The sequence below is a fragment of the Leopardus geoffroyi genome, chromosome B3 (assembly GCF_018350155.1).
Source record: "Leopardus geoffroyi isolate Oge1 chromosome B3, O.geoffroyi_Oge1_pat1.0, whole genome shotgun sequence".
NCBI classification, from domain to species: Eukaryota; Metazoa; Chordata; class Mammalia; order Carnivora; family Felidae; genus Leopardus; species Leopardus geoffroyi.
This window is the reverse complement of record NC_059337.1, coordinates 70,541,491-70,613,579: the sequence shown is the minus strand read 5'-3', so window position 1 is coordinate 70,613,579 and position 72,089 is coordinate 70,541,491. Positions and strand designations below refer to the sequence as shown.

At 37.6% G+C, this 72,089-nt stretch overlaps 3 protein-coding genes and 1 pseudogene across 3 annotated transcripts; 1 reads left to right on the top strand and 3 right to left on the bottom strand.

Annotated features, from left to right (window-relative positions):
- The first annotated feature begins 13,390 nt into the window (after positions 1-13,390).
- Positions 13,391-14,332, top strand: LOC123583255 (olfactory receptor 4K14-like). The gene has a single exon (XM_045450163.1). The coding sequence runs from the start codon at positions 13,394-13,396 to the stop codon at positions 14,330-14,332; it is 939 nt and encodes a 312-aa protein (XP_045306119.1). The 5' UTR covers positions 13,391-13,393.
- Positions 14,333-32,227: 17,895 nt separating this feature from the next.
- On the bottom strand, positions 32,228-33,702 carry LOC123583666 (annotated as a pseudogene).
- Positions 33,703-42,083: 8,381 nt separating this feature from the next.
- Positions 42,084-43,043, bottom strand: LOC123583665 (olfactory receptor 4K14). The gene has a single exon (XM_045450812.1). It carries the CDS (start codon positions 43,014-43,016, stop codon positions 42,084-42,086), a length of 933 nt encoding a protein of 310 aa, XP_045306768.1. The 5' UTR covers positions 43,017-43,043.
- Positions 43,044-61,325: 18,282 nt separating this feature from the next.
- LOC123583664 (olfactory receptor 4K13) lies at positions 61,326-69,328 on the bottom strand. The gene is made up of 3 exons (XM_045450811.1): positions 69,322-69,328; positions 68,779-68,803; positions 61,326-62,256 (listed from the first exon to the last, which is right to left on the bottom strand). The coding sequence occupies exons 1-3, from the start codon at positions 69,326-69,328 to the stop codon at positions 61,326-61,328; spliced, it is 963 nt and encodes a 320-aa protein (XP_045306767.1).
- Positions 69,329-72,089: the final 2,761 nt, after the last annotated feature.

Sequence of the window (72,089 nt, the reverse complement as noted above, 5' to 3'; positions counted from 1 at the left end):
TGATACCAAAGCCAGACAAAGACAGGAAAAAAGAAGAAAACTACAGACCAATATATCTCTCTCTTATCAATACAGATTCAACTATATACTACAGTACAGAAACCCACTTTAAATACAAAGATACAGATAGGTTAGGCATAAAAGGATAAGAGACAATAAAGTCAGAGGACTGACACTACTCAACTTCAGGACTTACTATAAAGCTACAGTAACCAAGACAATATGCAATTGCCAAAAAATAGACAAACATCAATGGAATGGAATAGAAGTTCCAGTAATAGACTCACACAAATTTAGGCAACTGATCTTTGAAAGGGGCAGAGGCAATGCATACACCAAAGACAGTCTTTCTAACAAATTTTACTTGAACAACTGGACATTCACGTGGAAGAAAGAAAGAAAGAAAGAAAGAAACAAGAGAAAAAGGAATCTACACAGACCTTATAGTTTTCACAAAATTTAACTCAAAATGGATTACAGACTTACTGTGAAGTGCAAAAATACAAAACTTTTAGAAGATAACATAGGAAGACATCTAGATCACATTGTGTGTGGCAATGACTTTTTATTACTATTATTTTTTAAGTAGGCTTCATGCCCAGTGTGGGAACCATTAAAGACCTTGAACTCACAACCCTGAGATCAACACCTGATCTCAGAGCAAGAGTTGGCCACTTAACTGCCTAAGCCACACAGGTGTCCAGCAAACACCAAAGATACAGTCCATAAAACACTAAGGGCACAGTCCATAAAAGAAATGACTGACAGGCTGGACTACACAGAAATTTAGAGCTTTTTCTCTGCAAAAGACAACGCCAACAGAATGGGAAGATAAACCACAATGAGAGAAAACATTTGCAAAAGACATATCTGATAAAGGACTGTTACCCAGTATACTCAAATATGTCTTTAAAGTCAACAATAAGATGCTGGGGGCCAACATGGCGAATAAATAGAGGAAATCCATACATCCTGCGTCTCTCAAACAAAGAAGTGTAGAATCCAAAAGACTTTGAACACCAGAGTCTGGGAGGAAAAGAGACTGAATCTACTAGGAAGAAAATGGGAAAGCTGGAAAAAAGATAGGACTACTCCAAGGAACAAATCAAAGCACACCTGGTGGAGGGTCCAAAATACTACAACGAGTAGAGCAATAAAATAACCAAAGTCACAACAACAGAAAGCAAGTAACAATCCCCAAAAAAACACGTCCTGAAGGGCCAGGCCCTGGACAGTGTATGACCCTCCTTGAATATAGCAGTGCTTGCAAGTGCAGAGCACACAAGCTTTTAAAAAGCATAAGTGACAGAAAACTAGCCAAAATGATTCTTTCAGAAATGGAAGAATTCTCCTCAAAAGAAGTTCCAGGAAGTAGCTACAGCTAATGAATTGATCAAAAACAATTTAAGCAATATAACTCAAGAATTTAGAACAATAGTCATAAAATTAATCACTGGGCTTGAAAAAAGCATAGAGGACAGCAGAGAATCTATTGCTACAGAGATCAAGGGGCTAAAAAATAGTCATGATGAATTAAAAATGCTATAAATGAGGTGCAAAATAAAATGGAGGCAGCCACAGTGTGGATTGAAGAGGCAGAGGAGACAATAGGTGAATTAGAAGATAAAATTATGGAAAAAGAGGAAGCTGAGAAAAAGAGAGATAAAAACATCCAGGAGTATGAGGGGTGTATTAGAGAACTAAGTGATACAATCAAACAGAACAATATCCGTATCATAGGAATTCCAGAAGAAGGAGAGAGAGAGAAAGGGGCTGAAGGTGTACTTGAACAAATTATAGCTGAGAACTTCCCTGATATGGGGAAGGAAAAAGACATTGAAATCCAAGAGGCACAGAGAACTCCCTTCAGACGTAACTTGAATCAATCTTCTGCACGACATATCATAGTGAAACTGGCAGAATACAAGGAAAAAGAGAAAATTCTGAAAGCATAGGTATAAATGGGCCCTAACATACAAAGTTAGACACATAAGGGAAGTAGCAGACCTATCTACTGAAACTTGGCAGGCCCGGAAGGAATGGCAGGAAATCTTCAATGTAATGAACAGAAAAAATATGTAGCCGAGAATCCTTTACCCAGCAAGTCTCTCGTTCAGAATAGAAGGAGAGCTAAAGGTCTTCCCAAACAAACAAAAACTGAAGGAATTCATCACCACTAAACCAGCCCTATAAGAGATTCTAAGGGGGATTCTGTGAGTGAAATGTTGTAAGGACCACAAGGTACCAGAGACATCACTATAAGCATGAAACCTACAGACATCACAATGACTCTAAACCCATATCCTTCAGTAATAACACTGAATGTAAATGGACTAAATGTGCCAACCAAAAGACATAGGGTATCAGAATGGATAAAAAAACAAGACCCATCTATTTGCTGTCTACAAGAGACTCATTTTAGACCTGAGAACAGCTTCAGATTGAAAGTGAGTGAATGGAGAACTATCTACCATGCTCCTGGAAGTCAAAAGAAAGCTGGAGTAGGCATACTTATATCAGACAAACTAGACTTTAAATTAAAAGCTGTAACAAGAGATGAAGAAGGGCATTATATAATAATTACAGGGTCTTTCCATCAGGAAGAACTAACAATTATAAAAGTCTATGCATCAAATATGGGAGCCCCCAAATATACAAAACAATTAGTCACAAACGTAAGCAACCTTATTGATAAGAATGTGGTCATTGCAGGGGACTTTAATACTCCACTTACAACAATGGAAAGATCATCTAGACACACGGTCAATAAAGAAACAAGGGCCCTGAATGATATATTGAATCAGATGGACTTGACAGATACATTTAGAACTCTGCATCCCAAAGCAACAGAATATACTTTCTTCTTGAGTGCACATGGAACATTCTCCAAGATAGATCACATACTGGGTCACAATACAGCCCTTCATAAATATAAAAGAACTGAGGTCATACCATGCACACTTTCAGACCACAATGCTATGAAACTTGAAATCAACCACAGGAAAAAGTCTGGAAAACCTCCAAAAGCATGGAGGTTAAAGAACACCCTACTAAAGAATGAATGGGTCAACCAGGCAATTAGAGAAGAAATTTAAAAATATAGGGAAACAAATAAAAATGAAAATAAAACAATCTAAATGCTTCGGGATGCAGCAAAGGCAGTCCTGAGAGGAAAATACATCACAATCCAGGCCTATCTGAAGAAACAAGAAAAATACAAAATACAAAATACAAAAATCTAAAAGCACACCTAAAGGAAATGGAAGCAGAACAGCAAAGACACCCCAAACCCAGCAGAAGAAGAGAAATAATAAAGATCAGAGCAGAAATAAACAATATAGAATCTAAAAAAACAGTACAGCAGATCAATGAAACCAAGAGTTGGTTTTCTGAAAAAATAAACAAAATTGATAAACCTCTAGCCAGGCTTCTAAAAAGAAAAAGGAGAGGACCCAAATAGATAAAATCATGAATGAAAATGGAATTATTAAAACCAATCCCTCAGAAATATAAGCAATTATCAGGGAATACTATGAAAAATTATATGCCAACACACTGGACAACCTGGGAGAAATGGACAAATTCCTAAGCACCCACACACTTCCAAAAATCAAATAGGAAGAAATAGAAAATTTGAACAGACCCATAACCAGTGAAGAAGTTAAATCAGTTAGCAAAATCTTCCAAGAAATAAGAGTCCAGAACCAGATGGCTTCCCTGGGGAATTCTACCAGACATTTAAAGCAGAGATAATACCTATCCTTCTCAAGATGTTCCAAAAATAGAAAGGGAAGGAAAACTTCCACACTCCATTCTATGAAGCCAGCATTACTCTGATTCCCAAACCAGACAGCGACCCAGCAAAAAAACCAGAACTACAGGCCAATATCTCTGATGAATATGCATGCAAAAATTCTCAATAAGATACTAGCAAATCCAATTCAGCAGCATATAGAAAGAATTATTCACCATGATCAAGTGGGATTCATTCTTGGGCTGCAGGGCTGGGCAATATTCACAAATCAATCAATGTTATATCACATTAGTAAAAGAAAAGATAAGAATGATATGATCCTGTCAATTGGTGCAGAAAAAGCATTTGACAAAATTCAGCATTCTTTGTTAATAAAAACCCTCAAGAAAGTCGGGATAGAAGGAACATACTTAACCATCATAAAAGCCATTTATGAAAATCCCACAGCTAACATCATCCTCAAGGAGGAAAAACTGAGAGCTTTCCCCCTGAGATCAGAAACACGACAGGGATGTCCACTCTCATCCCTGTTGTTTAACATAGTGTTAGATGTGCTAGCATCAGCAATCAAACAACAAAAGGAAATCAAAGGCATCAAAATAGGCAAAGATGAAGTCAAACTTTCACTTTTTGCAGATGACATGATACTATACATGGAAAACCTGATAGACTCCACCAAAAGTCTGCTAGAACTGATAAATGAATTCAGCCAAGTCACATTATACAAAATTGATGTACAGAAATCAGTTGCATTTTTATACACTAATAATGAAGCAACAGAAAGACAAATACAGAAACTGATCCCATTCACAACTGCACCAAGAAGCATAAAATACCTAGGAATAAACCTTACCAAAAAGATGTAAAAGATCTGTATGCTGAAAACTATAGAAAGCTTATGAAGGAAATTGAAGAAGATATAAAGAAATGGAAAAACATTCCATGTTCAAGGATTGGAAGAATAAATACTGTTAAAATGTCAATACTACCCAAAGCCATCTACACATTCAGTGCAATCCCAATCAAATTGCACCAGCATTCTTCTCAAAGCTAGAACAAGCAATCCTAAAATTTTTATGGAACCACAAAAGACCCCAAATAGCCCAAGTAATATTGAAGAAGAAAACCAAAGCTTGAGGCATCACAATCCCAGACTTTAGCCTCTACTACAAGCTGTAATCATCAAGACAGCATGATATTGGCACAAAAACAGACACATAGACCAATGGAATAGAATAGGAACCCCAGAACTAGACCCACAAAAGTATGGCCAACTAGTATCTTTGACAAAGCAGGAAAGAATATCCAATGGGAAAAAGATAGTCTCTTTAACAAATGGTGCTGGGAGAAACAGCAACATGCAAAAGAATGAAACTAGACCACTTTCTTACACCATACACAAAAATTAAGTCAAAATGGATGAAAGACCTGAATGTGAGACAGTAAACCATCAAAACCCTAGAAGAGAAACCAGGAAAAAACCTCTCCAACCTCAGCCGCAGCAATTACTTACTTGACACAGTTCCAAAGGCAAAGGAATTAAAAGCAAAAATGAACTATTGGGACGTCATAAAGACAAACAGCTTCTGCACTTCAAAGGAAACAATCAACAAAACTATAAGGCAACTGACCGAATGGGAAAAGATATTTGCAAATGACATATCAAACAAAGGGTTAGTATACAAAATCTATAAAGAACTCACCAAACTCCACACCCGAAAAACAAATAATCCAGTGAAGAAATGGGCAGAAAACATGAATAGACACTTTTCTAAAGAAGACATCCAGATGGCCAACAGGCACATGAAAAGATGCTCAATGTCACTCTTCATCAGGGGAATACAAATCAAAACCGCACTGAGATACCACCTCACACCAGTCAGAGTGGCTAAAATGAACAAATCAGGAGACTATAGATGCTGGAGAGGATGTGGAGAAATGGGAACCCTCTTGAACTGTTGGTGGGAATGCAAATTGGTGCAGCTATTCTGGAAAACAGTGTGGAGGTTCCTCAAAAAATTAAAAATAGATCTACCTTATGACCCAGCAGTAGCACTGCTAGGAATTTACCCAAGGAATACAGAAGTTCTGACGCACAGGGGCACTTGTACCCCAATGTTTATAGCAGCACTCTCAACAATAGCCAAATTATGGAAAGAGCCTAAATGTCCATCAACTGACGAATGGATAAAGAAATTGTGGTTTAGAGGACAGAGGGAAGATGGCGGCGTAGGAGGACGCTGGGCTCACCATGTCCTGCTGATCACTTAGATTCCACCTATACCTGCCTAAATAACCCAGAAAACCGCCAGAAGACTAGCAGAACGGATTCTCCAGAGCCAAGAGCAGATGAGAGGCCCACGGAAGAGGGTAGGAAGGGCGGAGAGGCGGTGCACACTACATGGACTGGCGGGAGGGAGCCGGGGCAGAGGGGCAGCCTGCAAGCCAAGCAGAGACCCTGAGTCTGGCTTGCAAAAGTGGAGGGGCCAGACGGAGTGTGTTCTGACAGCAAGCGGGACTTAACATCTGGAAGGTTATAAGTTAACAGCTCTGCTCAGAGAGCAGGAAGGCTGGAGGACAACTGGCGGGAGAATTATTGAGCCCTGGACAACAGAGCTCAGCTTGGCGGGAAACAAAGGCACTCACCAGCACCATCTCCCTCGCCCATCCCCCAGCCAAAAGCCCAAAGGGAACCAGTTCCTGCCAGGGATCTTGCTTGAACTGCGCAAACGCCCAATGGTGTGCTTCTGCAGATTCATCCCTCCAGAGGCTGGAGAGGATGTGGAGAAAAGGGAACCCTCTTGCACTATTGGTGGGAATGCAAATTGGTGCAGGGGGGGTGGGAGGGAGGGGAGGGTGGGTGATGGGTATTGAGGAGGGCACCTTTTGGGATGAGCACTGGGTGTTGTATGGAAACCAATTTGACAATAAATTTCATATATTGAAAAAAAAAAAGAGAGAATATTACCAGGGATAAAGAATGTCATTTTATGGTGAGAAAGAAATCAATCAGGAGGTAGTAACAATTTATTTATGTTCCTAATACAGAGTTTTAAAACATATGAAGCAAAAACTGATACAGCTACAAGTAGAAATAATTTTTAAGAATATATTCGGAGAATTAGAGGCGGGATCATCAAGAGAACATGACCACCAGTTGATTCCTGAGCTGGACCTGGGCAATGGGAAGCTCCTCCCCACTCCCCTGTCCTTGGAATATGCATTTCCCTGGTCTTCCCCACTACCAGAAGCTGCTCCAAGGATACAGCCTTGAGAGAGTGTTGTGGTGTTGAGACTGTCAGGACACTATACATGGCTGAATCCACTTAAGGCCTCTATATTAACTTTAGGATTGGGCAGGTGGGTACAGAGAGCTTCTCATCATGAGGCCACCTATGATGTTGGTTATGTATCATACCAGTCAGGATATGACTCCTCTTGCAACTGGAAATAAAACCTTAATTGAATTTGATTATATAAATCTAGTTAGAGATTAATATTACCAAAGACATGTCCTGAGTACTTATATGTTAAATGAAAAATACTTTAAAACTACACTAATGTTTAATGCATAGCTGTTTGAAGTATACTTTTTCTTGTCTCTTTGTTCTGATTTCTAGAATATGCAAAAGTTATTCTTACAAAGAAGTCCCCAAGAGATGTCCAATGTAAATTATTTTCATGATGCTTGTCCTGCCCAGAATACAGAATAGGAAAATTTTACCCAAGGGATTTCTTCTAGTGGTGAATATACATAAGGCTGAGGAAAATTGCTTCCACAGATACTGTCTCCATCCAACTGTGGATGTCATCTCAAGCATACATCAGAAGAGAAGAGGAAATAGTAATCTGGTCTTGAAGAAAATTTGTGTTAGTAAGTTATCTCATGTTCTCTGTGACTCTCTTCTTTATAATAATTTTTTTCAGTTTATTTATTTTTTTAATATATGAAATTTATTGTCAAATTGGTTTCCATACAACACCCAGTGCTCATCCCAAAAGATGCCCTCTTCAATGCCCATCACCTCCCCTCCCCTCCCTCCCACCCCCCATCAACCCTCAGTTTGTTCTCAGTTTTTAAGAGTCTCTTATGCTTTGGCTCTCTGCCACTCTAACCTCTTTTTTTTTCCTTCCCCTCCCCCATGGGTTTCTGTTAAGTTTCTCAGGATCCACATAAGAGTGAACACATATGGTATCTGTCTTTCTCTGTATGGCTTATTTCACTTAGTGTAACACTCTCCAGTTCCATCCACGTTGCTACAAAGGGCCATATTTCATTCTTTCTCATTGCCACGTAGTAATCCATTGTGTATAAACCACAATTTCTTTATCCATTCATCAGTTGATGGACACTTAGGCTCTTTCCACAATTTGGCTATTGTTGAGAGTGCTGCTATAAACATTGGGGTACAAGTGCCCCTATACATCAGTACTCCTGTATCCCTTGGGTAAATTCCTAGCAGTGCTACTGCCGGGTCATAGGGTAGGTCTGTTTTTAATTTTTTGAGGAACTTCCACACTGTTTTCCAGAGTGGCTGCACCAGTTTGCATTCCCACCAACAGTGCAAGAGGGTTCCCGTTTCTCCACATCCTCTCCAGCATCTATAGTCTCCTGATTTGTTCATTTTGGCCACTCTGACTGACATGAGGTGATATCTGAGTGTGGTTTGGATTTGTATTTCCCTGATAAGGAGCGACGTTGAGCATCTTTTCATGTGCCTGGTGGCCATCTGGATGTCTTCTTTAGAGAAGTGTCTATTCATGTTTTCTGCCCATTTCTTCACTGGATTGTTTTTCGGGTGTGGAGTTTGGTGAGCTCTTTATGATTTTGGATACTAGCCCTTTGTGCGATATGTCATTTGCAAATATCTTTTCCCATTCCGTTGGTTGCCTTTTAGTTTTGTTGATTGTTTCCTTAGCTGTGCAGAAGCTTTTTATCTTCATGAGGTCCCAATTTTTGCTTTTAATACCCTTGCCTTTGGGGATGTGTCAAGGAAGAAATTGCTGCAGCTGAGGTCAGAGAGGTGTTTTCCTGCTTTCTCCTCTAGGGTTTTGATGGTTTCCTGTCTCACATTCAGGTCCTTTATCCATTTTGAGTTTATTTTTGTGAATGGTTTGAGAAAGTGGTCTAGTTTCAACCTTCTGCATGTTGCTGTCCTGTTCTCCCAGCACCATTTGTTAGACTGTCTTTTTTCCATTGGGTATTGTTTCCTGCTTTGTCATAGATTAGTTGGCCATACTTTTGTGGTTCTAGTTCTGGGGTTTCTATTCTCTTCCATTGGTCTATGTGTCTGTTCTATGTGTCTGTCTATGTGTCAAGACAGCCAATACCATGCTATCTTGATGATTACAGCTTTGTAGTAGAGGCTAAAGTCTGGGATTGTGATGCCTCCTGCTTTGGTCTTCTTCTTCAAAATTACTTTGGCTATTTGGGGCCTTTTGTGGTTCCATATGAATTTTAGGATTGCTTGTTCTAGCTTCGAGAAGAATCCTGGTACATTTTGATTGGGATTTCATTGAATGTGTAGATAGCTTTGGGTAGTATTGACATTTTAACAATATTTATTCTTCTAACCCATGAGCACAGAATGTTTTTCCATTTCTTTATATCTTCTTCAATTTCCTTCATAAGCTTTCTATAGTTTTCAGCATACAGATCTTTTACATCTTTGGTTAGATTTATTCCTAGGTATTTTATGCTTCTTGGTGTAATTGTGAATGGGATCATATAATAATTTTTAAAATATCTGTATATATCTGTATCACCCATGCCCACTTGCTTGAAGTTGAATATGGCTTGTTTAACTTCCAACTTTTAAAGAAGGTAATAAAGTTTTTCTCCTCCCATCCTATTCCTATGGAAGCTTCTATGGTCTTCAAACAAAGGTGTGCATATCACCATCATGCAGCATCACAGAGATGCTCTCATGCCTGTTTGGAAGATCTCCATCCTTTGATGGCTACTCGATTTTAGCAAGTTCCAGCTCTCTTCACTTAGGTGGAATTTGCCATTTAAGAAGATAAAGTTTTTCATGTCAGAGTATTTTACACTAAGATAACTTCTAACATAGAGATAGGAGTGAAAACTGTGGGGCACCTGGGTGGCTCAGTTGGTTGAGTGTCTGTCTTCAGCTCAGGTCATGATCTCACGGTTTGTGAGTTCTAGCCCCGCTTCAGGCTCTGTACTGACAGCTCAGAGCCTAGAGCCTGCTTCCAATTCTGTGTCTCCCTCTTTCTCTGTTCCTCTTCCCCTCATGCTCTGTCTCCTTCTCTCAAAAATGAATAAACGTTAAAAAAAAATTTTTTTAAAGAGAAGTAAAAAATGTTATATATCCAGTGAGAAATGATATAAAACTCAATTACCACAGAAGTAAGATAAAACTTACAACCTGAGAGAAAAGGAAGGCATCTTTAGCTAGCAGAAGGAACTTGAACTTTCTCCCTGTGCACTTCACACAGTGTATAGGTCAGGAAATCCATTAAATTATCTAAGTCCAATTTTATTCTTGTAAGAATATAAAGATTAAGAATTTCAGTTTTAGGATGATTATTATTTTAAATATCTTAGTGGATAAACACTGAATCTAGAAGACCATGACAAACATGTTGCTGTATTTTAAAACTCCTAAATAATAACTCAATTAGTCTTCTTTCCTAATTTTTCAGTTTTACTGATCCGAAGGTTATCATTAGTCCCTTTGTGAAAATTCTCCAAATTACAGTTAAAAATCTCAAATATGCTTTAATAGAATGTACTTTTGCCTCATGGAAGTTTCTTAAAATATTAATAACCCCCCTTGGACAAAAGTAGACCAAAAGGTAAAAAAAAATTGCTAAGCTATTGGAAAGCAAGCAGCATTTCTGAAACTTCTTTTGCATGTGTACATCCTACTGCTTGCTAAGAATTTGCTTGTTAATTTAGAGAAAATGTAAGAAGTAGGCATTTTTTCTAAAAAGGTGGTACCATGTAGTTTGCTTACATAGACTAGTTGGCTGTTGATTAAGATTGCTGCTAGTAGGTTTTAGACACTGTACTACTTTAAGTTGCATTTTAATGAACAAAGAAGGGAAATAACTAATATTTACTAATCATGCACTGAGTACCGGAAAAATTTAAGTGCTTTCTGTATACTTATTGCCTTGTCATAATAAGTCTATTATTAAATTGAGTTCTCCCTTTTCAACAGATGAGGAAATGGAAACAGAAATGAGTTTAGCTCAAGGTCAAAGAGTCAACAATAGAGTTATATTTCAGACCAGATTGGACTAATTAAAAAGTCCATGTTCATTCTACTTATTGTCCTAATTATTGGATTAATATTCATATGTAATATAATATACCAATATTGTGGAATATTAATTTCAAAACTGATTAAAAAACAGAAGGATTTCTTATTGGTAAATTGTTCCGTAGCAATGTACATATTCATCTTTGGAAGGCAGCTATGCTCACCACTACACCATGTACATATTCATCTTTTGCAAAATCCTTTCTCAAACACAACTGAAATCATGCTTTTGCTATTAGCTATCTTCTACATAATTTATTCCAAAACACATGGAACTAGTTATTGACAACTAATCCCAGAAAGGTGTTTGTCTTGACAAAAATTAAATTTCAAGGTAAAGGCCAAATTGTTCAAGTTTCTCAGGGGACATAAGTCTACTGGGTGTAATATCAGCATATTTTCTTTAGAAATTAAATCTCTATCATGGAGGATATATTAACTTGTAAGTTATGAGAATAATAACACATGTCCCCTTGTCCCCAGCAAATGTGTGCTTTACCCAATTCTTTAGGAATATCTTCTTCATTTCTATCCTGTGCTTCTGAGTTCTCCGTATAAGGAAGGGTAAACTAGTGTTCATGATGAGGTAATGTTTTTCACAGTTCTGCTCTCTTTGGCATCACCGTTAAGATTTCAAAGGGTAAAAAAAGAAGAGACACACAAAAAATAAAGCAAAGGGAAAGAAATAATAAAGGGAGAAGAGAGATATACAATTAGCTTTCCACCATCCAGTGAAAAAATAATCAATTTACTTAAGGATGAATATAAACAATATCATTATTGTAATTACATATTTGTACAAAATAAAAAAAATTATAAATATATATTTAGAGATAAATAATTGGTGATCTCTGAAGTTTTAACTTCATGTTCACTCAGCACTAACAAACATGTATTCTGACTCCATATGTCTACAATTTATTCACATCCTCTAAATAATATTTATATGTATTTGAAACTTGTATGGCAATATTTTTAAACCTAGGGATTTCATGGCATCCATTGATATATGGTTGACATGCTGTCAAAAATCTTTGCACAACTTTTGAATCAACCAAAATTCAACCAATGGCCTACTGTTGGCCAAAAGCCTTAGCAATAATAGTGTTGATTGAAAGATATTTTGTATTTTTTATATGTTATATGCTGCATTACTACAATGCAGTGGGCTACAAAAAAGAAAACGCTATTTTTTTTAACGTTTATTTATTTTTGAGACAGAGAGAGACAGAGCACGAATGGGGGAGGTGCAGAGAGAGAGGGAGACACAGAATCTGAAGCAGGTTCCAGGCTCTGAGCCATCAGCCCAGAGCCCGACACAGGGCTCGAACTCATGGACCGCGAGATCGTGACCTGAGTTAAAGTCAGACACTTAACTGACTGAGCCACCCAGGCACCCCAAGAAAACGTTATTAAGAAAATCATAAAGAAGAGAAAATACATTTACAGTGTTGTGCCTATTGACAAAAATCTGCATATAACAGACCCACAGAATTCAATCCTGTGTTGTTCATAAGTCAACTGTAAATGAAAATAAATATTCTCTATGGATAAGCTTGAGTATAACAAGCTTCCATTCAGACTTCAAGTCAGACTCTAAGTCTGAGTTACCTTCCTCTGTGGTTAATCACTTTTCATCTAATTCCCCACAGACATCTTTTTCTAATACATTTAGTTTACTAAATGAATTTCATTTAACTGTGATCTTAATGATAAATTATGTGCCTGATTTTGCATTTAAATTATCATGCCATGGTATTTATTATAAGGTTTTCTATATAGCTTTTCTCCTACTGACTGTTCCAACATATATTTTATACTAATAAGCACAAAAATTAGGTTTATGGTGTTTTATAAAAGAGGTTCACTCATCTTTGGAATTTGAGAAGCTTGACAGATGATAATAGGAGAAGGGGAGGAGAAATAAGATAAAAACAGAGAGGGAGAGAAACCCTAAAAGCATCTTAAATACAGAGAACAAACTGAGGGTTGATGTGGGTAGGGAAAATGGGTGATGGGTACTAACAAGGGCACTTGTTGGGATGAGCACTGGGTTTTCATATGTAAGTGATGAGTCACTAGATTCTACTCCTGAAGCCAAGGCTACACTGTATGTTATATAACTTGAGAATTTAAAAAAAAAAAGGCATAATGTCAGGAATATTTTGCCAATATTTGTCTTCCCAGTTATATTTTCCAAGTTCAGGTATAAATGCTAATTTTTGAGGAAATTTAAATTTAAATGAAATAGAATTTCAATTAAATACTAAAAGTTAAGTACCCATTCCCACACCACTAACTGACAATCTATCCTTCTTCCTAGGTTATTTTAGAGGACAGAGTGAATAAAATGGATAAAGGAAATTTGTCTATAGTGTCAGAATTTGTGCTTCTGGGACTTTGCCACTCATGGAATATGCAGGTCTTATTCCTAATCATATTTTTTATGCTTTACCTGATTATTGTATCTGGAAATATTTTCATCATGATCCTAATCATCACTGATTCCCATCTTCATTCTCCCATGTATTTCTTGTTGGCCAACCTGTCCTTTGTTGATATGTGGCTTTCTTCAGTCACCACTCCAAAGATGATCACAGACTTTCTCAGGGAGAACAAGACTATTTCCTTTGGAGGGTGTATGTGCCAGATCCTCTATGTACATTTTGTTGGAGGGGGTGAGATGGTACTCTTGGTGGTAATGGCCTATGACCGTTATGTGGCTATCTGTAAGCCACTCCACTATTCGGCCATGATGAGCCTGCAAAAATGCACTAGTCTGGTGGTAACTTCCTGGAGCATTGGCTTTGTGCATGCCATGAGTCAGATGGCTGTGATTGTGCAATTGCCTTTCTGTGGCCCCAGGGAAATTGACAGCTTCTTCTGTGACATACCACTGGTAATCAAGCTTGCCTGCATAGATTCCTACAATTTGGGAATATTAATGAATGCTGACAGTGGGGTTCTAGCTATGACTTGCTTTATTCTGTTGTTGATATCCTATACATATATTCTTCTCACCATCTGCCAAAGCACTAAAACTGGTGCTTCCAAGGCACTCTCTACCTGTACTGCCCACATCACAGTGGTGGTGCTCTTCTTTGGGCCTTGCATCTTCATCTATGTGTGGCCACTCAGCATCACCTGGGTGGACAAATTTCTTGCTGTGTTTTACTCTGTTATTACACCTCTCCTAAATCCAGCCATATATACTCTGAGAAATAAAGAGATTAAAGATGCCATGAAGAGATTCAGAAGCTATTATATGCATTACAAGGGAAATATTTAATGCCCCAAAAACCTTACTGTAAGCACTTCAAATTGATAATACATTGACCTTGTAAAATAAGTTGAAAATTCTAGGCATTCAGTTTATTTCTACATATTATAGTTGTCTCCAAGTGCAGGAATAGGGTAAATATAATTCAAGAAATGGCAACATTTATTAATCATCCAGTAGAACACCACAAAATATATCCCTAAAGCCCAAACACTAATGATCCCTCTTTCTGAGGGAATTGTCTAATCATCTTCCTATGACTTTAACTATGTTGATTGAGTATCTAAAATTCATTCAACAAAGCCATCCATCCATCCTGATGGATAGTATCTTAACAAATTTCTCTTGAATTTTCTCCTGACTCCATTTGGAAAGTACTCCTATAACACTGACTCTTTCTCTCAAACCTTTCACCCAACTTCTTGTCAAGAGGTAACTCAATTATTATTTTTTCTTTAACTTAGCTTCCATGCAAATACCAATGGGAAGCAGTGGGAGAAAAAACTAGAGAGAATGTGACAACAGTGGTAAAATCATAAAGTGAAGGATATTCTGTGTTTAATTTCCATTAACTCAATAAATGTAAAAAAAAAAAAAGGTAAAACCTAATGATATTTCCCTTGGTTATCTCAGTCTCAAGGACTAATATTTATTATGCTTCAAACTATTATTAACCATCTGTGTAAAAGTCCTAAAATGTATGCTCTTCAAGGGCAAGAGCCATGCCTTACCTGATCAATTCTTGAAATAGCAGTACTTAGTATATTGGTTAATATATAAACAGTCAATAAATATATTTTAATGAATATATAAAGGATAATTTATCCATTCAAATACCCATAACATTTATTGATCGTGGCGTATTGAAGTGCAGCCTTTGTCATTAAAAGAAATTCCTAAGTTTCCACTTACAAATAAAATTTATTTTATTTCTTGCAGAATTTTAAATTAAGTGGATTGACATTCACTTGGAAGAATCAACAATAAAAGACAGAAAAAAAATTTAGTACATACACAGGTTTTATTCCTCTTAACATCAAAACAAAAAACAACAAAATGACAATAAAAATAATGCACTGATCCTCCTTGAATGCCTACTCTATGCCACTCTTTTATATGCATTAATTTAAGTGCTTTTATTATTTCCAATTTATGAATAAGAAAATGAGACTCAGAAATGTGAATTAAAGTTCTTCAAGATAACACAGTCTTATTTTTCCTTCTCTTAGGATTTATAGATCAATTTGAATTCCAAGACTCTTCACTTATTAAATAATGCTACCCAATACAATAGAAAATTCTTTCTTTTTTTTTTTTAATGCTTGTTTATTTTTGAGAAAGAGAGAGACAGAGCATGAGAAGGGGAGGGGCAGAGAGGGAGACAGAATTGGAAGCAGGCTCCAGGCTCTGAGCTGCCAGCACAGAGCCCGATGTGGGGCTTGAACTCACAAACTGTGAGATCATGACCTGAGTCAATTAATAGAATCAGAGAACCTAAGTCAATAATAGAATATTAACCAAACAAAATAAATAATATACTGGAAATGGCATTTTGCAATCTAAATTGATTATGCAGTATAAAATGGGAATGGGAGAAACATCACCTAAGAACAAACCTGCACACAAATGGTAAAGTATTAACAGTCAACCATTTAGCTGTCTCTACCTTGGGCGGTAGCCCCAATTCATTCTCATGGGTATACTATTCATTCACTGTATTGTCACCACTGTATGTTTTAAGAAATTTTTTTTCTGCCCAGAACACTGAGTATCTTTTTTTTTTTTTTCTGTCTGTCCTTATAAGATAAACCTGAGTGTTAAGTACTATTTTTATGGATTTCCTAACATGTGAAAAAGAAGGGTTTAAGAATAAAAAAATACAGGGGCGTCTGGGTAACTTGGTCGGTTAAATGTCCAACTTGGGCTCAGGTCATGATCTTACGGTTTGTGAGTTTGAGCCTGGCGTCGAGCTCTGTGCTGACAGCTCAGAGCCTGGAACCTGCTTCAGATTCTGTGTCTCTCTCTCTCTCTGCCCCTCCCCTGCTTGCACTCTGTGTCTATCTGTCTGTTGTCTCTCCCTCTCTCTCAAAAATAAACATTAAAATTTTTTTTAAAAAGTAAAAAATAAGCTTATAAATTTCTTTGTAATAGAATTTGTCACAACAAAATCCAAGAATTACATGCTCTCAACTCAAACATTTTAGTCACTTTTTTCCATGCTATTCAAGCTTAGTATTTACATTTATCAGATAGGCAAATTCTCCTTAATTCTCACTGGTTTCTATTAGAATCATCTTCACAGACTTTAACCTAGAAAACTTATATTCTCTAGTCAACCTCAAATGGCCAACGGTCGGTCTTAATTTGCATTTAATGAAAATATTGTCTACTCTGGTGGAAGTCTTTCTTTCTTAGGCACCAAGACTTCCAACACAGTAGAGCTCAGAGTGATGCAAATGGGAAGCAAAAATTATTGAGTTGTTAGATATAACAGCGACAGGATTTATTACAATTTCTACATCTTGATTCCCAAAGAGAATGAAGATCTCACCTCCCAAAATAGTCATAAACAAGTCTTCAGTATATCATTCTATCATTCTATTAGACCAGCTGTTTATGAGTTAACAAGTGTTAATATCAGGGCATTCTTGGCCATGAGACCACAGCTGCACTTGTTTGGCTCATCAGATGCAATGTTATATAGAATACCACCGTTGTGACAAAGCATTTTTTTCAATCCATGGATGGGAGTTTAGCCTATGGAATTTAGGTAGGAAAAAAATGCATACCCATATGTTCATTTCAGTGAGGTCAAAATTCTACTTCTTCCACAATGGACATGTTACAATATAATTAACCTGCCATCAGATCACTGGCTGATCCCCGCAGTAAATTGTGCCATTTAGTGGCTCAGCATTAAAGGTCAGGTAACACTAACAGCCAGATCAAGCTTTGTAAGGAATTCCAAATTGTTTATCAACGAATGATCTTAACCTTGGTCATTTTGCATAGGAACCCATTCAGCAAGTGCTGAGGTGACTGAAGAAAGATGTTAACACACACATAACTTGTAATTTGCCTACCTGACTTCTAAAGATTCCTCTGTAGGAGCTGCCCCGTAGTATCACTCACATGGGACATCTTTATTTTCATAATCTATGCCCATTCTGAGAGGTCTATCACTAGAACTCTCCCCCAGGAATTCTCTGTCAGTAGGCTTCCTACTATTCAGTCCAAGCTCTGACCATCTAATTACACCATTAGTAACTATCAGGAATAAATATATATTCATGCTTCTAGTCAAAGTGGACAACTGAAAGTACCGCTTGAAATTCCTCCCTTGGGAGAATTTCTCCTCACCACACTCATTCAGGGCCCAAATCATAATACTACCATAACTAACCAAATCTAACCACAATACTTCACTAAATTGCAGTATTAGAGCTTCAGAGTTTCACTTCTAGTTGCTGTCAATTATATAAAAGAAACCAACTGTATATTAAGCTCTAAATATTTAATTTTTAGTCCATGTAGTCATAGATATATAATAAAGAGATAAGGCAATCAGGCAGTAATAGTTATTGAAAGACTTTACTATAAACTAATGTAACTTCTTATGCCTCTTGACCTGCTAAGCCCAGTTTATTATGTGCCATTTCCACTTAATGATATAATGTTGGTTCTGAATGTCAATTTTATGGCTTAAAGAATAAGATAGCATTCAGTTCATCATAGGTAGCTGAGATCACACAATCACTTGAAGCCCAAGTTTAGGCATTTGAGATCTACAAGCTACACTAGAGCTCAGGGGGATGCTAGCCATGGGAACCCTAGAAACTTTACTGAGGTGGTTTATTTCCCATGATCTAACTCAGATATGTCTATGGCATCCAAAATATTTGCTTTTTTCCTTTTATTGGGTCCAGTCAGAATTACCACATCAATGTAGTGGACTGGTATGATGTTTTGTGGAATATTGAATGATCAAGATTTCTACAGAATATATTATGACAAATGGATGAATTTTGTGGTATGTGAATTGTTGCTTCATAATAAACATTATACATATATATCCATATATATATATATGGATATATGCATATGTATATACTTTTAAATATTAAGTTTGTTAACTACACAAATATGTATACCTTCAAGTTAATAACTACAAATGTAAAGATGCTTCCATTAAACAATCACAAGATAGTTTACTTAGTACATTAAGTTAATCTCAAAACAATTCTCTTAATGTAATACTGAAAGTAATACTTGGCAAAGGGAAGCCAGACACATTCTTCTGATCTGGGTCCACATAGTAATGCAGAAGAGAGATTGTGAGATTATTTTTTAAATCATAAATGCTATAGTCATTAATAAAGAAAGAGGAAGCCTTCATTCATGTTCTTTCTACTCCTTTCTTTTCCATTCTTCTCCTCCCATATTTTATGACTTTGTGGTCAGATTATATTTAGAGAATCAAACTTAGTACAAAGAATCTGAAGTCCATTCAAGGACAGTAAGTAAACAGAACCATATTACATGAGGAATAGTCATAAACATTTAGAATAGTTTAGCCTAAAGATAAAAAGGAATGTGGACTATATTGATAGTGGTGAAGAAAAATTATAAGTAAGATCTTCTTCCCCAACTCCTATGCAGTGGTTCAAAGGTTCTGATTCGGGGAGAGAAAGGCTTTAAAGACAAAAAGCCCTGCAGCCTTATCTGAGGTGGCTGACTTCATTTTGGAACTTGCTGTGGAGAATTCCATGAAGAAGGACATTCTCAAAAAACATGGGAATCTTGGTGAAGAACAATGAACAAGTGTTAGAATTTCCTTGATGCTGGCAGCCATAAACAAAACAGCAGAGAAACTAGACATCAGACAGAAAGAACCAGCTAAGATCCCTCCTAAGATCATAAACTTCAGGGACAGGAAGTCTGTTTGCATGTGCTAGGCTGCACCCACTTAGGAGAATTAGGGTAGACTTGAAAGCATCTCCTAAGCCACACAAAGATCCAATGAAAAATGAAGGTTCAAAGGCTCAGGAATAAAGCACACCTCTGAACAAAGACGGCCTGAAAAATAAGCTACTCTGATCCATAGGCAACTCCTAGGAAGCCAGCACTTAAAGAAAAATCACACATATTTCTGGAAGTTTGGAAGGCTCTATGCATGTTAATTCCAAACATATTTCCCCTTCTTACTAAGCAATGCCTTTAATTTCGCAAATTGTTATTCTGAAAACTATAAAATTAAATTCTGTGGCTGATTTCAGCAGGATTACATCCATAACTACAAAAGCAAGATATTTAAGAAATGTCATAGAACTTTTCTGGTTCTCAAACTATAACTTGAAATCAAATTTTAAAAATCTTAGTTTGTCATTTCTTTCTATAAGTATTCAGAAGAATCCATCACTCACCACACTCCTTATAATCATCATTAGTAACAAAATGGTCAAGTACAATAGCCACTTGCTTCTGTTAGCCTTCAATGCAATCAACACAATTATCTGCAATGCCACTGCCTGCTGGTAATGGATCACTAGCATGCCATTTCCCACGGGCAAGGATCTCAGGCTGTGCTCATTCCCAAGGACAAGACCAAGCCAATTTCCAATCCCCATATTTAAGGAGCTGCTTCCTGGGACCAATTTTGTTACAAATTTATGAATCAGAATATACCAAAAAATGCATATTTGTTCTTCTAATAAAATAATATAATCTAAAGATGGTTAACTAGGTATTGAAGACCTAAAAATAGACTTTTTAAAGCACTAAGGGATCATTTTAAAAGCAGCTGAAGGAAAAAAAAAAAAAAACAGATTCAGAGCTGGAGGAATAAAGGGGAGAGTTTGGCATTATTAAAACTCAGAAGCTTAGAGGACCCCACACTGGAAACTCACACCTATGAAAGGGGGTCAGTGTAGGAGTTTTGAGAAGAAGCATAACTTCTCTAAACCAGTTTCTATAAAATAGCACTACATTCTCATAGCATGTCAAGGATAAAACACATAAGTTACATGAAACACTTAACAGTGTCTTTCACAAAGCAAACATACATACTATGAAAACTCCCAAAGGCCATCCATTTGTTAGGATAAAGTTCAAACTGTGATGTTTTTCAACACCTAAAGGCCCTGCATAATGTGGTTTCTGTCTGCAGACACACCTCAAAACCACGCTCCTCATTATCATCTCAGCTTCTCCAGGCCATGAATGGAAAACAAAACAAAAACCACAGATGATACAATCCTAGAAATTCATAGTATATTTATTATTTGCTGTTTGTTTATTGTAGGCGATGATTTCTTTACAAGGACACCCAAAGCAAAATCAACAAAAGAAAAAATAGGTACACTGGACGTCATCCAAACTAAAAATATTTGTGTCAAAGCCTCCACTCAAGAAAGTGAAAATAAGACCTGCAAATGAGAGAAAGTAGTTTTAAGACTCCTCTAATGAGGATCTTGTAGCCAGTGGAGTGGTGGCCCTCAAAGAGATAGGTCTATATGCTATATCACAACTCCTGAAACTACTGATGTGACCTTACTTGGAAAAAAGGTCTTTGTAAATGTAATAAGGGTACTGAGATGACATTAATTTGGAGAACCTGGGCTGGCTCTAAATCTAAAAGCAACTGTCCTAATAAGAGACAAAGAGGAAAAGACAAGAATACAGGGAATAGGACCATGAGAAAGCGGAGGTAGAGGATGAAATCATGCAGACATAAGTGGATGCTGGAAGTGGCAAGAAAGGATTCTTCCCTAGATATTTATGAGTATGTCAACATACTTATTGCCAATTTCTAGCCTCCAAAATTGCAAGACACTAAATTTCTGTTTTAAACCACCAAGACTGTGGTGATTTATTATGGCAGTCCTAGAAAACTAATACAGGTCTAAATATAAAGGACTCCTAACACTCCATAATAAAAACACAATCTCATTTTAAACTGAATGAAAGATTTGAAAATACATATCTCTCAAGAAGATAAACAAATGGCCAACCAGGAAGCACATGAAAAGATGCCCAATATCATTAGTCGTTAGATGAATTCAAATCAAAACCAGAATGCATTCTCATTTCACACCCACTGGATTGGCTATAATAAAAATTATAAAATAACAAGTTTTGGTGAGGATATGGAGAAACTGAAATGTGTATACACTGCTGGTGGGAACATAAAATGGTGCAGCCACTGTGGAAACCGTTTGCCAGGTCCTCAAAATGCTAAACATAAAGTTACTATAGGACCCATATGATCCAGCAGTTATACTCAAGAGAACTGACAACAGGTGTTCAACAAAAAATCGTGCACAAATGTTTGTAGAAACACTATTCACAACAGCCAAAAGGTAGGGATAATCCAAACATTCACCAACCGATAAATAAAATGTGGTATATTCATTCAATAGAATATTATTCAATCATGAAAGAACTTAAATTCTGATGCATGCTACAATATAGATAACCCCTCAAAACAGTTTGCTCAGTGAAAGAAGCCAGACACACAAAAAGTCACATAATATTTCATTTATATAAAATGTCCAGAGAAGTCAAATCCATAGAGACAGAAAGCAGCTTCATGGTTGCCGGGAGATGTGAGGAGATAGAACCGGGACTGACTGCTAACAGGTATGAGGTTTATTTGGGGTGATGAACATGTTTTAAGAAATAGATAATAGGAAAAGTTACCTTGGCCAAAAGTTATATGCCAGAAACATAAATTCAGTCACCACAAATGAGTTCCCTTCCTTCACTGACTCTGTGTTTACATTAAAAGAAAAAACTAAAACTAAGTATGCTAGAAATGCTGAAAGAAGATTTTAATTGGTTTCCAACTGTGGGAAATTTTAAACAATCTTTACTATCAGACACAAGAGGCTTTTAAGAGCGTATTCATTCAACCAGCTTTCACTGACCACCTATTGAAAATACCCAAAAATATACCAGATACTGTGTCAAGTTCTGGCATAAAACTCTCATCTACCTTCAGGAAGTATACTCCTTAGTGGAGGAAATAGACATTAAATGATCACTGGTGTGTCCAGTTCCATGTTACATGTACACTTGATAAACTGTATTCTATTATTGTGCTATAAAATATGATCTATGTTCATAGACCCCCAAGTATCTAGCTTACTATTACATTATTTGAAGATTTTAATACTTAAGTATCGTGTTTCCCACTTGGCATATCTCAGATTGAACATTGACAGCATTAATAAATAAAACCTCCCTCCATTGTTCATTGTCTTGCTTTGTTTTGTGCTATTATTGACATTTCCTCCACAATATTGTCTCCTTTATTTGCTATTTTTAATTTTTTGAAATTTATTTCTGTATTATTTTGGTATAAAATTTTATACCTTATTATACTGTCTACTTTTATGTAATGTGCTTAGTTCCCTCACTTAATAAAGGGCTTTCATTTTTGGCATTGACAGTTCTACGATATTTTCTGACTCCTACCTATTGCTGATGAGAAAAATCAAAATTATTCCATACTTTTTATTTCTCTATATCTCCCCCATTAAAAATATTCAATTTATCACAGAATTAAGCCTTACATACTATTCTTTCATGTGTAGCCTCATCTTTAAGTGTATAACACAATGTATTAAATTCTAGGTGGGAAAACCTGCCCTGCTAGGCGGATGAGGAGCTGTCGGAGTGAGGCAGTTTCCTCAGGAGTAATGGCGGGCCTGTGCTAGGGTAACACCACCGGCCTCCGTTTCCTTTACCCTTCTAACCAAACAATACTCCTGCCCAGTTACAAAGTGCAAGTTGTTTCCCTAAGTGCACTCTGAAATACACAAGAATATCTTAGTCTTTATATGCTACAGTCTGGTATTGTCCAAAAGTATCAAGAGTCACCTGGGGAACTTTTTAAAGGTTCTTAAAAAGACAATGTATTGAAGATGGTGGGGTAGGAGAACGATGGGCTCACCGCTTCCTGCTGATCACTTAGATTCCACCTACACCTGCCTAAATAACCCAGAAAACCACCAGAAGACTAGCAGAGCAGATTCTCCAGAGCCAAGCGCAGACGAGAGGCCCACGGAAGAGGGTAGGAAGGGTGGAGAGGCGGTGCACGCTACACGGACTGGCGGGGGGGAGCCAGGGCAGAGGGGCAGCCCGCCAGCCAAGCAGAGGCCCCGAGTCTGGCTTGCAAAAGTGGAGGACCCAGACAGAGTGTGTTCTGACAGCAAGCGAAACTTAACATCTGGAAGGTTATAAGTTAACAGCTCTGCTCGGAGAGTGGGAGGGCTGGAGGACAATGGGAGAGAGAGTTGTTGAGCCCCAGACGACAGAGCTCAGCTTGGCGGGGAACAAAGGCATTCGCCAGCCCCATTCCCTCACCCATCCCCCAGCCCAAATCGAAAAGGGAACCAGTTCCTGCCAGGGAACTTGCTTGCACCATGCAAACACCCAACACTGTGCTTCTGCGGATCCATCCCTCTGGCTGGGGCAGGTCTGACTCTCTCCCGGTGCAGGGCCCCAACCGAAGCAGATCACCCAAGGATAAGCCAGCTGAGCTTGCCCTTCACTCCCCTGTGCAACTTGCCAATCCACCCTAGCTAATATGCCAGATCCCCAGCACCACAAGCCTGGCAGGGTGCAAGTAGCCCAGACGGGCCACGAACCCTACAGTGAATCCCACCACTAGGAGATGGGAAGAGAAGGTACACACCAATCTGACTGTGGCCCCAGCAGTGGGCTGGGGGCAGACATCAGGACTGACTGCGGCCACACCCACCAACGAAAGTTATTCAAGACAGCACAGGGGAAGTGCCCTGCAGTCCCGCACCACTCCAGGAACTATCCAAAATGATGAAACGGAAGAATTCACCTCAAAAGAATCTCCAGGAAATAGCAACAGCTAACGAACTGATCAAAAACGATTTAAACAATATAACAGAAAGTGAATTTAGAATAATAGTCATAAAATTAATCGCTGGGCTTGAAAACAGTATAGAGGACAGCAGAGAATCTATTGCTACAGAGATCAAGGGACTAAGGAACATCCAGGAGGAGCTAAAAAATGCTATTAATGAGCTGCAAAATAAAATGGAGACAACAACAGCTCGGATTGAAGAGGCAGAGGAGAGAATAGGTGAACTGCAGGATAAAATTATGGAAAAAGAATAAGCTGAGAAAAAGAGACAAAAAACTTCAGGAATATGAGGGGAAAATTAGAGAACTAAGTGATGCACTAAAGAGAAATAATCTACGCATAATTGGTATTCCAGAGGAGGGAGAGAGAGGGAAAGGTGCTGAAGGTGTACTTCAAGAAATAATAGCTGAGAACTTCTCTGATCTGGGGAAGGAAAAAGGCGTTGAAATCCAAGAGGCACAGAGAACTCCCTTCAGACATAACTTGAACCTATCTTTTACGTGACATATCATAGTGAAACTGGCAAAATACAAGGATAAAGAATATTCTGAAAGCAGCCAGGGATAAACGTGCTCTAACATATAAAGGGAGACTGATAAGACTCATGACGGATCTCTCTACTGAAATTTGGCAGACCAGAAAGGAACGGAAGGAAATCTTCAATGTGATGAACAGAAAAAATATGCAGCCGAGAATCCTTTATCCAGCAAGTCTGTCATTTAGAATAGAAGGAGAGCTGAAGGTCTTCCCAAACAAAAAAAAACTGAAGGAACTCGTCACCACTAAACCAGCCCTACAAGAGATCCTAAGGGGGATCCTGTGAGACAAAGTACCAGAGACATCGCTACAAGCATGAAACCTACAGACATCACAATGACTCTAAACCCATATCTTTCTATAATAACACTGAGTATAAATGGACTAAATGCGCCAACCAAAAGACATAGGGTATCAGAATGGATAAAAAAACCAAGACCCATCTCTTTGCTGTCTACAAGAGACTCATTTTAGACCTGAGGACACCTTCAGGTTGAAAATGAGGGGATGGAGAACTATTTATCATGCTACTGGAAGTCAAAACAAAGCTGGAGTAGCCATACTTATATTAGACAAACTAGACTTTAAATTAAAGGCTGTAACAAGAGATGAAGAAGGGCATTATATAATAATCACAGGATCTATCCATCAAGAAAAGCTAACAATTATAAATGTCTATGCGTCGAATACGGGAGCCCCCAAATATATAAAACAATTACTCACAAACATAAGCAACCTTATTGATAAGAAGGTGGTCACTTCAGGGGACTTTAACACCCCACTTATAGAAATGGATAGATCATCTAGACACATGGTCAATAAAGAAACAAGGGCCCTGAATGATCCATTGGATCAGATGGACTTGACAGATATATTTAGAACTCTGCATCCCAAAGCAACAGAATATACTTTCTTCTCGAGTGCACATGGAACATTCTCCAAGATAGATCACATACTGGGTCACAAAACAGCCCTTCATAAGTATACACGAATTGAGATCATACCATGCATACTTTCAGACCACAATGCTATGACGCTTGAGATCAACCACAGGAAAAAGTCTGGAAAACCTCCAAAAGCACGGAGGTTAAAGAACACCCTACTAAAGAATGAATGGGTCAACCAGGCAATTAGAGAAGAAATTAAAAAATATATGGAAACAAACAAAAATGAAAATACAACAATCCAAACGCTTTGGGATGCAGCAAGGCAGTCCCGAGAGGAAAATACATTGCAATCTAGGCCTATCTCAAGAAACAAGAAAAATCCCAAATACAAAATCTAACAGCACACCTAAAGGAAATAGAAGCAGAACAGCAAAGACAGCCTAAATCCAGCAGAAGAATAGAAATAATAAAGATCAGAGCAGAAATAAACAATATAGAATCTAAAAAAACTGTAGAGCAGATCAACGAAACCAAGAGTTGGTTTTTTGAAAAAATAAACAAATTTGATAAGCCTCTAGCCAGGCTTGTCAAAGAGAAAAGGGAGAGGACCCAAATAGATAAAATCATCAATGAAAATGGAATTCTTACAACCAATCTCTCAGATTACAAGCAATTATCAGGGAATACTATGAAAAATTAGATGCCAACAAACTGGAACACCAGGAAGAAATGGACAAATTCCTAAACACCCACACACTTCCAAAACTCAATCAGGAGGAAATAGAAAGCTTGAACAGACCCATAACCAGAGAAGAAATTGAATCAGTTATCAAAAATCTCCCAACAAATAAGAGTCCAGGAATAAATGGCTTCCCAGGAGAGGTTGACCAGACGTTTAAAGCAGAAATAATACCTATCCTTCTCAAGCTATTCCAAAAAACAGAAAGGGAAGGAAAATTTCCAGACTCATTCTATGAAGCCAGTATTACTTTGATTCCTAAACCATACAAAGACCCAGTAAAAAAAACAGAATTATAGGCCAATATCCCTGATGAATTTGGACGCAAAAATTCTGAGTAAGATACTAGCAAATCGAATTCAATGGCATATAAAAAGAATTATTCACCATGATCAAGTGGGATTCATTCCTGAGATGCAGGGCTGGTTCCACATTCGCAAATCAATCAACGTGATACATCACATTAATAAAAGAAAAGATAATGATATGATCCTGTCAATTGATGCAGAAAAAGCATTTGACAAAATTCAGCAACTTTTTAATAAAAACCCTTGAGAAAGTCGGGATAGAAGGAACATACTTAAACATCATAAAAGCCATTTATGAAGAGTCCACATCTAACATCATCCTCAATGGGGAAAAACTGAGAGCTTTTTCCCTGAGATCAGGAACACGACAGGGATGTCCACTCTCACTGCTGTTGTTTAACATAGTGTTGGAAGTCCTAGCATCAGCAATCAGACAACAAAAGGAAATCAAAGCCATCAAAGGTGGAAAAAATAAAGTTAAGCTTTCTCTTTTTGCAGATGACATGATATTATACGTTGAAAATCCGATAGACTCCACCAAAAGTCTGCTAGAACTGATACATGAATTCAGCAAAGTTGCAGGATACAACATCAATGTACAGAAATCAGTTGAATTCTTATACACTAATAATGAAGCAACAGAAAGACAAGTAAAGAAACTGATCCCATTCACAATTGCACCAAGAAGCGTAAAATACCTAGGAATAAATCTAACCATAGATATAAAAGATCTGTATGCTGAAAACTATAGAAAGCTTATGAAGGAAATTGAAGAAGATATAAAGAAATGGAAAAACATTCCATGTTCAAGGATTGGAAGAATAAATACTGTTAAAATGTCAATACTACCCAAAGCCATCTACACATTCAGTGCAATCCCAATCAAAATTGCACCAGCATTCTTCTCGAAGCTAGAACAAGCAATCCTAAAATTTGTATGGAACCACAAAAGGCCCCGAATAGCCAAAGTAATTTTGAAGAAGAAGACCAAAGCAGGAGGCATCACAATCCCAGACTTTAGCCTCTACTACAAAGCTGTCATCATCAAGACAGCATGGTATTGGCACAAAAACAGACACATAGACCAATGGAAGAGAATAGAAACCCCAGAACTAGACCCACAAACGTATGGCCAACTCATCTTTGACAAAGCAGGAAAGAACATCCAATGGAAAAAAGACAGTCTCTTTAACAAATGGTGCTGGGAGAACTGGACAGCAACATACAGAAGGTTGAAACTAGACCACTTTCTCACACCATTCACAAAAATAAACTCAAAATGGATAACGGACCTGAATGTGAGACAGGAAACCATCAAAACCCTAGAGGAGAAAGCAGGAAAAGACCTCTCTGACCTCAGCCGTAGCAATTTCTTCCTTGACACATCCCCAAAGGCAAGGGAATTAAAAGCAAAAATGAACTACTGGGACCTCATGAAGATAAAAGCTTCTGCACAGCTAAGGAAACAATCAACAAAACTAAAAGGCAACCAACGGAATGGGAAAAGATATTTGCAAATGACATTTCAGACAAAGGGCTAGTATCCAAAATCTATAAAGAGCTCACCAAACTCCACACCCGAAAAACAAATAATCCAGTGAAGAAATGGGCAGAAAACATGAATAGACACTTTTCTAAAGAAGACATCCGGATGGCCAACAGGCACATGAAAAGATGCTCAACGTCTCTCCTTATCAGGGAAATACAAATCAAAACCACACTCAGATATCACCTCACGCCAGTCAGAGTGGCCAAAATGAACAAATCAGGAGACTACAGATGCTGGAGAGGATGTGGAGAAATGGGAACCCTCTTGCACTGTTGGTGGGAATGCAAATTGGTGCAGCCACTCTGGAAAACAGTGTGGAGGTTCCTTAAAAAGTTAAAAATAGACCTACCCTATGACCCGGCAGTAGCACTGCTAGGAATTTACCCAAGGGATACAGGAGTACTGATGCATTGGGGCACTTGTACCCCAATGTTTATAGCAGCACTCTCAACAATAGCCAAATTATGGAAAGAGCCTAAATGGCCATCAACTGATGAATGGATAAAGAAATTGTGGTTTATACATAATGGATTACTACGTGGCAATGAGAAAGAATGAAATATGGCCCTTTGTAGCAACGTGGATGGAACTGGAGAGTGTGATGCTAAGTGAAATAAGTCCTACAGAGAAAGACAGATACCATATGTTTTCACACTTATGTGGATCATGAGAAACTTATCAGAAACCCATTGGGGAGGGGAAGGAAAAAAAAAGAGGTTAGAGTGGCAGAGAGCCAAAGCATAAGGGACTCTTAAAAACTGAGAACAAACTGAGGGTTGATGGGGGGTGGGAGGAGGGGAGGGTGGGTGATGGGTGTTGAGGAGGGCACCTTTTGGGATGAGCACTGGGTGTTGTATGGAAACCAATTTGACAATAAATTTTATATATTGAAAAAAATAAATAAATAAATTCTAAGCAACAGTATAACTGAAGGTTCTCCAAATCTCCCTTAACTTGATGGAGAATCCTCTAGATATCTCAGGAAGTGCTTATGCATACAACATATTACAAAGTTTTGCATACTTAAAGTTGTTTCCTTTAACCCTCATATACTTGGAAGATAGATTGGCTCTAAACTAATTTTTATATCACATTTTATTTCTTTGAATCTTTTGGAAATATAGATCCATTGTTGCCTTTCTTTGCATACTACTATCAAGAAGTCAGAGGCCATCCTTTCTTTCCTATCGACCTTGTTCAGTTATTTTGGTAAGAGGCTCAGAAGATACAACATTTTTAAAAAATTTTTTTTTAACGTTTATTTTTTTTTTGAGACAGAGAGAGACAGAGCGTGAATAGGGGAGGGACAGAGAGAGAGGGAGACACAGAATCCGAAACAGGCTCCAGGCTCTGACCTATCAGCACAGAGTCCGATGCGGGGCTCAAACTCACAGACCCAGATTATGACCTGAGCCGAAGTCGGACGCCTAACTGACTGAACCACCCAGGCGCCCCGGTACAACATTTTAAATAGGTAATAATTTTACTAGGCTAGGCCTTGGAATTCACCATTTTGTACCAACTTTTCCAAATTCATTATAAGATATATCATTATGTATATATTCTGGTCTTTTATTTTTGACACATTAATAAAAAAATTTTGATATGTTAATTCTACTCTATTGCATTTTAAATTATACAAATATTGACTACCCCTTGCCCAGTTCTATGAAACATCATTTTATCCTGTATCTCTCATTGTAATTTTGGCCATTCTGTTCTCCATTGGGTATCTGGTAGTTGATTCCTCATTTTTGTGTTTGTGAGGTTCAGCAAAACGGTCTTTAGAACAAACTAACAATTTTAACCTGTGTTTCTTTTAACCCATTTCTTCTTAATAAGACAGACTTTACACAAATTCTAATAGCTGCAGTTTGGGTGATTACACAATGTTTTATATTACAACATATAATAATATGAATTCAGAGTTAGACTGTGTGCAGTATTTTATTCCCTGAACAACCAAGGAGCATAAGGGAACATTCATATGATTCCCAAATTTCAAGAAAGTGACAATTTGACCAGCTCTATTCTGTAAAGGTTTCTTGTTTTTTGATTATTGTTTTTCCTGGTTTTTGGAAAAGGAATTTGTAGGTTTTTTTTTTTTTTTTCATCATGATAAGTGTACTTTTTAATCCCATCCTCTATTTCACCCATCCCCCACTACCCTTCCCTTGGTAATCACCACTTTGTTCTCTATAGTTATGAGTCTATTACTTTGTCTGTCTCTTTTCTTCCCTTTGCCTATTTGTTTTGTTTCTTAAATTCCACATATAAGTGAGATCATATGGTATTTGTCTTTCTCTAACTGACTTATTTCACTTAGCATTATATTCTTGAGATCTGTCCACATTGTAGCAACTAGCAAGATTTCATTTTTTATTTATATGTATATATACTATATATATTTACATGTATATATATGTACATATACGTGTATGTATATATGTATATGTACATGTATGTATATGTACATGTATATATATACACATACACACACAGAGGTGGGTATAAATATCCCACCTCTTCTTTATCTATCTCTCATCTATTAAATGACACTTGGACTGCTTCCATAGTTTGGCTACTGTAAATTGTAATTTTGTTTTGTTCAATTTTCTTCTGAGTAGCAGATGACTCTTACTGTTATTTTCAAATTTTCAGTCCTTTGTAGTCAAAGATTTTTAATTTCTGATTCAGATGTTCTTACAGATCTTGTATTACAGATTTAATGACATTTCATTTTATGATGGAATGTTATCATATATTTTTCCCTGCTTCATGGCTGGAATCAATATCAGCTTATACCCAGGTTCCAAAAGAAACAGATTTTAACAGAAAATTAAATGGACATTTCAGGTGGCCTCAAAATAAATCTCATGAAATTTCCAAATTGGTAAATTTTGCCTAAAAAGACTTAAGGTGTTTACCATCAGAGGCAATATTTATTCTTAAAGTTATAAGATATATCATCATGTGTAATTTTCAAACACAAAAGGAGGAGACATCATGGAAGATATTTCATTCTGCACAATTGTAGATTAAAAACAAGAAATATGAAATACAAAGGGAAGTAAATTTCACTCCACTCTAAGAATAAAATTTCAACAAATAAAGTTTTAAAAAGGCATTGTTTTGCTTCGTGGGGTGGTAAACTGTCAGTCCTGCAAGTCTAAACAGCACAGGCTTAATGCTTGAGCATGGAGTGTTCAGTGCTGCTTTGTATCCCCGGTTAAGCAATACTACATAGAAGTTCCTTCTCTTTAACATTTTCTAAACCCCATCCCAGTTCTACTCTCTTTAATGAATGTTATTTCTTAAGTCATATCTTTTTGCTGTCACTTTATACATTTAAAGGAAATAGTTGAAAGCAAAGTTGAGATGAAAAAGATATAACATTGTCCTCTTAGATGCCAGATCCTAATACGATCTCAGACACTAATAACTGTTTAACTATTTCTTTGCTCAATGTGTTACTTTCTGCATATATGATTATCAGACAATACTTAATATATGACAAAAATTATATTCATGTAACTGAGTGCATCTATTAATAAAAGTAACAACACCCCTGAATCAACTTAAGGACAAGCCTGATTTGCTTGCCAAAAATAACATAGGAGAACCAATCATCCTTTACATAAGAATATTTTCAACCCAGTGACAGAGAACAATATCAGCATACACCGGTACCTCTGCAAATATGCCTTGAAATTCAAAATACTTTCCAAGATTCTATAGACCAGTCAATATGTAAGTCAAACAAAAAGTGTATTTCAGTAATTTAAAATCTTAAAATATGCAAAATAGCCTTAAATAAATTTATAATCACACTATTGGCCATTAATATGAAATAAACTACCCAAGATATTTGCGCTACTGAAATAAAGAAAACAAATGGTCTTAAGATAATATTTAACCCTTCAATACTTGTGCATACAGTATTGCTTGCAGAAGGCATGACTTGTTTTCTCATTTAGAGCTACTTAGAAGATCATCCTCAAACTCCATCTCCTCATTGCCAACTTCATGTCCTTGTTCCTCAATATGTAGATAATGGGATTCAGAATGGGTGTGATCATAAAGTCCAAAATGGCAAGAAAACTTATCCACTGGCACTGTGGGAAATGGCCACACATAAACAAAGATGCATGGTCCGAAGAACAAAACCACCACAGTGATGTGAGCTGACAGAGTAGAAAAAGCTTTAGACAAACCACCTGAGGAACATTTCCATACAGTGACCAGGATGAAGATATAGGAGATAAGCACTAAGAAGAAGGTGCCCATGGAAACGAACCCACTGTTGGCATTAACCATGAATTCCATTCTGTAGATGTCTGTGCAGGCAAGTTTGATAAGCCAAGGAAGGTCACAGTAAAAGCTATCTATCTCATTAGGACCACAAAAAGGCAAATGGACAACAAAAGCTAACTGGACCACTGCATGAATGAGGCCAATAACCCAAGCACCGGACAGAAGCAAAATGCACATCTGTGGGCTCATGATAGTCAGGTAGTGGAGGAGCTTGCATATGGCCACATATCTTCCAAGGCCAGAGCAATGAGCAGGAACATCTCAGATCCAGCCAGGACATGAAGGGCAAACATCTGGTCACACCCCTGAAAGTATGTGGTTTTGTGCCCAGAATACAGGTTACAATCATCTTAGAAACCCTTAAGGTGGAAAGACACAAATCAATAAAGGAAAGTTTAGCTAAAAGGAAGTACATGGGGGGTAATGTAAATGAGGATCAAAGGTCACTGTAAACACAAGGAGGTTTCCCAGGACCATTGTTACAGAAAACCCAGTAGAGAAAGCAAGGAGAAAATGTAGCAATGGTCCATAGGTAGAAAGTCCCAGGAATACAAATTAAGACTTCAGAGTAATTTGCTTCACATATTGGCTATGTCTAGTGATACCTAAAAGACCAAAACCAAAATAATAAAGAATTTATCAAAAATTATTATTTAAAAACACACATTTAAGCTGATTTTTATTAAATCGGATTTAGGAAGAAATCTTCGTTAAAGCTATAAAGTTTTTTTTTTTTTAAATAGTGTGTTAACTTATCCATTTGGCTAAAATACTTAATAACTAATATTCCTAATAAGCATCTACCATTTGCCTAGTACTATGTAAAGTTTTGAGGTAAAACACTGATTCTGACTTCAGGAGATTTACAGGTTAATGTTGGAATTAGACATTATAGCTTTACATAATAGCTATTTACGTATTATTTACATAATAGCTTTACAGAATTCTGATAATTGATTTAAAGGAATGAATTGGGAAGAATGTGTTTCTTAAGCAGAATCATAAAACTGCAAGTGACCCTTCCTTCAGCAAGATCCTCAGGGCCCTTCTAATGGAAGAAAGTGGCAATATCCGGAGATCCAACAGCTGGACATACATTTCTTTCTATGAAAGTCTCCCTAACCTTTTCTTCTTCAAACTGCATCTGAGATCAAGGAGGAAAACACAGAAATGAAAAAACTAATTTTCCCATTGTATAGAAGTGAAATTTTACTTAATTTTATTTATTTATTTTTAAATATATTGTCAAATTGGTTTCCATAAAACACCCAGTGCTCATCCCAACAAGTGCCCTCCTTAACGCCCATCACCCACTTTCCACCTCTCCCCTATCCCCCATCAACCCTCAGTTTGTTCTCTGTATTTAAGAGTCTCTTATGGTTTGCCTCCCTCCCTCTCTGTAGCTACTTTTTCCCCTTCCCATCCCGCATGGTCTTCTGTTAAGTTAATCAAGATCCCACGTATGAGTTAAAATATATGGTATTTGTCTTTCTCTGACTTGTTTCACTTAGCATAATACCCTCCAGTTCCATCCATGTTGCTGCAAATGGCCAGATTTCATTCTTTTTCATTGCCAAATAGTATTCCATTGTATATATAAACCACATCTTCTTTATCCATTCATCAGTTGATGGACATTTAGGCTCTTTCCATAATTTGCTATTGTTGAAAGTGCTGCAATAAACATTGGGGTACAAGTGCCCCTATGCATCAGCACTCCTTTATCCCTTGGGTAAATTCCTAGTAGTGCTACTGCTGGGTCATAAGGTAGTTTTATTTTTAATTTTTTAAGGAACCTCCACACTGTTTTCTAGAGTGGCTGCACCAGTTTGCATTCCCACCAACAGTGCAAAAGGGTTCCTCTTCCTCCACATCCTCTCCAGCATCTATAGTCTTCTGATTTGTTTGTTTTAGCCACTCTGACTGGTGTAAGGTAGTATCTCAGTGTGGCTTTGATTTGTATTTCCCTGATGATGATTGATGCTGAGCATCGTTTCATGTGTCCATTAACCATCTGGATATCTTCTTTGGAGAAGTGTCTATTCATGTCTTCTGTCCATTTCTTCATTGTATTGCTTGTTTTTTGGGTGTGGAATTAGCTGAGTTCTTTACAGATTTTGGATACTAGCCCTTTATCTGACATGTCATTTGCAAATATTTTTCCCCGTTCCGTCGGTTGCCTTTAGTTTTATTGATTTTCTTTGCAGTGCAGAAGCTTTATATCTTAATGAAGTCCCAAAGGTTCATTTGTGCTTTTAATTCCCTTGTCTCTGGAGATGTGTCAAGTAAGAAATTGCTGTGGCTGAGGTCAAAGAGGTTGTTTCCTGCTTTCTCCTCTAGGGTTTTTATGGTTTCCTGTCTCACAGTCAGGTCTTTCATACATTTTGAATTTATTTTCGTGTATGGCATAAAAAAGTGGTCAAGATTCATTCTTCTGCATGTTGCTGTCCTGTTCTCCCAGCACCATTTGTTAAGTGACTAACATGACAGGGATGTCCACCCTCACCACTGTTGTTTAACATAGTGTTGGAAGTCCTAGCATCAGGAAGCAGACAACAAAAAGAAATCAAAGGCATCAAAATTGGCAAAGAAGAAGTCAAACTTTCACTGTTTGCAGAAAACATGATACTCTACATGGAAAACCCAACAGACTCCACCAGAAGTCTGCTAGAGCTGTTACATGAATTCAGCAAAGTCTCAGGGTACAAAATCAACGTACAGAAATTGGTTGCATTTTTATACACCAATAATGAAGCAAGAGAAAGAGAAATAAAGAAACTGATCCCATTTACAATCGCACCAAGAACCATAAAATACCTAGGTATAAACCTAATCAAAGATGTAAAAGATCGGTATGCTGAAAACTATAGAAGGCTTATGAAGGAAATTGAAGAAGACACAAAGAAATGGAAAAACATTCCATGCTCATGGATTGGAAGAATAAATATTGTTAAAATGTCAATACTGCCTAAAGCAATCTACACATTCAATGCAATCCCACAAAATTGCACCAGCATTCTTCTCAAAGCTAGAACAAACAATCCTTAAATTTGTATGGAATCACAAAAGACCCCAAATAGCCAAAGTAATATTGAAGAAGAAAAACAAAGTGGGAGGCATCACAATCCCAGACTTTAGCCTCTACTACAAAGCTATAATCATCAAGACAGTATGGTATTGGCACAAAAACAGACACATAGACCAATGGAATAGAATAGAGACTCCAGAACTGGACCCTCAAATGTATGGCCAACTAATCTTTGACAAAGCAGGAGAGAGTATCCAATGAAATTTTACTTCAGATGGTAATTCTTAAATTTAGGGGCCCTGCTTTAAGAATTTGGCATTTAAATTACTTGAAGGATTCTTTAGACAAAAATAGTTTGATTTAAAGACTATTTAAATATTTATGTTAAAGAAAAACATTTATAAAGCACAGAGAACTAAAAGAGGAAGCAGCTTATCTCTTAGTGACTACAGGTAAATAAATATTTAAGATGCCTTCAACTTCAGGGGGCCTGGGTGGCTCAGTCAGTGGATAATCCCACTCAATTTTAGCTCAGATCATGATAGCAAGGTCATGGGACTCTCTCTCCCTCTTCCCCTCTCTCCCACTCAGGCTAATTATTTGAAAATACAAAAAGATGCCTTGAACATCACTGAGCAAATTCTCAGTGACCTACTCTTCTGTCCATAAACAACATATTTTATGAGGTCACAGTTTTAGAATTAATATATCCTAGTGATGTATTTCTAAGAATGCATCATGGTCCATTAACAGAAACTTCTCACATAAGCAAATTATTCTAACCATCCTTTAATAGCAACTACTCTTATAGATGGATAATGTGACAATTATCCAGGGGTTCTCAGTCATGACTGTGAATTAGAATTACCTGAAGTAGTTTATAGTAAAAAGCATATTTCTGGGATTTGTTCCCAGAATTCTAATTAAGCAAAGCAATGATGCATCCAGATTGTTCGCATTTTAAAAGCATCTCAGGTGATTTTGATGTAAGCAGTCTTCAAATTACAGTTTGAAAACACTGTATTCTGTATTTTAATTTATTTCAAAATAGGAAAGTGAGTTTCATAAACCCTTCTTCAAAATTCAAAGAAATTCCTTTATTTAAAATCTATGGTGGAATTTAAGAAACAAAGGAGAAAAAGAGAGAGAGAGGAGACAAATCAAGAAACAGACTCTTTTTTTTTTTTAATTTTTTTTTTTTCAACGTTTATTTATTTTGGGACAGAGAGAGACAGAGCATGAACAGGGGAGGGGCAGAGAGAGAGGGAGACACAGAATCGGAAACAGGCTCCAGGCTCTGAGCCATCAGCCCAGAGCCCAACGTGGGGCTCGAACTCACGGACCGCAAGATCGTGACCTGGCTGAAGTCAGACGCTTAACTGACTGCGCCACCCAGGCGCCCCAAGAAACAGACTCTTAACTAGAGAGAACTGTTACCAGAGGGAGGGTGGGTGGGTTGATGGGTAAAATGGGTGATGGGGATTAAGGAGTGCACTTGCAATGAGCACCCAGTGTTGTACGAAAATGTTGAAGCACTATATTGTACACCCAAAAATAACATTACACTGTATGTTAACTGGAAGTGAAATAAAAATGTGTAAAAAATGAAATAAATGTATGGCTCTCTGTGCACTGACAATGACAAGTTCCCTGCAAAAGTCCACAGTTTGGGGAAAACTGGTGACTTTACTCACTCAAGTTTCACTAACATGGCAAGCAGCCATCCTTACCCAGTCCAGACACCTCAACTCCAGGGATTTCTGTGCCTAAAGCGAGGGTGCAGGGTCCATATCCATCTTCATGGATCTGACCAAAGCAAGGAGGGGAGCTGAGCAGAGATTGGGGATGAGACAAGAGCCACGGATACCTCTAAAAAGTCATAAACACCTGTGGGATCTAGCATCTATTTCAGCATTTACTCTAGGACTGGTTCTGTGCTAAACATGCTGTGCGTGTGTGTGTATGCGTGCATAGTAACAGGACAAAATACAGGGTCCTCAGGAATCAGAGAAAAATTGAGGTAATAAGGGAAGCCTTTGCTAATCATCAGGACTGGATTAAGTTTCCCTCTCCTATACTCTCAGACATCATATTTATCTCTATCATAGCTCTCACCTGACAGCATATTTTGTGACTATATACTTGCTTTAATTCCACTAAACTGGGAATGTGTGTTCCTAAATACTCTATATCCACCCCTAGCTCTATTCATGGAATCTGAAACACAGCAGATGCTTGACAAACATTTAATTGCATAAATAAATGTGTGAATAGTATTAAATATACCTTGATGGTAAAAAAAAAAAAAAAATGGCTATGTGTAATGTCTACAAAGTCAATAATCAGTATTATACCAATAAAAACCAAGGAAATTAATCCTAAGGCAGATTTCCTTTTAAGTTCTTCCCCCCCATTACAGGCATTATAGAAGCACTGCAGAAGCTGAAATGTCTGTGATGTGATTCTTGTCCCAAAAGAACACTGTCTCAATTCAAGTGGAAGACAGTCCAAGACTAGTCCCTTCTCTGCATCTCATTCTCATGAACTCTCTGGAAAGCCCTCAATTTTGGCATTTTAACCAGGACTACGTGTAAAAGAGTACTAATCACCCCCTCACTGAGACAATCACAACAACTTATTTTCCCCTCATTTTTGGGACCAGCCTGACCACAGCTGCTGTCTGCCCCACACAACTAAGAAATCACTGCCATGTCCCTGACAGAAAGCTGCCTGAGGTTGGGTCAAAGTTGAGGTGTACAATGTAATAATTCCGTGTGTATATACTGTGAAATCATCATCACAATACAGGCCCCAACTACATGACCAGGAGGAAGGAGGGCTGTACCAGAGGCCGACCCAGAGAACAATCCTTACGGGGGGCCGTTCTGTGGGACCCATCAAGAACGTGCCTGGCAGGAACATCACACAAAGAGGGGACACTGCATGAGAACACGCGGGGCACGCTCTTCCACAGCAAGAACCCGCCCGTGGACGCCACCCGCTTCTTCTCCACGGCCCGGCACCACCTCTACACCTGCGTGCTGACGGTCCACCTACCTGGCCGAGATCCAGGGTCCCCAAAAAGTGGCTGCTGACATCTAAGGATCCTCAACAGGAAGCAGGCCATGCCTCGGAGGAGTCCCCGCTGGCCAGCACCACCACGTTGTCAGGAAGGCCCATCTGCCCTCAAGGCGTCCACGCCCACCTGAGGTCTCACGGAGGCAGCCAGGCTTCCCCCCAGTGTGTGTTCGACCAGCGGCCAATCCTGCCCGGAGACCCCCTGGACATCACCGGCCGCCCAGCCAGGTGGTGCCATAGACGTGCAAGCACAGAGGTCCGAAAGAAGGCAAGCCAGGGGGCACCACGTCCTGACCACACTGTCTGCAGCCCTCCTGACGGAGCCCGGGGTCCTGGCCCACCTCCCCACTGCGCCTGCGCGCCGCCCACCTGAGGCTCCACCAAGGCCTGGAGCCCTCGCATTCTCAGCACACCTGTGAATGCCCCGCCTCACAGGTTTCTGGGTCCTACTCCGCGCCGTAACTCTTGCTTGCTGCTGTGTCTTTTGATTTTAGAGGCAACAGAAATGCCCGAACAGCTGAAACTTATTTGGCTGGAGGGCGGGGAGAGGAGTCAGGGCAACCAACACTTTTTGTCCCATTTCTTCAAAGGGAAACTCAAGTGTCCCTGCAAAATTTTGCAATAAAGCCATTAAGAGGAAAAAATGAAATAGAGTCCCATAGAAATGCTGTTTACTTATAAAAAGATTTAACCTAGAAGACACGACATATTTTTCCTCCTTTTTTATTTCAATGTATTCTAGCAGGTTTATAAATACAACTTTTAGGGGCGCCTGGGTGGCTCAGTCGGTTGAGCGGCCGCCTTCGGCTCAGGTCATAATCACAGTTTGTGGGTTCCAGCCCCGCATCGGGCTCTGTGCTGACAGCTTAGAGTCTGGAGCCTGCTTCTGATTCTGTGTCTCCCTCTCTCTCTGCTCCTCCCCCGCTCATGCTCTCTCTCTCTCTCCTTCAAAAACAAATAAAAACATTTAAAAAAATTTAATAAATACAACTTTTATCCTTCAGATTTTAGGCCTTCTTTTGCTCTCTTCAAAATGGGGTTTAACCTGGAAGACACGACATATGTTTCCTCCTTTTTTATTTCAATGTATTCTAGCAGGTTTATTAATATAACTTTTATCCTTCAGATTTTAGGCATTCTTTTGCTCTCTTCAACAATATAAGAGAGGAATAAGGTGTCATCTTCCTGAAAGCTTTTTATAACCACTCTTTTCTTTGTTTTAAGTATAATTGACATATACAGTCCTATTAGTTTCCAGTGTACATCAGTGATTTGATATTTTGATATATTATGAAAAGGATCCCCACAGGAAGTCTAGTTGCTAGGTGTCCACATACTAAGTTACTATGATATTATTGACTAATTCCCTATGCTGTACTTCATATTCCTGAAATTTATTTTATAATTGAAACTTTGTGTCTATTTCCCTTCATTTATTTTGCCCATCCCTCTCCCTCCTCCCATATGACAACCACCAGTTTGTACTCTGTATCTATAAGTCTGGGTCTCCATTGTTTGTTTCTTTTGTTTTTGAGACTCCACATATAAGTGCAATCATATGGCATTTGTCTTTCTCTGACTTACGTCACTTACCATAAAACCTTCTAGGTCCATCTATTTTGTTCTAAATGGTAACATTTCTTCCTTTTTTAATGGTGGAATAATATTCCACCATAAATATATTCAACTACTTCATTCATTCATCTAAACTTGGACACTTAGGTGGCTTCCGAATCTTGGCTATTGTAAATAATACTAAGTGAGCATAGGGGTGTATATATCTCTTTGGAGTTTTTAAACTCTTTAAATGTTTACATATAAACATAAAAAAATTTAACTGTCTAAAGTCTATGAAACCAAAACACAGTATTATTGCAGTAGCAAGCAAGGGGAGTGTTGAGAAATTTTTCCTAAGGCAGATGTTTTCAAACTGTGTTCTTTTAGTGTTTATGCAAATGTGTAAGATTACAGTCATTAGAGAAGCCAAAAGTACCCAGGAGCATGTTTCTCCTGATTAAAAACATTGTCTAAAATTACTGGAAGCCTCATCCAATTATTCACATAATTTGAATATTACCCAATTCTCTCCTTTGGTCTGGTGTTCCAGAATCAACATATAAGAAAATTGTTTAAATTCTCTGACCATTTGGTTAATATAAAATTTAACTCTTGCTTATGATTATCTTTTTAGGTTCCAAAGACATTTAAAAGCTCAGCATAGGATCTGAATCTGTCACACTCAAACATACTTCCTAATAGATGACTCCCCAAGGGACAGATCAACTCATTAAGATGCAGTGTAGATCCAGTGTTTAAAAATCTGTGGGTAAAAATGTTTTAATTTCCTGATCCAGTGCATATTAAATAGTAACACAATACCTTAATTTATACCATGAAATATTGAGCCATAAAATACTGATTCTTCCCATGTGAAAATTAACTTCTGTAATTGAATTTCACTGGCATACATTCATATTTTTCAATAAAAACGTTAAGCATAATACACATTCACAAGGAAAAGTACACTTTTTAAATCAATAGGATCTTGAAATAGTGTCTTTTTTCCTCCTTGCAGTCTTTCAAAGCCAGGAGAAAGATTCATAGAGCATTTTATTCTTGGGTTAGTTTCCTTGTGCTGAATGTCTCGTGTCTTGAATGCCTATGAACTGACAGCTCTTGCTGTGTTGGACTATGATTAGGAAAATAAAATCCATTTTATATAAATATTTTAGACAAAATAAAATAGTAAGAGAAATCTCATCATAACAGAGTTGAAGAGGGGCACCTGGGTGGCTCAGTTGGTTAAGTGTCCAACTTCAGCTCAGGTCATAATCTCACAGTTTGTTGGTTCAAGCCCCATGTTGGGCTCTGTGCTGACAGCTCAGCGCCTGGAGCCTGCTTCAGATTCTGTATCTCCCTCTCTCTCTGCCCCTCCCCAACTTGTGCTCTGTCTCTTTCTCAGAAATCAATAAACATGTAAAAAAAAGTTCTAAAAAAAACAGAGAAAGAAAATCGCTAAGTACAAAGTGAAATTGTTGGGTTAAACGTGTATGTACGTGTATGTGTGTGTATATAGATTTATATTATATAGTTATATGATCATACTAATGTCATAGTACAATGGAGTTATAGCTATAAACTATGTTTATAATATAAAATCATATAATATTGTGATATACAAAAACATATAAGTGATGTTATAAAGTTATATTATAAAATTATATTAATAATATAAAATTATATTATATAGAATAAAACTATATATATGATTTTTGTTGAAATCAACTATTTCTCTGAAATATAACACAATACAAATTCTATCAATAAACCATCAGATTGAAATATTTGAGCAGAATCATATTAAAGAAATTATATACACTGAATGAGTAAGAACATGTAGCTCTATGGAAAGCTGGAATTCAGTGAGAAGTCACATGTTGGTTACACAGCTTCTTCATAGCTGTTTTCATCTCTTTATTTCTCAATGTGTAGATAAGGGGGTTCAAGAGAGGAGTAAAAATGGTATAAAATACAGATAAGAGCTTGTCCACAGAGAACCGACTGAAAGGCCACACATAAATGAAAATGCAGGGCCCAAAGAAGAGCAGGACTACCATGATATGTGCAGAGCAAGTAGAGAGTGCTTTGGATACCCCACCAGCAGCATGCTGTCGGACAGTGATGAGAATAACAGTGTAGGAGACCAAGAGGAGCACAAAACAGCTCATAGAGAGCAACCCACTGTCTGAGATCATGAGTATACCCAAGACATAGGTGTCCATGCAGGCAAGCTTGATCACAAGAGGAAGGTCACAGAAGAAGCTGTCCACTTCATTGGGGCCACAGTAAGGTAAATTCACAGTAAAGGCTACTTGGCTGATGGAGTGCACAAATCCAATGACCCATGAAACCAACACCAGTCCCATACAGGTTTTCCGACTCATCATGGTCATATAATGCAAAGGTTTGCATATAGCCACATATCTGTCATAGGCCATGGAAACCAGAAGTACCATCTCAGCCCCACCAATAAAGTGCAAGAAGAAGATCTGAGCCATACACCCTCCAAAGGAGATGAGCTTTCGATCACTAAGAAAGTCCCTGATCATCTTGGGGGTGGCAAATGAGGCTAGCCATATGTCCAAGAAGGATAGATTTCCCAGCAGGAAGTACATAGGGGAAGAGTGCAAGTGGGGGTCAGAAATTACAGTGACCACAATAATGAGGTTACCCAACACAGTGACCACATAGATCCCAGAGAAAAATATAAAGAAAAAATGTTGGAGATGCTGTGAAGTGCAGAGTCCATACAACACAAATTCTGACACCAAGGAATAATTCTGCAGTTCCATTATCTCAAGTTTCAGATTTTGTTCTGAACCTATATAAAGAAAAGAGACGGATATGAAAGGACCTGTCAACTATCAGGCACATGAAAGTGATCAACTAAATTTTATCAGAATATAATTTTAATTTGTAAGACATAACATAAAATAGAATACAGAGAAGATTAAAACGAAGTCCAACAGCAGAGTTTGCTTTTCTCCCATGTTCAGGCTGCTTGGAATCTTCCTTTTAAAAAAAAAAACACTTTATTAAAATAAAATGTACCTACCTACCAAAATGCACCCATTTTAAGTGTAAAACTCAACGATTTTTAAACAAATTTACAAAGTTATGCAACCATTCCCATAATGCTTGTTTTGAAATCTTGACAATGTAGACTCCTTCCAGATTTCTCCTGGTAGTCATTGGACTATCTTCTTCTACTGTATTTGTTTGCTCACTCACAAGCTCACTCATTCAGACCATATCTATGTAACATTGACAGTTTCTCATTCTCACTTAATTCAGTTGTTAAAGCAATTAGCATAAAGAGAAATAAATCAATTAACCTAGGGTTTATATAGTTCCCTAATCTCTTTTAATCTCTTTTAATCCATTGGGTTTGGGATTAAAAAGCCAATGATCCAATTCATTTGTAGATTTATTTTGTATAAATTGACTACTTATGATAGGATTTGGGGATGGCTTCAATGCAAAAGATGTTTTCCAAGACCTCTCAATAAGGACCAGAGCATAAAACTTATGCAATAATATCTTGGTGCGTAGCTCTTACAATATACATGAGTAGCTGATAAATTCAACATTTGATTAAAAATGTAGTTCTGAGTTTCCATAAGAACTGAGATGGGATGAATAAGTCTAATCCATTTATCATGAGAAATGAACTGGCACCCCATTCTTCTCACTAGGAGGAAGATATTGTATAAAATGTTTTATAAAGACATTGAACAGAATTCTTCATGGGTAATTTCACAAAAGATGTAGAATTGTCCTCGTTTGAGTTTTTTTTATGTTAGCCCTTTTTAAAATTGAAGGATATAACATGAAATAATAGTTGGTAATACTTCTACAGGGAACTAAAGTAACATATTCCATATCTGAAATATTCCAATGATGTAAACATGATATAGTGATAGAATTTAAAAATCTAGAGGAATTCATGGTTGTTACATCTCTTTTAGTCTACTCAAATAGCACCCATCTTGCCCAGGCTTTTGTCAGGATAATAGGAATTCAAATTCTTTAGTTCCAACTTGACATTTTCCAAATCAACTATTTTAAAAGATTTAATGGCAAAACTTTCTGTGAATAGGTACTACCCCTCTTTAGAAGGGGATTATAGGGGTACCTGAGTGGCTCAGTCTATTGAGTGTCTGACTCTTGATTTTGGTTGGTGTCATGGTCTCAGGGTCATGGGATCGAGACCTAAGTCAGGCTCCATCCTGACCATGGAGCCTGCTTAAAATTCTCTCTCTCTCTCTTTCTCTGCCCTTCTCCCTCACTTGGGCTGTACTCTCCCTCTAAAAAAAAAAAAAAAAAAAAAAAAAAAAAGGAGAAGGAGAAGAGGAGGAGGACAAGAAGGAAGAAGGAGAAGTAGAAGAAGAAGAAAAAAAGAAGAAGAAGAAGAAGCAGCAGCAGCAGCAGCAGCAGGAAGAGGGGGCAGAGGAGGAGAAGGAGGAGGAAATTATAAATCTGAAGTTAAAGACCACTGTGGACACAATGGCTATAATCACAATTCAAGATCTGTTCACAAGTTTAGTTAGATAACCCTGACACTATCCTAGCATACATATTACTGGGTTTAATTTAGTGTTTTCTAGAGATTAAGTGAATGGAAAGTTGAAATAATCAAAAGGAAAACTCAGGAAACAAAAAAAAATTTTTTAAAGTGTTTAACTTTCTATTGAATTAAAGATGCTCTAAAATTAGATATTGGTGATAATTGCACTCTGTATATATACTAAAAACCATTGACTTGTACACTTAAAATAAGTAAACTTTATGGTATGTAAATTATATACCAATAAAGCTCTTTTAAAAATGTAAGTTAAAAGAAGCAGAATAAATGAACTTAAGTAGGGCTCTGATTTCAGAGAACTCTTTGTGATTTACAACGGCATTTTAAACATTATTCAATGAATGTTAAATTTGTAATCAGAAACAATTATGGTTGATTTTGCATACTTATAAATGCTACTTAAAAAACAAATACAGCACCTGGGTGGCTCAGTCAGTTGATATTCTGACTCTTGATTTCAGTTCAGGTCATGATCCCAGGATCATAGGCTTGAGCCCCATGTTGAGCTCTACACTGTGCACGGAGCTTGCTTAAGATTCTCTCTTCCTCTGCCCTTCTCCCCCGACTTGTGCTCGCTTGCTCTCTCTCTCTCTCAAATGAAAAAAAATAAAATAACACAATAAAAAAATTTGATTTTAACTGACAAGTTAATTTATTTCCTCCAATGAGTTTTATGTAAAAATACAACACAATAAATTAGTCTCTGGCTAACTTGTATATTCAGACACATATTCACTAAATATCTATCAAAGGCTGTTTACTAACCTGGAGTTAAGATGCTCACTGCTGATGCTGCAGATCCCTCAATTTGTATTTCAAATCTACTATGTTTGAATGAAACTTTTGAAAACATGCGTTTTTTGTTTGTTTGTTTGTTTTTTCTGTAGAGATTTAATAATCTCTTTCTCCTATTCCTGGAAAATAATTCAGGAAAAGCATCACTTTAAGAAGCTAGAGAACTTCATATGTGAATCTTCTTTTAACTTTAGATATAAATATCTATCTCTTCTTTCCCTCAAGCTAAGAATCCCTTAAAGATGGGACATTGATGGCCAATTACCGTAATGGAGCTTGGGGAATAAACTATCTTCAAGTAGAAATTTGTGCTAATAAATCATGTTCATTTCCCCAAGTGACAAAAAAGAAAGATTTTAAAGACGTCAAATTCTATAAACACATTTGCAATTATTTAATGTATACTTATCCAGTTAATAGACTGAAAATGTGCTTTTCCTTTAGATGAAAAAATTAACAACATACGTTTTATTTTAATTCTTTTAACATTTTTTCATCTTTTGAGAGACACAGTGCAAGTGGAGTAGGGGCAGAGAGAAAGGGAGACAGAATCTGAAGCAAGCTGCAGGCTCTAAGCTGTCAACACAGAGCCCAACACGGGCTCCAACTCACAAACTGTGAGATCATAACCTGAGCTGAAGTCAGCTGCTTAACCAACTGAGCCACCCAGGTGCCCCAACAGCATACATTTAAAAAAAATATTGAAAATCTGCCAACCTTGTACATTTTTTTTTAATGTAACTTTGATCATGCAAAATACTTTGGAGCATCAGATTTATATGTGCCAAAATATTTCTCCAGATTCGTATGGTCATGTATAATGAAATTTCTTAGTGTCTGGGTTACTTTGTACATTATTTATGATTGTTATCCCACTTGCCTCCCTGAATCATTTTGAAGTTAATTCAAAATTCTTTTGCTAATGGCCATATGTCAATTGCAAATATCCTAGAACGTTCTGGTGAATGATCATCATGTTTGCAACTATTCACATTACCTTCAATTCCATATTAGGTGTTTGAGCACAACCCAGTTTAGAAGGGATGTCAGTGCCAAATCAGTATCTGGGTATAATAAGATGTTTCATGTTCTAAACTGGCTTTAGATTATTGTGTTTCGCTGTAAAGAAATCACAAAACCTTTCTAAGTTTCTCTTTCTCTATTTAAAACACACAATAATTGCTGAAGAAAAATTGTAGAACTAACTTCTATGCATCAATGTCATTTGTTTTTGATATTCAGTCATTATGCAGGTACAAATATGCTATGTAAAGCCAAGAATTATGGAGAAGCTTATGACAAATAACAAGTGAATGTTTGATTTGAAGGTAGAGTAAGATTTCCTAAACATGATGATTAATTTTATGTGTCAATTTGGGAAAGTGTTTTTGGATGAAATTAACATTGAAATTCCTGAACTCTGAGTAAAATAGATTCCCCTTCACAAGGTGGGTGGGACTTATCCAATCATTTGCAGACCTGACTAGAACAAAAAGACTGGCCTTCCCAAGCAAGAAAGAATTCTCCAGTAGACTGTCTTTGGATTTCATCTGCATCACCAGTTCTCCTGGGACTCCAGCCTTCTAGTCTACAGTATAGATTCTGGACTTGCCAGCCTCTGAAAAACACGTGAACCATTCTTTGTAATAAATATCTCCCCACCCCCATCTCTGTCTCTCTCTCTCTCTCTCTCTGTGTCTCTCTCTCTCTCTTTCTCTCTTTCTTGAAAACCCTAACTGATATGCTAACTATAAATTCAGTAATAGAAGAATTCAGAAAGCAAAATAACAATATACAAAAATATGTAAAATTAAAAAAATCCTTTGTATTTGAGGAAGTGTCACAATAAAATTTACATCCAACTACAAACTAGTTAACTCTATTTCTAATCTTGTGACCCCCAAAGTCACTACATAGTGTTGTGTAGACTTTAACTGCTCAAGATCTACTGGGGGGCCAAGGTCTGTGGGGACTAATATCTAGCCTGTGCCCCACCCATCCAACAAACAATATATCCTGACCAGGCCTTTGGAAGTACTTTGGAAGTACTTTTTTCCTAACCAGTGTGGCTACATTAGCCACAAAGCTCCAGTGTGGCTACATTAGCCCTGATGACAAAATCCTAATACCCTTGACACAGAAAAAGTGTTTATAAATCAATAAGTGAGGGAAACCTGAAGAGGAAAATGAGGAAAGAACTCAAAAAAATTATTTTTTAAAAGCAAGAGAACTAATAGTCCAATAAACATTAAAAAGTTGACCTCAGTAACCAAAAATAACAAGAGATACTTGTATTCACATATCAATTTGTAATAAATATATCAAACTCATGGTCAGGTCTGATGAAAATGGATAATTTAGTAATAAAAGTAACAATACAAATTTAAATGCCTGACATCTACTGAGGGCTTACTCTATGCCAGCACTATGTTGATTTTTTCAATTAATCTTCACAAAATTCTAATGAGAGAAACACTATCATTCCCAGTTTACAAATGAGGACACTGAAGCTAACATGTTTGGATGCACACACTGTCAGCTGCAGAGTCGTTGCTCTAACCCAGGCACAGAATCCATATTCTTAAACTGTGGAATGCTGCCTCCCCACTCCTAATAAGATTGTATGTCCGTAATGAATATTAACTTATATGTTAGCTAACTAGAATTTAAATAAAAGCTTCAAACAAACAAATAAACAAAAAGAATGTCAGTACAACTTTCAGATAGCCACTTTGGAAATATAAATCAAGTTCCTTGAAAAATGCCAATAGACCTTGACCTAGGCATTTCCATAGTAAAAGATGTCTATTACAGAGTTGTGGATTAATATGTTAAAAATTATAACAATTTAATTTTGCCACAATACTTAATATCAATTAAAGTAGATCGGTGTATAGAAGGTAATGACAAGAAAAATAACATTTTCAATACATATTTCAATATGTTAAGAAAGGATGATGGTGTTTTGTTTAAAAAAAAAAGGATGCTACACTACACATGTAGTGTTCATTTGTAGAATGCATTGGTGAATGAAACTGATAAAAATTGCTTCCCTTACGGTACTTACATTCTCACAGAAAACACAGACACATAAACACAAACAAAATAGTAATTTACAATAAATGTAAGGGAAAAAATCAAGCAGGTTAAGAGATAATGGAAATGCCAGAGTTTTGGGGCACGTGGGTGGCTCAGTTGAGCGTCCGACTTTGGCTCAGGTCTTGATCTCGTGGTTTGTGAGTTCCAGCCCCACATCAGGCTCTGTGCTGATAGCTTGGAGCCTGGAGCCTACTTCGGATTCTGTGTCTCCCTCTCTTTCTGCCCCTCCCCTGCTCATGCTCTGTCTCTCTCTGTCTCTCAAAAATAAATAAATGTTTTAAAAAATTAAAAAAAAAAAAAAGAAATGCCAGAGTTTTAATTTTAAATAGGATGTTGAGAATAGGCTTCATTGCAAACGCGACTTTTGACCAAAGACTTAAAGGAGGTGATGGGATCCTCCAGGAGTACATCTAGATGCGGAAAGTGAAACAAAGAAAACAGCCAGTGAAGAGGCACTTAGGTGGCTGCCGCCGACAATGTTCAAACAATTCCCGTGACTAAAGTGGAATGAAGTACAGAGTCGTTGGGACGGTCAACAATTGTGGGTGGTGCCCAAATCCTGTAGCTCCCTGTAAGACATATGCTATATATTAATTAATTAATTAATTAATTAATTAAGACATTATTAGATGGTTCCCATATCCTTTTATAGGTTCTGCTGAGAAGAAATGTAACATTTGCATTCATTTGTCACATAATGAGAAATGTTATTAAGGCATTTTTTTGACAAACATTTAATTCTTACTGTACGACAAATTTTTCTAGGCATTATGATTGAGTGGTGTTTTACTTTTGGGTAATCTCAAACACTTTCCAGATTTTGGGATATTTCTATAGGACATTTTTGCTCTACCACATTGTATATCTGTGCCAAGTTTTCTCTGAAGGCACATATTCAGGAGAGTAAAACAAATTCTTTTTAATAATTAAAATGAACCCCAAAGCACAAGGAAATGACAAATGGTCTGCCTTAGTGGGTGCTGAGATCTCATTTCAGTGGAGAATTGCTATCTCTAGTACCTCAGAGCTGGAATGCACCCCAGATGTTGTCTTGACCAACAGCACAGCCTTCCTATCCACCTCCACTTAAAGACACCAAGAACAGGGTTTTGAAACAGCTTTGTGATTAAACATGAGATTTGTAGACTGGCTCTACTCCTGACTTGCTGTGTGATCTTTGGAAATTGCTCAACCTCTCTGTGTTTCATTTTCAGTGTGCCAGATGTTAGTCTAGGCACTGGGGACACTAGCAAGTTCCTCACCAAGACTATGATTAGTGTTGTAACTACTTGGGGGACTTTCTGGCAGATTTGAGAGCACAGGGTGGCTGAGAGGATGGCCTGCTTACCTCCAGATTGTTTCAAACCCTCTTTTCCCCGTCAAGTTTTTAAAAACACATTGCTCTCCTCTCATGTATATAAGCCATCCCTAGGCTCAACAGGGCAGGGCAGTTTTGGGAATGATCCCCTGCTTTCTCCTTGTGCTGCCCTTCTGATAATAAAGCTCTCTTTGATCAAAACCAATGTCTCAGACATTGACTAACTATGCATCAGGCACACTGACAAGTTTGAGCTCCTTAAGAAATTTGGTGAGCCAGCCAGGAGCCTTGTGCCCCAAGCAGGCCAGCCCTGGCCAGAGGGGTGACCTCATGGGAATTTCCCACAGCTGCTTGGATTGCCATTGAATCCAAGGAAATTCCCCTGGCTGCCCCAGAGACCTCCACTGGCCTCTTCTCAAGGCCAAGCCTCAATTGAAGCAAAGACATATTCCATGGGCTCTGGGAGAGCTTCTGTTGTTGAAGAGTGTGTTTGTGTGTGCGCAATCAGCAACTGCATTTCCTCTCATTTGCTTTGGGTTCTTTTTAGAAATCTTTCCAAAGAAGACCTTTAAAGAGGGACCTTCAGGGGCGCCTGGGTGGCGCAGTCGGTTAAGCGTCCGACTTCAGCCAGGTCACGATCTCGCGGTCCGTGAGTTCGAGCCCCGCATCAGGCTCTGGGCTGATGGCTCAGAGCCTGGAGCCTGTTTCTGATTCTGTGTCTCCCTCTCTCTCTGCCCCTCCCCCGTTCATGCTCTGTCTCTCTCTGTCCCAAAAATAAATAAACGTTGAAAAAAAAAATAAAAATAAAAAAATAAAGAGGGACCTTCACACTTTGCAAGATGGAATAGTTGTACAGCCATCCTTAATTGCTTTTGTTGATGGATCATTTGCTTTTGTTTTTCTCCCACAATGCTAAAATACTGTTAGTCCTGTCTGTCTGCCTTATCTGTATTATGGGGAACACCAGTTCAATCCAGAATGTAGTGATTTGGGTTGCACTATGCAAACTGGTCTTCTTTTAGCTATGCTTCTATGAATCATATTCTTTTGTAATGTATCTTGGCCACAATACAATTGGAACTGTTCTTTTGCAAAACCAGGAATACTGCCCCTGAAACAATGCAAAGTCCTTTAACCTCTCTGGGAACTACTTATCTAAATCATTTTGCATCCCTGAGACTGAAAGTAAAAAAGGGAAAGAAAAAGGACTTTTAAAAGTACAAATGACTCAAAAAACACCCTTGCTCAAAATCAATCCCACAATTTCCATAAGGTTATTTGCCAAGAAAAAATACAAATCTTTATTTAAAATTTCTTATTTTTGCCTGTCTTATATGGTGTTGTCTACCTCTGGATGATATTACTAAAATTAATGACAAAAGAGCTCTATTTAGTTAGAAACAAGCACTTTTAAGAATGGGACGTCCTTACAAGCAAAGATGGAAACTAATTCAAATTCTTCTCAGGTTCATATGATCTGGCATAACCTCTGATAAATGAAAGCTTGAGTTTGCTGGTTTAATTAAAATAAGCATGTCTTTTGGAGTTACAGTTTTGATTACTCTTATCTGAATGTTTGCTTTTCCAGACTTAAGAAACAATTTTCTCTTAAGAGATCTATGACTTACAGAAACTTGATAAAGTATTCTTTTGTGAACACATTGATCTTTTCTCCCTACCTGAACCCTCCAGAATTCAAAAACTCTCAGTAAGTATTCTTTCTTTCATGGCAATTATAGTTATTTTCATAAGTTCAGTAAGAATCTTTCATGTAACAGAACATCATTGAAAACACTGGTTATTTTACTAAGACTTTGACTGGAATGTCATAGTTGAGAGAGGCACACATAAACTCAGATATGACCAGCTTTAAGAAACTAAGGTTGACTTCAGGTTCCAATGAAGCCCTTGGAAATGTTAGCCTGGTCCCTTGCTTGCAGACTCCTGGGACCCGTACCAGGACAGTAAAGAATGTCACTTGCTGGCAGGTACAGGAACCTCAAGATATTTTAGGGACCTCGAGAAGAAAGGAAACAACCCACATCTACACGTATTGCAGAGAAAAATAATGATAAGTACTTGGCTTGGCTTCTGGCCTCAAAAGACTATTAAAAGTTAATCTGAGGGGCGCCTGGGTGGCGCAGTCGGTTGAGCGTCCGACTTCAGCCAGGTCACGATCTCGCGGTCTGTGAGTTCGAGCCCCGCGTCGGGCTCTGGGCTGATGGCTCAGAGCCTGGAGCCTGTTTCCGATTCTGTGTCTCCCTCTCTCTCTGCCCCTCCCCTGTTCATGCTCTGTCTCTCTCTGTCCCCAAAAAAATAAATAAACGTTGAAAAAAAAAAATTAAAAAAAAAAAAAAAAGTTAATCTGAAATTCCTTACGAAACAATCTAGCAAAGCAGATTTAAAAGAACCTATATAGCCAATCACTATTCTTGCTGTGCTTATGTGAATAATTAGGCCAGGTTTGTTAAAATTGGATTTATTTTGCAGCAAATTAGACTTCATTTGGCTACCTTCAATAAAAAGGAGGGTAAATTTGGAGAGAAAAATTATATTTCAATAACACACCTTTGTGGATGTTAAATTCTAATTCTGATTAATTGTCTTTGCATGTGTGCAGTTTGCCTATACAGCTGGGCTGGATCCTATATTCCTCTGCTTTCTTTGAACATCTATGACTCTCCCAACTAAGGTTTCCCATTTCCTCCCATTCTTTTAACTTGAAAAAAGCCCATGAGTTTCATCGACCAGATTCAAACAATACTACCAAACAGAGGCATTAGAGGCACCAGAGACACTGCAACCAAATCAATATGTAAACTCAAGAGTACTCCTGAGACTTCAAAATTACCTAGAATGTATCCTGATAGGATTAAAAAACAGAGGTGCCTCAACAAAAGAATCTAAATAAGGTTTGGGTTGCCTAGTGCCTCAGTCAGTTGACCACCCGACTTGATTTTGACTGACGTCATGATCTCAAGGTTCATGGGATCAAGCCTCATGTCAGGCTCTCTGTGCTGAGTGCAGGGAACATGCCTGTGATTCTCTCCCTCTCTCTCTCTCTCTCTCTGCTCCTCCCCCACTTGTGCGCTTCCTCTCTCTCTCTCTCTCTTTCTCTCTCTCTGTCAAAATAAATAAACTTAAAAAAAAATTTTAAGGGGTGCTTGGGTTGCTCAGTCGGTTGACCATCTGACTTGACTTTGGCTCAGGTCATGATCTCACCATTCATGAGTTAAAGCCCCGTGTCAGGCTCTGCACTGATAGCACAAGGCATGCTTGGGATTCTCTCTCTCTTCTTCTCTCTCTGCCCCTCCCCCATCTCCCTATCTCAAAATAAATAAATAACCTTTAAAAAAATTTTAAATAAGGTTCAATAAGTTAATCAGCTGCCTCTAGAAGACACTTCATCTTTTCCTGAATGAATCCATCAAGCATATTGTCAGTATGCTGACATCTACCCTGAAGCACCTGAAAATTTAAAAGTGATACATATGACTTTTATTAGCCAAAGTGTCCCAGATAGTCAAAGGAAATTACAAAAAATAGTGGTAGTTTTAGAGAGGGCTATTTGGGCATCAGTAGGGATTGCTTTTAAGGTTTCTAGTAACTGGGATCAAGTCCAGAAAACAGAGAAGCAAACAAACTAAGAGTAATGAGACAGCATGCTACTTTGCTAGCTGTGGCTACCTGAGGAAAGTCTCCCGAGAAACAGTCACGGTGAAAACCGAGGTCCAAGCCGTGTGCCCAGACACTGGAGAATGTCTTCGAAGGCAGGTTTCCCATTTCCACTCCCTTGGCTATTGCTCTTTGCCCCTCAGCAGCAGGAAGCAGCCAGAGCGGTCATTGTGCCTATTCTCCAAGATGGAAGAACTATAAAATAAGAGTGGGGATTTGAGGCAGGTGCGTGGTTCCTGGACCTGTTTTGAAGGCCTAAGGGGAACTATAGTTCTATCAGTTGCATTATTAAGTTAGGTCCGCGTTCTGTTTGCTCTCTACATAACCATCGTTTATGAATCTCATAACCTCATTCCAATCAATCATTAACTTTGCCTTTGTCTTTTTTACCTTTATTCCCTGTTTATCCACTGATTCTAGAAACCTAATGGGGCTGGAGAGTAGCATTGGTGTTGATGTATCTGATCATACCAGGTCCCAAAAAGCTCCTCACTGACCAGAAGAATGCTTACCCCCAGTTTGTTTCAGGGCCCCCCCTCCCAACAAGTTTTTGAGAAACTCATGACCCTCCTCTCATGTATATAAGCTGTCCCTAGGGTCAACAGGTCAAGGCAGCTTTGGGAATAATCCCCTGACTTCTCCTTGGGCTGCCTTCTCCCATCCAAGTACTAACCAGGCCCGACCCTGCTTAGCTTCCGAGATGGGCTGCCTTCTCATAATAAATGTTTCTTTGTTTCAAAACGAGTGTCTCAGAGTTTGGCTTCCTGGACATTGGGTGCATGGACAAGTTTGACTTTCTAAGGACAGAAATGTAAATCATTTCGCTTTTTTCAATCAACACTATTTGTAAATTTTATTCTTTTTATTATATGTAGTCATTTTCAAAACCCGATACCTATGAACAAGTGAGTCTCTCCCTCTTTTTTTTCACTTAATTATAGTTAATTAACATACAGTGCAATATTGGTCTCAGGAGCAGAATTCAGTCATTCACCACTTACATACAACACCCAGTGCTCATCACAAGTGCCCTCCTTAATACCCGTCACCCATCTAGCCCATCCCCCACTCACCTTCCTCTGTCAACCCTCAGTTTGTTCTCTATCATTAAGAGTCTCTTACGATTTGTTTCCCTCTCATGTCTCCCCATCCCTTCCCATGTGTTCATCTGTTTTGCTTCTTAAATTCCATGAGTGAAATAATTAGGTATCTTTCTCTGACTGGCTTTTTTTGTTTAGCATAATACATTCTAGCTCTATCTACGAATGCAAACTGGTGCAGTCATTATGGAAAACAGTATGGAGGTTCCTCAAAAAAACTAAAACTACCCTACTATCCAGCAATTGCACTATTAGGTATTTACCGATAGGATACAAAAATACAGCTCTGAAGGGGTACATGCAACCTCAATGTTTATAGCAGCATTATCAACAATAGCCAAACTATGGACAGAGCCCAAATGTCCATCAACTGGTGAATGGATAAGAAAATATGGTATATATGTGGAAATGTAAAGTTAGCCACCAAAAAGAATGAAATATTGCCATTTGAAAGTAAATCTTACAGTTGAAAGTTTCTATATCACTTTTCTTTGACTTGAGCATATAAGAGCAATAAATTAACCTTTGCCTTATTTGTCCATGGAGTCAGCTTCCCAGCCCTCTATTATATTTTAAACAATTTCTGAATTTGGGGAAGAGGTAATTTATTAATGTATTTCCAGAATTTGGCTAACGCTAGTAGAGGCAACATAGAAAATTATAAAGAGGTGCATGGCTTCTAAAAACAGACTGAGTTGAAATCTGTTCTGTTTTCTTCTAGCTATGGACAGTTAGGTAAGTTATAAAAGTCTTCTGCCTCAGTCCTCTCATACATAAAATGGGAATGAAAACAGCACCTAGCTCATAAGACTGAGGTAGTCAAAGACTGCACCAGACAGCCTAATTATTTAATTATTTTTTCAAATACTGTATTTTATTTTTTTTTTCAACGTTTATTTATTTTTGGGACAGAGAGAGACAGAGCATGAACGGGGGAGGGGCAGAGAGAGAGGGAGACACAGAATCGGAAACAGGCTCCAGGCTCTGAGCCATCAGCCCAGAGCCCGACGCGGGGCTCGAACTCACGGACCGCGAGATCGTGACCTGGCTGAAGTCAGACGCTTAACCGACTGCGCCACCCAGGCGCCCCACAAATACTGTCTTTTAGATACAGACTGAAGAATTGCTTTAGGCCACTCTTTCTTTAGTAGCCTCAAATGAGTCTTACTTTCCTTTAGACACATCAACCTTTCTGACCAATTATGCTCAAAGTAAAATCATATGGCAGAACAACTCTGAGCAAAGTGTTCTAGCCTTGCAGACTAAAATGATGACAAGTAGTATATATTTTTAGCTCCTCTTGCAGTTTGGAAGGATCATCCACACTTTAAGGAGGTTAAAGATTTAGCTTTGTAAATCTATGGTAGGCAATAGATTTAAAAGTCATGAACAATGTTTTTGACATATAGATAATTTTTTGGTCCTAGTCTGCCTTACCTTTTTCAGAATATTCTAATTCCTCATGGTGACTTAATAGGTTATGATGTCCCCTAGAATTCTGGACTTACCTGACGGGTACTAGCAGACTGAAAACCCTTCAAGTAACATTAAAATCTGTCTGAGAAAATGGCTATTTTGGGTAATGGTGAGATGGTCATCAACTTGACTGCCTCTTTGAAAGGTATAAGCTGCATATAGATTGCCTACTGGAGGATTGGAAAGACTCCAGACCATTCTTATAAATCCTCCTTCCTAATTCTTGGTTTTTGTTAAAGGTAGGAAGAGAAATAGGTGATTTCAGCCACTAGGTGGCAGTGAGGCTTCTTGTAAACTTCTTCCAGTTTTTATTGAGCTGTGCACACCGAACTTTAGATTCATTTCTTCTACAATTAAAAAAGATTTATTTATACCCACTGGAAATGTTGACAATAGCCTGAAATTAGTAAATTTTTCCATGTCAAATAGGCGAAGTGCAAATGTTAGTTTTTATCATCCCAAATATGTTATTTTATAAAAATGTATAATATTTTCATCATATTGTATAAACATATTAAAATCAGTAGTTCTCCATACATATCTCAGAACATTTATGACATATATATATATATATATATATATATATATATATATATAGTGTTCATTGGAATTCAAGAAAAATTTCAGAAAAAGTATTAAGTTTTAGAATGTCATGAGCTAAAATATGAAATAAGATATTAGAAAATAATAGGAAAACATAAGATTATCATAGTTGAAACATTATATTCTAAGCCCAAGAAAATCGACTAAAAATGTCAATTATTTAGTACTCAGGTAGGTGGCTAATTTCAAGTAAATATATATATAAAACTATATATATATATATATATATACACATATAACTATATAAAACTACACATTTTCTTCATTACAGAATTATCAAAAAGTGACAGTTAAAAATGACCTTGGGGCACCTGGGTGGCTCAGTCGGTTGAGCATTTGACTCTTGATTTTGGCTCAGTCCATGATCTCACGGTTGGTGGGATCAAGCCCTATATCCAGCTCTGCACTGACAGCATGGAGCCTGCTTGGGATTTTCTCTATTTCTCTGTCTCTGCCCTTACCCCCTTCTCTCTCTTTCTCTCTTAAAATAAACATTTTTGGTGGGGTGCCTGGGTGGCTCAGTAGGTTGAGTGTCTGACTTCAGCTCAGGTCATGATCTCACAGTCCATGAGTTCGAGCCCCACATCGGGGTCTGTGCTGTCAGTTCGGAGCCTGGAGCCTGCTTCAGATTCTATGTCTCCCTCTCTCTCTGCCCCTCCCCCACTCACACTCTGTCTCTATCAAAAAATGAATAAACATTAAAAAAATTTTTAAATAAACATTTTTTAAAATGACCTCATAAACATTAAAATAAAATAATTCATAACATTAATATTTTCAGTATTTAATGAAGAAAGTTATAAAACTTTACTGGGAGATACAAAAGAAGGCCTTAAAAGTACAGAAATAAACCATGTGTAGGATTAAAAAGACCAATATTGTCAATATCATATTTTTCCCTAAATCAATGTATAAGATTAACACAATTATAATTACTAAGTATTCGTGTCATTTGATAAAATCATTCTAGTTCATACTAATAAATAACTGAACTGGTTTCAAGACAATTTGAGGAAGAATAGCAATGAGGATACTTATTTAATAGATATTAAAATGTACCATAGATTTATAATAATTAAAACAACTTGCTCTGGAAGGAATCTCAAAGGCATTATGTTGAATGAAAGAAGTCATGCTTAAAAGGCTACTTACTGTGCACAAACTAAAGGGCAACCTATGGAATGGGAGAAGATATTTGCAAATGACATATTGGATAAAGTTAGTAACCAAAATATATAAAGAATTTCTACAACTCAACACCAGAAAAACTAATGATCCAATTACAAAATAGGCAGAAGACATGAATAGACATTTTTCCAAAGAAGCCCTGCATATGGCTAACAGACACATGAAAAGATGTTCAACATCACTCATCAACACGGAAATGCAAATCAAAACTGCAATGTGATACCACCTCACACCTGTCAGAATGACTAAAATCAATAGTACAGGAAATATTAGGTGCTGGTGAGGATGTAGAGAAAGGGGAACCATTCCTCTTGCACTGTTGGTGGGAATGTAAACTGGTGCAGCCACTCTGGAAAACAACATGGAAGTTCCCTAAGAAGTTAAAAATCGAACTACCTTAGGATCCAGCAATCAATCATACTACTAGGTATTTACCCAAAGGATACAAAAACACTATTTCAAAGGGAAAGATACACCCCAATGTTTACAGCAGCATTATTTATGATAGCCAAATTATGGAAATAGCCCAAATGTCCATCAACTGGTGAATGGATAAAGAAGAAGTGTTAGATATATACAATGAAATATTATTCAGCCATAAAAAAGAACGGAATCTTGACATTTGCAATGACATGGATAGAGTGAGAGAGTATTTTGCTAAGCAAAATAAATTAGAGAAAGACAAATGCTATATGATTTCTCTCTTATGTAAAATTTAGGAACAAAACAAATGAGCACAGGGAAAAAGAGAGAGGCAAACCAAGAAACAGACTCCTATCTATAGAGAATAAACTGATGGTTACCAAGGGAGAGGTGGGGGGATGGATCAAATAGGTGATGGGGATTAAGGAGTGCACTTGTGCTGAACAAGCGTTGTATCAGAATGTTGAGTCACTATATTGTACACTTGAATTTGATATTATACTGTATGTTAACTGACTAGAATTTAAATAAAAACTTAGAAACAACAATAACAAAAGAGTATTTACAGCCACAAATGTCCTCCTTGCCCAGCTCAGTGGATGGCTGCCATGTCTATTCTCACCCCAGCAGAAATCTGGGGTTTTATTCTGTGCAGAAGTCTCTGAGCTGCAGGACACCAGGCACATACCTTAATCCTAAACCTAACCTTAAAATTAACCTTACCCTTAACTTTAAACCTAACGATTACCCGAATGATAACTCCCCCAAGCCCCTAATCCCCAACACTAAACCTAACCCTCTGGAGAAATCTCTGAACTGCAGGATACCAGGAACATACCCTCACCCTGGTCCTAATCCTGACCCTAACTCTAACCACATATCTGGAGGGAAAAAAATGACATGGTGTATACATACAATGGAATATCACTCAGCCATAAAAAATAATGAAATTGTGCCATTTGCAAGGATGTGGGTGGAGCTAGAGAGTATTATGCTAAGAGAAATAAATCAGTCAGAGAAGGACAAACACCATCTGATTTCACTCATACGTGAAATTAAAGAAGCGAAACAAACAAGCATGGGGGAAAAAAAGAGGCAAACTAAGAAATAGACTCTGAACTATGGAGAACAAACTGATGGTTACCAGAGGGGAGGTAGGTGGGAGGATGGATTAAATAGGTGATGGGGATTAAGGAGGGCACTTGTGATGAGCACAAGGTATTGTGTGGAAGTGTTGGGTCACCATATTGTACACCTGAAACTAATATTATGCTATATGCTAACTGGAAATAAAATAAAAACATTTTTAAAAGGCCATTTACTATATGAGTTCACTTACATGACAGTCGAGAAAAGGCAACCTAGGTACAAAAAAACAGATCCTATTATCAGAGCCAGAAGTTAGGAGAGAGGGATAGACCACAAAGGGGCACAGGGGAATTTGAGGGTTGAGGACATTTTCCTATAATCTCATTGTGATCGTTACATGGCTATGCATTTGTCAAAACTCACAAAATTGTATACTAAAGACAGTGATTTTTTTTTCTATTTGTAAACCGTATTTAAAAACAAAAAAGCTTGATACTGGTACAAAGAATTGATTGTAGACTTTTCAGAGGTATCAATCACCCCTACCCCATGTAGTCCCCATGAATCAATTTCAATCCAATCAATGGACTCAGAAAAAAAGAAGAGACAAATATTGGTGTTATTACTGAAAAATTTGTTTTGGACTTACAACCATGTACCATAGTACTGTTCATGCCACAGAACAACTGCAAATTTATTTCACTCTTTCCATCCATGGGCTGTAAACTTTCTGAAACCCTGGATGAGCCTTCTGGCACATTGTGCCAGGCTCACAACATATGTGAAGGATGGTTGGAGGCACTGTGTCTGGGGCAACTCAGTAACAAAGTTAATACACATTAAGTAGGGATTATGTACTAAATGTACTTTTCCAGCACCAAAGAGCAGTTACCCAGGCACTCAGCTAAATAGCAATGTGAGGCATCATCTGTGTGCATTTTCTACATACAGATTCCCAACAAAAACTACAAGTATAATAGCAACACTAATAATGTATTTTGTAAAGATTAAAAACACGCTGGGGTGCCAGGGTGGCTCAGTCTGTTAAGCATCTAACTCCTGATTTCGACCAAGGTCATGATCTCAAAGTTCGTGATTTTGAGTCCGGAGTTAGACTCTGAACTGACATTGCGGAACCTCTTGGGATTCTCTCTCTCCCTCTCTCTGCCTTTTCCCCACTCATTCTCTTTCTCTCTCTCTCTCTGTCTGTCTTAAAATACATAAATAAACTTTAAAAACATGTCAAAATTATAAAGGAAATGTATAAAGAAGTTTTTATAGATAGAGAAGCTAAGTAGATAATTTATTCATTTTTTCAAATTTGCATTAGAAAGAGTAGTGAAGAGAAGATTTTAAGTTCATTTATTTATTTTGAGAGAGAGAGAAAGGAGAGAGCATGAGTGGGGGAGGAGCAGAGAGGGAGAAAACAAGACTCCCAAGCAGGCTCTGCACTATCAGCAAAAAGCCCAAAGTAGGGCTCCATCTCACAAACAGTGAGATCACGACCTGAGCCGAAATCAAGAATCAGACCCTTAACCCACTGAGCAACCCAGGTGCCCCAGTGAACAGAGGATTTAAATGCATGTCTTCCAGAATGGAGATGTCATGCTTTAACCATTGATGATGACAGAAGAGGGGTTTCCTATCTAACAATTACATCTACTGTTTCGTTATACAGAACTTGAAATACATTAAAAGTTTATTCCTTAATAATGTCCAAAACAAAAGATTGCCTCTTTGGAAGCATCATCTACAAAGTGGGTTTTGAATTTATATGTCGAGTTCTTATCTTCTTAATGGCTGCTTTTACTTCTTGATTCCTTAATGTATAAATAATAGGGTTTAAGAGAGGTGTGAAAATTGTATAAAACACAGAAAGAATTTTATCTACAGAGTATCTGCTGAAGGGCCATACATAGATAAAGACACATGGGGCAAAGAAGAGAGTCACAACCGTGATGTGGGCCGAGAGAGTGGAGAAGGCCTTGGCAGAACCACTAGCAGCACGGTGCCTGACTGAGTGTATGATGACCGTGTAGGAGACAAGCAAGAGGAGGAAGCAGACCAGGGACAGGAGGCCACTGTCAGCAATGACCAGCAGTTGTAGCATGTAGGTATCCTTGCAGGCGAGTTTGATCACAAGGGGAAGGTCACAGAAGAAGCTGTCCACCACGTTGGGACCGCAGAAGGGCAAATTCAACATGAAAGCCATTTGACTAGATGAGTGCACAAATCCAACTGTGTAGGAGGATAGCAGCAGCCCACCAAGCACTCGGGGGTTCATGATGGACATGTAATGGAGGGGTTTGCATATGGCAACATACCTGTCTATTGCCATGGCTACAAGCAACATCATCTCACTCCCACCTAGAAGGTGCATGAAGAACATCTGAGAATAACATCCCCACCAAGAGATGGTCTTCCGCTTTCGGAGGAAATCCACAATCATCTTAGGGGTAGCAAAAGAAGCCAGGATCATATCAATACAGGAGAGGTTGATAAGCAGAAAATACATTGGTGTGTGAAGGCGTGAGTCAAAGGTCACGGTGACCAAGATGAGAAGGTTTCCTAACACAATCCCAGCATACACCACAGAGAATCCTAGGAAGAATAAAATCTGAAGATTCTGAGATTTGGAAAGTCCCAGCAAAATGAACTCAGACACCACTGAATGGTTCACCCTTTCCATGTTATCAACTTTATGTCATCATAATCAAAATGAGTAAGAATTGTGGGCAGAAAAGTTGTGTTTACACAAAGAATGGTTCATGTTGGTGTCTAATTTTGATACTCAGACAGGTGAACTTAAAGCACCTCCCACTTTTGGGAAATTTTATTGGTCAGTGATATAAATGGCCCAGAGCAGCATTCCAAACAGTAAGAAGAATTCAGAATATACATTTCTGAAAGACAAAAATAAAAACAGCACATGAAATCACAATCATATAGACTGTGAACTTGGATTCCAAAGCCCTCAATATGACACCTAGCTGAGTTACTCATTGGGCAACATATGACGAGTATCTCCTTTTGAGGGTTATGTTTCCTCCTCAGTAAACAAACAAACAAAAAATCAAACTCCATGATGTTGAATGCCTCTTTGTGCTATAAAGATCTCCATAAATAAGATAAGGATCATGGTGGGTTCCACATTCACAGAATATTATTGAGTTTCTTAACCTGGAAATGATAAATGTAGAAAATATAGCAAGGATTCTAGTGACCCATACTTTGAAAGAGATTCTGGTAAAGAACAATTAATTAATGTCTTAAATTAAGTCTTCCTTATAAGTTTTTAGGTCCTGAGAAAAGCGCATCTTCTCTTTCCTGCTCCATTCTTGCATGGATCCCTCACAGCTTATGCTAATACCAGCGATGGTCACTGAACATTAGTAGAGTCAAACCATGAATTTACATATGTATACATAATATATATATGGCATATATAATTCATTCACTCAAAATTTAACATTATTCACCTCAAATGCCTCTTCTGTAATTTTAAGCAGGATATACCAAGGATGTAGAAAGTCCCCAGCCAAATGGAACTGAATTTATTTTCTTTTCAGTGTGTATTCATTCATTCATTTGTTTAGTGCTATACAGAGGACCACTGGTTAGCTTGTGCATGTTTACTTATCACAGCTTCAAAATGATAAAATGAGGTAATTGAGGTAACTGACTGATGTGGGTAATAGAAATACCATTCTTTCACTACAGTCATCTAAATTTATACCATAGCTTTCCCATCAGCCCATCCTTATAACAACACTGGTTTTGTTGGCTTTGTTCTTAAAAAAATATTTTCAACCATAATAGTTCCTCAGTTATCTAGGTTCTTAAAAAGCTCCTGCAGTAATTAAAGCCTTCCTTTTGTGCCATTGTTTTTTACCAGAGAGGGGAAAATACTTTCATAGGAAAGTGCCTCATGTGAATCCCAGGAATAGCCTTGCATCTCCTTTTCCCATATTGCCATCAATTTCCTGCAATTTATGCTCCCAATCATCAGAAACAGAAGGAAGAAGCATCATAATGTTGTACAATCTGTTTCTCTGAGGCAATCTCATGGGTACATTTATCCAACTGGGGATGTATTTTTCTTACATAGACATATCCTCTGGCCAAGTTCTTACTCTGAGAAACTTGGATTGACACAAATTTGGTACTAAACCACATTAAGTACATAAAGTTATTTCCATGTTTAGAAAAGTTGTATCTTCTTTCAGTTTTATGGGTAATATTTAAAATATCCACACTACGCTTTTTGAAATCTCATTTTTAAAACTGCATTTGAGGGGCGCCTGGGTGGCGCAGTCGGTTAAGCATCTGACTTCAGCCAGGTCACGATCTCGCGGTCCGTGAGTTCGAGCCCCGCGTCGGGCTCTGGGCTGATGGCTCAGAGCCTGGAGCCTGTCTTCGATTCTGTGTCTCCCTCTCTCTCTCTGCCCCTCCCCCGTTCATGCTCTGTCTCTTTCTGTCCCAAAAATAAATAAACGTTGAAAAAAAAAATTAAAAAAAAAAAAACAAAACTGCATTTGAGGAGAACAGGATAGACTTCAAATATACATGAAATAGTTTATACACATTCTTGCATATTACTAATATTTATTGAAGGAGTGAATGAATGAATAAAATATATATGAATATTCAGGATCTACATTAAAATCAGTGTTAAAGCAAAATCCATGTAAATTAGGAATTTTAAGCATATTTACTTTTAAATGTCAAATTGGATGTTGAAGCATTTTTAAACAGAAACAGAATAACCATTCCAATAAAATTGTTAGAAGTACGTATTTTTCCCTAATTTATTTTTGAAAAGGATCAAAGTAGCTTATGTGAATGGAAAAGAAAACATGGTACACAGAGCAGCAGGATATAACAATCTATTTCCTGGGTAAACAATCTATTTCCTGGATATCCTCTGAGAACAGTAATATACACATTAGAACAGTGTGTGTGTGTTCTTTGTGTGTTGTGGGTACTAGTATATGTTTACATTTATATGCTTTTTATTAAAACCATAGTGTTCAATGCTATTTATTGAGAGAATAGTGTTCACATGTATAGTTATTTTCCTTGGGTTTGTCAATACATTAAAAATACATTTCTAAGAGCACATGAAAATCCAAATCATTTTATGGCTATATAGAATTGCATTTTGTTGATGATGCATAATGTAATTACCCCACAAATATAGTTTACTTTTAGGAATTGAACATTACTCATAAGAATTCTGTTTTCATCCTATCAGTGTCTCCTTAAAAAAACAACGATTACCTAACTCCCTTATCAATACCCAAGTTCACCTAGTCCTTCACAATCAGCCTCTCATGTACTCTAAATATCCAGTATTGTTTTCTTATAGTGCCAAAATACAACTTCTGTTTTGGTAAAAAAACAAATTTGTGGTTTTCTGTATTCCCCGTCCATTTCTTTTTTTCTATCCGTACATGTTTTCTTCTTTTTAGGTAGACAAATCCTGTCCATATAGCCATATCCTTCAGGACACCTTGAGGCCTCTCTTTTATAAAACCCATACCAATTTCCAGTGTATTTATGGTCCATTTCATGTGCTCTACCATTTACTTATTCACTAGGTATACCATGTGCATTAGGTGTAAATATTCTGAAATTGAAGGAACACTAGAATAAGAGCTATGGAAATTTGTTCTAATCCAAGGTCTCTCATTTTTGGTGTTGTGATTCTTCTTTCCCCAGATCACTTTTAAGCTCCTTGAAAATAGATCAATTATTCTTATATTCTCCATAATAGATGTTACAAGGGTCATCAATAGAGATGTTGATGAAGTGAGTGAAAGCTGACCGATATTTAAAGAGAAAAACTTTGGAATAATGCATTAATGATAACTGTAGAAAAGATAGGTTTGTTCAAAGTCAAAGAATTTTTCTACTTTTTATGTTTTTTTCTGCTTTGATAGTGTAACTTGCACCAATCTGTAATATTTGTTTAAAGCACATTTTTACATATTAGTTTTTACTCTAAACCATAGACATAGACACACATGCATACACATTCTCCCACACACTCCCTACAAGTGTAGAAGAGGCAAGAGGTGACAGAGTAAAAAGAAAAATTTTATGTTTTCAAGGGAATCATTTTGATTATCTGCCCAGCATCCCCCCTTCCCATAGAAACAAAGTTCTTTAGCTTTCTTCTTACTGTAAACAACTTTCAAACTGTTCTAAAATGGCTGAGGAGAAAGATATATAAACAGCATTTTATAAAAAACAAATGAAATCAACATTTGATTCTTAATTCTAAGACACAGACTCACCGTGCAGAAAATATAGTCGAGCTGAGTATTAGAGGTAGAAATTTAATCGCAGATCACAGGCATCATATTATGAAGAAAAAGGACAAATTGTGATTGATCTACAAGTTGCTTGATCTACAGAGCACAATCTGTCAAACTACTTGAGAATATATGAGTAATTTATTCCATTAAAATGAATGTTTAAAAAGTTTTGTAATCTTAACACAGAAGAATATGAAATAAAATCTATTATGGCTTAGTTTTGCCAAAAATCATATTCTTGTCCACATGATACTAGTCATCTGAGCTGATATTTGTTGTTTGTTTGCTTAACAGAACAGGATAAATTGAAGTGTTAAGTCTAGTAGGTTTATAAGCACAGGGAATAACACATTTCTTTAGAAAAAAGAAAAAAAGCAAAGATTTCGTTCAGCTACCTACTTCTTGAGGCGTCACCATTTGGCATGGATTGGAAATGCTCTCAAATGTATATTAGTAATGATATGGACATTATGAAGTTTGACATGAAAATTCTTTAACAAATGGAAAATAACATCACTTAAAGTATATCAAAGTGTACTCAATTATTTAATTTGCCCCATACTGTCACACTTATAATGCAAATATGCTGTATTTGTATGACAACTAGAATGATAATGCCTTCTAGAATTCTCTAATGTTATCATGGTGTTCACCTAAAGAACTTTTCACATTTGACTCTACCTATGAACAACGGGATTGAAACTCAATACCTAGAAATGGTTCTATATTTTTTAATGTATGTTAAAGCTTCCCCTACAACTTACCAGTTTTACAGTGTTTCAGAGCATTACTTGAGTCAGACACATTGAAACCTGGAGAGGTTCTCTTCCGAAAAATAATAGTATTTCCCTAAAATAATGACAAATGTTAATATTTTCTCTATTTTCTCCATAAAGAGTCATATATATTGAGAGGGTAGTAATATAGATGTGATATATTTTGAGACCTAACAATACCCAACTGATGATAAATACCAATGGGAATTATTAAAGATGCCATGTTGTTTTCCCTGAATGACAACAGAGAAAACTTTTTATGGCATTGCACACTTACAGAAATTGACATGTTTTACTATCAACAACAGTTAAGCAGAGGACTATAAAACCACTATCAGGTCTGGAATGTTCCAAAATGAAAACTTACTTGAAGAGTATTAAAAAAGGTCAATCACAAACACATAGCTACCTTTTACTGTATATTACACTTATGCCTGGCATTATTATAAGCATAACTGGGTCTATCAAAACTGAAGATATAAAGATATAAAGCTGGGGAACTGCAGTCTCCCCATTTCCTTAGTCCCACCTCTGGTTCTAAGAAATGTTTCCTGTGGAGTATCTCCTTGGCTCTCTTTCATATCCAATTGAAAAATATATCTATCCAATATATTAGCCATATGTTCATGCCTCTTTCCATGCCTATTTAAAGTAACATTGAATTTCTGTTTCTGTGTTTAATGAGACCACTGTTCCAAATGTGATATGAAATGTGATATAGCCAGATAATCCAATGTTCCTTTGGTCCCTTTTGTAGATTAGTAAAAGCAAAGTGCCTTTCTTGATCAGAGGAATTGTTCCACATGAAATACACTGATAGACTCTCCAATATTATAAACCTTTAATTGTATTTTCGCTGGCCGCTTCTGTAAGATTGATAAGAAACCATGCATCACAGCCATTAACTCAGGAAATCAGTGGGTGAGCCCTGATAAACTGATGGAGCCAACTGCTCTGTCCCAGAGAACCCTGAGGTGGCTGGACAGATTGAAAGCATAGGTCCTGGCTGAGTTTGCCAACATTATTGCTAAACAAACTTGGGTAAACTCATTGCAAGAGAAAACAATAACTCAAGAGATAAGGGTTTAGAAAAGAGGGAAAATTTTAGTTCCAGGTGCCTATATCTGTGTGAACTGGCAGGCTCAAGCCTTAACAACTGAGCTCTCTGCTTGCAAGGTGGACACCTAGAATTTTTTAGGACAGGTTTAGGGGGTTACATGCAGGAGAGAAGGCAGGGAGCACGTGATCACAGATGAGGTCAGTATATGTTTAACCCCTGATCATGAGCAAGGAAGGGGATATGGGGGGATGTCTTCTAGGCATTCCATTGCTATCAGGGCTTTTCTGATAAGGGGACTGGAATGTTTCATTAATTGTCAGTGTTCTAATAAAGTGAGATATAACTGTTGGGGTCTATAGTTGAGCAAGAAGTCTCACTAACAAAAGGATAACCAAATCCTAGAGCTGAGTAGGTGTCAGTTCTACTGAATCCCTGTTTTTAGACCACTGGGGCTTCTGGAAGGAGTCCAGTATGATTTATTTGCTGGTTTTGTGCAGACCCTTGACTTCAGAGAAATCTGCCTAAAATCATCAGTAGGTGGTTTCTTCCTATGGATGCTGAGTTAAGCCCACAGTGTTCACACTAATGGCTTCCGTGGGTATGAGAGAAGTATGCCCACCTTTTCTCTGTTTGGATATTTCCATGTCATTTTATTTCATTATCCTCAGCAGCTAGTTCAGGAATCCCTAAACCAACTGACGTAAACCTTAACATTCCAATCTCCTGGCTCAGCACCAGGTCTTTTTTGGGTGGTTTCTGTATGATTTGTCTTAATCTTCCTCTAAGTTCCCATAAATGTTTACATGACTGAATGCTGGAAGTGAGAGTAGTTTTATTTTCCAATTACCTAGAGCCAGTATACTTGCCCCTATAGCAAGACCCCTGGCTTAAGAGACTATCAACATCTGAAGATGTCATTGGCCCATGAACCTAATTCCTCCTGCAATGCTAAGTAAGGGTACTTGACAGCATCCACCATGCAGATTTTCCCTTACCTTCTTCCACAGTTTTACTGTCTTCAGGACTTACAGTGGTTGATTTACAAACAATAACATGGCCTTCATTTTGCAAACTACATCAATAAGCAAGGAGCATGTTTTAATTTGACCAAGACGGAATAAAATGGTTTAAACCTGGGCCGTCCAAGTTATTAGCCACTACACATACATGGTTATTTTAGCTAACTACTTTGTTTTTCTTTCCTTCTTTCCTTCCTTCCTTCATTTCTTCCTTCCTTCTTCTTTCTTTCATTCGGTTGTTCTGTCTTTCCAGCCTCTTTCATGGTTCTAGAGTTTATATTATGCAACTTTAAATTATCACATTCTAGTATCTTCAAATAATATTATTCCATTTCACATATAACATACTGAACTTCTCTACTGCTTCTCCCCTTTGTACTATATTATCATGTCATCATTTTATTTGTACATATTATAAATGCAATAAATTGTCATTACAGCTTTATTTAATATTTCTGATGGCCATGAAATATGTAATCGTTATTTGCTTGAAAATGTCTTTATTTCACCCTTAATTTTGGTATAGAATTCTAGTTTGAGAGGGTTTTTTCTTTTCATATTTTAAAGATACTTTGCATAGTTTCTGAAAAGAGTCTAGAGTTATCAATTTTTTGTTCTTTTGTATAAAATGTATCTTTTTTTCTCTGACAGATTTTAATATTTTATAAATTGCTCGTTTTCAGCAATTATTATATGTCTTGAAGTGATTTTCTTTTTTGTTTTTCCTGAGGCTTTCAAACCTAATTTTGTTCTGTGAATTTATACTTTTTATTCGAGTCCTTTAAACATTATTTCTTCACATTTTTTTCCTGTCATCCCTAAATCCAATACCACATGTGTTAAATCATTTGACATTTTTCATAGGTCACTGAGGCTCTGTTAATTTTTTCTACAAATTTTTTAGCTTCTGCTTTAGCTTAAATTGTTTCTATTTTATTTTGTTTTTAACTTAAAAAAATTTTTTTTTCTTTAATGTTTACTTATTTTTGAGAGAAAGAGACAGTGAGAGAGACAGAATGTGAGCAGGGGAGGGGCAGAGAGAGAGGGTGACACAGAATCCAAAGCAGGCTCCAGGCTCTGAGCTGAGCTCCAGGCTCCAGCACAGAGCTAGCTCATCATGGAACTCGAATTCGGGAATGGCGAGATCATGACCTAGGCTGAAGTCAGACACTTAACCGACTAAACCACCCAGGTGCCCCTTTTCTTTTTAACTTTTTAAAAACTATTTATTTATTTATCTTGAAAGTGAGGGGAGGGACAGAATGAGAGGGAGACAAGAGAATCCCAAGCAGTCTCAATGCTGTCAGCTCAGAACTCCACATAGGGCTCAGTCTCAGGAACAGCAAATTCATGACCTGAGCCGATATCAAGAGTTGGACGTTTAACTGACTGAGGCACCCAGGTGCTCCAAATTGTATCTATTTTCTATCCAGGGATTTTTGTTGTTGATGTTCCTTTGTCCTTTGAATGGATTTTTTTGGTTTCTATATTGTATCTTGTAGCCCTAAAACTTCCATTTGATTTTTTTAAATATTTTTTTTTCTCATGTTTATGTCATCCTGTAAATTCCCTGATTATTTAAAAAATGCCTATTTTAGGGTTATATATAGGGGCGGAGATCCAACATGGCAAAGGAGAGGGACCTGAAGTTCTCTTGTCCCTCAAACACAGCAGAGTTGAGGCCAAAGGACTTTGAATTCCAAGAATCCAGGCTATGACGTGACAGAGACATCTTCAGGGGCCCACGGGGACAAACTGGCAGGCCATAGGTGTGTGATTGCAAACTGGGAGAGATAAAACGGGCAGTGTAGACACAGATAGGGAGGATCCCCTTGTGCAGAGAGCCAAAGAGAAGAGAAAGAGAGACTGTGGAAGTATTTATATGGACAAGAGAAAAACCACAGACCGAGAGGGAGAAAGATCCAATCTCTAACTGCAGGGCTTTCTCTGGAGTGGGGCTGACTGCCCTGTTTGCGCACCTGGGGAGGAGGGGAGCCAGCCCAGGGCTCAGTAACTAGTCCAGAGACACAGTCTGCAGTGGGAGAAAGCAATCCTCTGCCTGGAGTGCTGTGGGAAGAAGTTATATAACCAGTCAAAGGAGTGGCACTTCCCCGAAACCGGGCGAAGGGAGTAGGAACCTTAAAGACATCAGGGTTTAAGTCCCAACTGAGTCCCAGGGAGGCGCAGGAGTCAGCGGAGAGGGACAAACTGCCTCGTTCAGGCCCACTGCACTGTGAGGACAGCTTGAACAGAATGGTTTGGGATAGCCGGTCCTTGGAGGAGAGACTAGGGTGTCACTTTTCTCCCTATCACCAACAAGGTATGGCTTCGGGGAATGAACAGCGGGCCCACAGCGGAGGCGGGACCAGCCTACACCAAACACACCCCTCCTTGCCTGGTAACTGTGTATCTACTGGAGTAGGATTGACGCCAATGCAAAAGACAGTCCCTCCTCGAGAACAGTGCTGCCATTGGTTCCAGGGAGCCCAGCGGTTTTGGATTTTCTGATTTAATTCTTGGACAATTCTTATTATATATATGTGTATATATATATATATATATATATATATATATATATATATACATATATATGTATATATATATAAATATAATATATATGTGTGTGTGTATATATATATATAATTTTTTTCCTTTCCTCCTTATTTCTTCACTCCTCTGGTCTGGTTATTCTGGTTGTTGGTTTGTTTAACCAGACATATTTAATCTATTCTCTTTATACCTGTTCTGTATCTCCTTCTGTATTTTCCTCTCCTCTCTCTCTCTCTCTCTCTCTCTCTCTCTCTCTCTCTCTCTCTGGATTAAGCTGTATAGTTTCTCTTCCTGGTCAATTTTCTTTTCTTTTCTTTTTCCTCACCCGGGTCACTTCTCTCTTTGTATGGGATAAGGCCTCTTCCATCAACACCACCTCCACCCTGTTGTTCGGTTGTTGCTGGTGTTTTGGGTTTTTGTTTTGTTTTGATTTTGTTTTTGTTTTTTCTTTGTTTTTTTGTTTTCTTTTCCAGGGTTACTTCAACAAACAAATCAAGGCACACCTGGTATAGGGCCTGAAACATCATTACAAGTAGGAAGATAAAGCAACCAGACTCACAACAACAGACAGCTAGTAACACACTCTAACAAACACCTACTGAAAGGCCAGGCCCTAGACAATGTATGACCCCTCTTTAATACAGTAGTGATCACAGGTGCAGGACACATAACAAGTTTTTAAAACACATAAGGGACAGAAAACTAGCCAAAATGATGAAATGGAAGAACTCTTCTCAAAAGAAATTCCAGGAAGAAATGACAGCTAAAGAATTGATCAAAACAGATATA

Bases quoted from the DNA above. Each gene is read 5' to 3' on its own strand.
- LOC123583255 (XM_045450163.1), top strand. From the start codon at position 13,394: ATGGATAAAGGAAATTTGTCTATAGTGTCAGAATTTGTGCTTCTGGGA.
- LOC123583665 (XM_045450812.1), bottom strand. From the start codon at position 43,016: ATGGAACTGCAGAATTATTCCTTGGTGTCAGAATTTGTGTTGTATGGA.
- LOC123583664 (XM_045450811.1), bottom strand. The intron at 62,257-68,778 runs GTTTGTAAATCA...TAACATGGAAAG, and splicing joins AAAATGAAGGCCATGTTATT to GGTGAACCATTCAGTGGTGT.